The following is a 71,170-nucleotide window of genomic DNA, read 5'->3' as shown; positions in this document are numbered from 1 at the left end:
GCGCACACACACCATATAAGAAAGAAAAAATTGGATCATACATCGTTTATGTGACCAGAGACACCAAGGCAGACGAACTAATCTCAAAAGTGAAAATAATACACTATCACCTTATCAAGTGGGAGAAGTACAATCACAGACAATCCAACGGGACCTTCTGTTCCTCTTGCTCACGCTGGGGACATGAAACATCAAACTGCTTCATGAAAAAGAGATGCCCTCTTTGCAGCGGAGAACACGAAATCGCCCTTTGTAACCAGAAGAACCAGTCTACAACTCCATCATGCCCAAATTGCAAAAAACCCCACGTGGCGTCGTACAGAGAGTGCGAAGCATACAAGAGATACACCGAACGGAGACAAAAACTGATAGAGAGCAAGAAGCAGAGACAACTGCAGCTACAACAATCCAGATTAAGGGGGGGCAACCAGCGGACAATACAATATGACACTGATCAATACACCAACAAAAATGTAAGTTTCGCCCACATGATATCTCAGGCAAACACACAAAAACAAATGAATTTACAAACCATTGATAACACATCTGACTTTGGATTTCTGAATGGCGAATTCCAAGAGCTATTCGGAACTCCAATGGCTATTGTAGTCTTAAAGATCAAAGAATTCTTGCCAAAATACAATGAATTAACAGAAAAACTGGACAAACAAATGGCTCTCATTGATTTTGTAGTGGCATTATGCAAATAAACACGACAAGCAATACCAAGAATTACACAATAATTACATTTAATTGTAATGGAGTTAAAAATAAAACAAGAGAATTAGAAGATATGTTGTTGAATTATAAAATAGACATTGCCTTATTAAATGAAACAAACCTAAAACCTAACACTAAGTTCAAATTAAAAGACTGTATATCGAAATGACAATGAAGAACTACAAAAAGGGGGAAATGCAATTGTGATAAGAAATAATTTAACACACAAAGTGATCAATACCGGGAAAATCTCTTCATTCTCGAATACATTAGGAATAAAAATATATACAGAAAAAGACGAAATAATAGTGATCAATATTTACTTAAGACCTAATAATATCTTAGAAGAAAATGACCTAGTAAATTTATTTAAAATTGGTGGAAAAGTAATAGTGGGAGGAGACTTTAATTGTCGAAACACAAAATGGCTATGCTCTAGTACAAACAGAAATGGAAAAATATTAGACAAATTCTTACAAAAAGATCACGTAAAACTTAACATACCAAATAATCCTACTTATGTTCCAAATAGTAATATTAAAAGACCTAGCCTCTTAGACTATTTTATAACCAAAAATGTTAATCTATCGCAACCACAAACATTAACAGAACTAAGCTCAGACCATTTACCTGTATTTACATCTGTGGTCACCAACCTTGAATTACAAGAAGGAAATTCCTTAATAGTTTAGCGGCAGAGCAAACAGCAATTAAATCTCCTCCACAACGCCCTGCTATCAATTACACACCTTGAAGAGATGAAGAAAGGATCATATATTAGCCCCTTCAGCGCTTCTCTGGGGCTTCGCGAGGTTCTCCTACCTGTGGGAGAGATGGAAATCGCCTTATTAGCGTATCAGGGGAGAAGGATTAAAAAAATCCTTCTCGTGGGCCGCTGATCGCTGGAAATTTTCCACTCTCTGGTCTCCACTGCACTTTGGCGCGAGAACGTGGCGTCTCTCAGCTCCTCACAACTCCAGCCGATGCACTCAAACACTTTGCTCCCCTTAATTTACTCAAATGTATTTTTCATTCACTAATTACACTACGCCTTATTTCTACACCTGCACAGCCTCCTCCTTAGACTTAATTAAACACTAACTTGGCTTGACATTGACAAGGTCACGACACGAAAATTAAAATTGCCTCTAACACTCTCCAGTGCTCCAATGCAAGTGCACTTGCCCTCAAGTGTCCCACTGATGGGAGCTGGTGACCTTGATCTTGAATCACCAGCTGTTCGGCCAACACTTGCCCAAAAATGCGCATTGCGCCAAAAAGAAAGTGCATGTGATGGTGCGCTCGTGAATGCTCTCCCCGATCGCATCTGATCATCCGTTATGTCGCGTGCGACTTTGCGATAGGGAGAGCGAGCGCACCATGGCCAGGAATATCACTTCAAGTTCTCCTGAACAACATCAATTATATTAAAGAATGATATGAAAAAACAGGAAGAAAATCAAAAACTAGATTTTAAAAAAGCAAACTGGAAACTATTCAGAGAAATATTGACAAAATCAACAGATCACACTCAACACATAGCAAACGAAAATCAAATAGAAGAAATATTAGAACAACTAACGAAAAAAACAAAAGAAACAATTGTAAAATGTACGCCTAAATATAAAGAGAAAAATGATCCACTACCTGAATACATAAAAAACTTGATAAGACATCGCAATAAACTAAGAAGAGAATTTAAAAGAAATGGAGGGAGAGAAATTAAAACTTTAATTAATTATTTGAACTCCAAAATCAAAAACGAAGTACTAGAATATAATAACAAAAAATGGGAAGAAAAGTTAGAACGATACAAACCAAATCAAACAAATGAATTTTCGTTCATAAAATCATTTAAAAAATATCACAACAATATTCCACTAATCAACGAAACAAACAATGAAATTATATATGACCCTGAAGAACAAGCTAATATGTTAGTAACACACTTTTCTAATGTACATAATACAAACACACAGAGAGCTTCTTGTCTTTTTAACAGAGAAATAGAAAACACAATCGATACATTCATACAAGAACACTACAATAAAAATTACAAATATTCAATTAAGCCAAAAGAAATAAAAGAAATTATCAAATCATTAAAAAACAATAAGAGTTCAGGATACGATAATATTCCAAACATTGTAATTAAAAACTATCCAAGAAATGTAATAATTCTATTAGCAAAAATTGCCACAGCCATACTCAACTTTGGATACTTTCCATAAATATGGAAAATAGCTCAGGTGGTCTCTTTTCCGAAACTAGGAAAAGATGCTCACTACCCTGCAAACATGAGACCTATTAGCTTACTACTTACACTTAGCAAAGTAATAGAGTACGTAATACTAAGCAGAATCAAAACACAAATAGAAATGAAAAACTTATATCCAGATGAACAATTTGGGTTCAGAAATTCACATAACACAACTCATGCATTATTAAACATCACAGAACAAATAAGGAAAGGAATCCACAACAAAGAAATCACAACTTCAATTTTTCTCGATTTCGAAAAGGCATTTGATAAAGTATGGCATATGGCAATTATATACAAATTAATTAAAGCAGAATTTGAGCCAAAATTAATAATCTTAATTCATAATTACTTAAGAAATAGGCAAATTTTTGTAAAAGTAAAGAATTTCAAATCAAACATTGTAAATATTACCGCTGGTTGCCCCCAAGGAGCAGTTCTATCTCCCACCCTATACAACATTTTTACTCATGATATACCTAAGGATAATGAATGTAAACTATTACTTTTTGCCGATGATACATGTATTTATACAACTAGTACATCAATAGAAGAAAATTGTAACAAACTCCAAAGATATTCAAACGAACTCTCAAACTATTTTAGAAAATGGCGCATAAATATTAACTAAAACAAAACAGAAATGATCAATTTTACAAATAAGAGAAAAATAGATGACAAATATAACGTAAAAATCAACAATATTCAGATAAAAAAAGTTCAAAGTACAAAGTATTTAGGCATCACATTAGATAAAAAATTAAACTACATAGAACATACAGACAACGTAATAAGAAAAAGCAAAAATGCAATAAAAAGCATATTCCCATTTCTAAAGAAAAACAACAAATTACACACAAAAACAAAGAGAACTATTTACAAAATCTTTATCAGACCCATATTAACATATGGATGCCAAATATGGAACACTATTTCCAAAAGTCGCTGGAAAAAACTTAGAGTAATAGAGACAAAATGCCTAAGAATGGCCTTAAATGCAGGTATCGATGACGAAACAAAAAAATTAAAAAAAAAAATGAAAAAGTCTATAAAGAAGCAGAAATAGAAAACTTAGAAGAATTTAGCACAGATATAGCAAAACGCACATACAGCAAATTTGAAAACATCAATAACAGAATTATTAACAATATCATAGAGAAAAGTAGATTCAATACAAGAATTAAAAGATATCAATCTCCAATCATACTAGATTAAAAATTAAAAACATGCTCATAGCCCATCTCCTCCCACTCCACCAAACAAACAATAACTTAAAATAAAAAGTACATAATGAATTACAAAAAAAAAACAAAAAAAAACAACAGTAGAATAGCAGCAGGCTATAGCCCTGGAAGGATTCATAGTAAATAAGCAACAGGGACAAATATGTACATAGTATAAGCTAAAAATAAATTTACTTTTGAATCTAAAAATCTTTCTGAAATGCAGGAATTGCGGTGGAATTCTCCCGCAAGATTCCTGCATTAATCCGTCATGGCAAATCTTTCGTCCCGGCGCTTCCAGTGTCTCAGCCACTCAGGGTGAGGGAATTTGCCTGCAGGATTCGTGGTGGGATCTTGCGGGAGGCTTCCGGCGTTTTTCCGGCCTTCGAGAAGAGGGAATTCGGCTGCAGGATTCTTAAAGGAATCCTGCAGGAGGCTTCCGGCGTTTTTCCGGCCTTCGGGAAGAGGGATTCAGTTCCAGAGTGTTTGTCAAGCTGAGAACTGTGTCAGAGATTTGCTCATATAAATTCGCATTTTCTGGTGGTTTTAAGCGATTTGTCTAGTAATCTGTTGTGGCGTGGTCTCACGTACCTGGGAATTATATTATGTTATTTCGTGTATCCCACTACGTCGCCGAGATCTTCACTATCTCACGGTCCACTGCTACGACACCCAATATCCACTCACGATTAAAAAGGCTAAGAATTGCTTGATTAAAGGTGATTTAATGAGACTTCAATTATGATATAAATTTTAGATAAAATGTGTTTGATTTTACAGAGCGAAATATATGATGATGCACTTGGCAAGAGAGTCGAATAGGAAGTGGCTTTGACAATTAGCTTTTTCAGGCCGTGATACGAGATCACTAGGCCTATTCGATTACAGGGTGCTCTCTGTAACACCTCCCCCCTAAGGAAGAAGGCGACGTCCTTGGCTTCGCTCCTTGTAATAGCCAGGCGGCGGACGTGCACGACGAAGGCGTTGATTCTGAGGCGTTGAAATTGGTGCGTCAGGCGTGCATTGATTTTCAGATGTTATGGGCTCTAATTCAGCTTGTGGTGAGTCCTCAAATCCGAAGAACGTGGGCTCCGATGTGTCCATTGCCTCTGAATCCTGGGTTGAAACGACAGGTGTCGTTTGCCTTGGTGTTGGTTGAGAAGGGCTTCTTCTCGGTGATATCACTGGTGATGTGATATTCGATGTCTCACTCGGTCGAATAGGGGAAGACGGTGGAAGACTTGGCACGGATGGTGTGGTGAAAATCGGCAGTGAGTCTAAGATGGGCTCAGGCTCCACGAGACGTCGGCGAAGCTGATTAATGTGCGAGCGAATGATGATTCCGTTTGAGAGACGCACATTATAGCTCACAGTCCCACGGCGTTCAATGATTTTCCCGGATTGCCAAGAAAACTTTCCTCCAGGTGAGAATTTCTGCGCGTAGACTTCCTCCCCCCTTTGGAATGAGCGCGCTTTCGTGCCGTGCTTCTTGTTGTACCGGTCTTCCATCTTCTTATTGCGCCGAGGAGTGGAAGGAGGACGAAATTTGAGCAGGTCAAAGATCGTACGCACTTGCCTTCCAAGGAACACTTCTTCAGGTGACTTGCCATCAGGTGAATTCTCATTTGGAATGGTGCGATAGTTCGCCAAGAATCGCTGAAGACCATTGTCCAATGAAATCGCGCTTCCTTGCTTGTCCAGTGACCTCTTGAGTGAATCCACGAGACGCTCAGCCTGTCCGTTACTGTATGGGCAGTAAGGATTGGTTGTAAGGTGCTGGATTCCGTTCATCTGGCAAAACTCCTTAAACTCGCTGCTGACAAACTGAGTGCCGTTGTCGCTGACGAGGATCTCGGGCAGTCCATTCCGGGCGAAAGTTTCCGTCAACTTCGCTATTGTCTGCGATGAGGTGGTCGAAGACGTGCGGAATACCTCTGGCCATTTAGAGTAGGCGTCGATGATGAGCAGGAAGTTTTCTCCTTTGTATTTGGCGTAGTCGATGTGTATCCTTTCCCAACTCCGAGTAGCAAGTGGCCATGACGATAGATATGCTTTTACAGGGTTCTTTGCAGTGAGGGCGCAGTCCGTGCAAGTTCCGACTTTATGCTCGATGTCCGAATCAATGTCCGGCCAGAAGACGTATCCTCGGGCGATTGATTTCATTCTGGACATGCCAGGATGAGCATGGTGAAGCTGGGCCAGTATCTTTTTGCGGAATTGCTCCGGAACTACGATCCTCTCCCTGTAAAAGACACAGTCATGGATAAGCGAAAGCGAATTTCTGAGCTTATAATATTTTGCTACTTCCCTGGAGTGGATGAATTTCAGTGCAGCCGGCCAGCCAGTCTTGATGTAATTCGCAATTTCTTGCAAACTCTCCGAGGCCTGAGTCGCTCGTTGTATCATGTTGAAATTCACCGGAAGCTTCGAGGAGGCTTCCTCGACGATGGCTCTGTCCTCATCTTCATCCAGTTGAATTTCAGCAATGACGACTTCATCCTGTGGCTGCTGGCGCGCACTGGTTAGCCGGGACAGCACGTCTGCGTGTCCAAAGCTGTCGGTCGACGTGAATTTGATCTCGAAGTCGTAGCAAAGCAGCACCAATGCCCATCTTTGAAGACGGTTGGCAGTGTGCACTGGGATTCCTTTGCTGCTTCCGAATATCGAGACGAGCGGTTTGTGGTCGGTGACGAGATTGAATCTTCGACCATACACGAAGCGGTGATACTTCTTGAGAGCGAACACGATGCCCAGCGCTTCCTTCTCGATCTGACTGTAGCGCTGTTCAGCATCGGTGAGTCGCCTGGAGACGTGGTAAAACGCCTTCAGTGAACCATCGGGCATTTCGTGATATGCAACCGCTCCGATCGCATATGAAGAGGCATCAGACGCGATGTAAATGGGCAGCCGTGGGTCGTAATGAGTCAGGAGAAGTTCAGACTTCAGGATCGTCTTGAACCTCCTAAATGCGGCCCTGCATTTAGTTGACCATTTCCACGGAACACCTTTCTTGAGCAAACGATCCATTGGCGCACGGATTTTGCTCGCGCCCTTGATAAAACGGCCCCAGAATTGCACGGCCCCGAGGAAGCTGCGAAGTTCACTCACATTGGATGGAGCGGGCATTGCGCAAATAGCATTAGTTTTGCCGGGATCCGGGTGCTGACCTTTTTCGTCCACCACAATTCCGAGGAATTCGATGCTCGAGACGAAAAAACGGCATTTCTCCAACTTCACACGGAAATTGAAGTGTTCCAGGCGTTTGAAAACCTCCTTGAGAGTCTCCAGATGCTGTGCTGGGTCGTCGCTGGCCACACAGATGTCGCCAAAATAGACAAATACTCCGGGAAGGCTATGCAGCATGCGCTCCACGATTCCTTGGAATATTCCGGGTGCGCTCCGGATGCCAGGCGGCAGTCTATTGAAGCGGAAGAGTCCCCAATGCGTGTGGATGGTCAGCAATTGACTGGATTCCTCATTCATTGGGACCTGAAGATACGCATCGGAAAGATCGATATGACTAAAGACTCTCTTACCCGCGAATTGGCTGAAGAGGCTATCCGGATCGGGAATTGGATAGTCGTTCGTCTCCACAGCTTGATTGAGGCCGGTAGAATAGTCTCCACAGATCCTGATGCGACCGTTGGGCTTCTTGACGACAACAATGGGCGCAGCCCATGGCGAGTACTCGACGGGGGTGATTATTCCTGAAGCTTGCAGTCGCTGAAGCTCCTCGTCGATTGTAGCCATGATGTGAAACACGACAGGGCGTTTAGGGCGAAAAACTGGGCTGACATTCGGCTTGAGATGGATGGTTCCAGTGGCCTGCGTGCACTGGCCCATTTGAGTGTTGAATACTGTGGGGAAGGTGGCCTGAAGCTCCTTTATTGCAGTCTCAGTGTCGACGTCCTTGTGCACTGAACTACAATAAGCACTGGGAGCGAGATCCCACAATCCTAGCGCCTCAATCCACTCGATTCCGAATAGATTTCCTGATGTCTTCTCGGATACTAAGCAGCGTCCACGGATCTCTCTGTCATCAAGTCTCACAGAGCTGTCGAACTCTCCCAGAATAGCGATGGGTTGTGACTGGGCATCCTTGACGCGGATGGACACAGGAGAAAGTGTTGGCTGACCGATCATCTTCCAGGTGTCAGCTGAGATAATGGACAAGTCGGCGGCACAGTCGAGTTGAAACTCCACAGTGTGTCCATTAACTGTTGGCGCGAGATATTTTCTACCATGTCGTCGGGCAGAAAATACAGCATTCGCGCTGGCCTGATTGGACGACTTCTTCTTCTTCTTGCCGGAGAAGGATTTCTTGCCAGACTTTTTCTTATCAGCGTCCTGATTCGAAGAGGGCGGGCAGTAGCCGGTCTTGTGACCCACTTTGTGGCAATCCGTGCACTTGGTGGTCACGTGGGGGCACTCCTTCACATAGTGCATTGCGCCGCACAGATAACACGGCCGCGGAGGGCGGTCTTTCTTGGGCGCAAACTCTTTCTTCCGGATCGCACTGACACTCACGGATGGGGCATCGAGACGCGAATCACTCTTAACATTGAGAAGGCGGCGCGCTTCTTCAACCATGAAGTCCAGAGTGATCTTCTTGGCGTCCTCAGTTTCGAGCTTGGTCAATAGCTGCTCCCGGACAAGCACGTACTTCTCTCCTTGCAGGCTGTTGACAAAGATGAGGGCCTTGAAGTGATCTGCGGTGCATTCTCCCAACTTAAAGGCCTCACAGTGGCGATTCACGACGCCACAGTGAGTCGCGATGTCATCTGATTCCCTGATAGTCAGTTGCAAGCACTTTCGGCGCGTGCAGAACAAAGATTCTCCTTTGCTGAAGAGCTTCGTGAGGCGCGCGACGGTGTCTTCGAACGTGAGTGCGGCGGGCTCGTGTGGCAGAATATTGTTGGCATAGCGATCATAGGCAGAGGCGTCGAGACGTCTCAACAGCAGCCTCACTTTCGCAGCATCGTCTAACGTGGCAGCGTATTGGGAAAACGTGCTCTTGTAGCGCCGATACCACGTGTCGAATGTGAGGTCGTTCTCGGGCTGGTAAAAGAACTGATTGATGCCTCTGGCCAGAGCGTCCACGTTGAGTTCCGATGGAGGAGGTCCTTCAGCGCCTTGAACTCCACCAGAAGGGTCGCCACGGACTCGAAGAGAATCGCCATGCGGTCTGAAGAGTCTCCGTTATTCGCCATCCCGTCAGCCAGTTGTTGTGGCGTGGTCTCACGTACCTGGGAATTATATTATGTTATTTCGTGTATCCCACTACGTCGCCGAGATCTTCACTATCTCACGGTCCACTGCTACGACACCCAATATCCACTCACGATTAAAAAGGCTAAGAATTGCTTGATTAAAGGTGATTTAATGAGACTTCAATTATGATATAAATTTTAGATAAAATGTGTTTGATTTTACAGAGCGAAATATATGATGATGCACTTGGCAAGAGAGTCGAATAGGAAGTGGCTTTGACAATTAGCTTTTTCAGGCCGTGATACGAGATCACTAGGCCTATTCGATTACAGGGTGCTCTCTGTAACATAATCTAAGGTGGTGAAGGAGTAGAGTAGTTAAGTTGGATTTCTTATAGGGTGTAAGATAGGGTTTATTTCATAAGTTTATCGCTTTAATTAAGAAATTGGGGTTTGTGGGCACAACGTGGAGTTAAAGAAGTGTGCCGGTGTAAGTGGGAAGTTGAGTTGTAAATTGGTGAGTTTTTGTGCCAGTGTCTCCGGTTTATTTGGCTTAATATTGGCGGCTAATCTCCCGCTCAACAGTCGCTATGACTGAGAGTGGGGGCATGGTGGCGCCAAAAGCCCGTTTGAGGGAATATCCAGCAAAACACAGTGGGCCGTTCGTGGTGTACATTAAAACAATTGGTGGCAATGCAATTAATCAGATGTTTCTGGCGTCTATTCTATTTGCGAAATATAAGAAAACGAGGAGGATTCAAAAGGTGTTCACTGACAAAGTCAGGGTGGAGTTTGAGGATGCTGAGGAGGCAAATAGGTGTGTAAAGGATATGAATGTGGCGCAATACACGGCTTATATCCAGGCCAATGTTGTGGAGGTCGATGGCGTGGTTATTCTGGATCTAGATGAGGATGAGAAGTTAATTGCTAATGGAGTTGGAAAGTTGGTCGCGGCGCCCAATGTATCTATAAGGGTTCTTGAAGTTTTTCGTATGAGCAAAAAGATGAGAGATATTGATGGAAATGTGTTGATGAATGCTTGTGCGGAAGGTGAAACGGTTAGCGAGGCGCCGCAGGCGAAATGGACCGCGGCAAAGGCGGTGCGTGTTACATTTGAGGGTACGGTGCTGCCAGATTTTGTCACGATTGAAGGACTTGAACTTAAGGTGCATGTCTTCAACCCCAAGGTGATGTTCTGTGAGAGGTGCTTCAGATACGGGCACACTATTAAGTTTTGTAAAAATGGATCTCGGTGTAAGAAATGTGGTTTGAGTCACGGAGAGGCTGAGAAGTGTGTCGAGTCGCAATTTAATTGTCCCAACTGCAAACAGAAATTTGCGGAGAAAAAGCACGTATGCAAAGCCAGGGCACAATATGTTGATTCGTTACTGAGGAGAGCGGAAATACGTCATAATGTGTCTTTTGCAGGTATCGTAAGCAATTCTAGTGGCGATGGTGCTGCTGAGCGAGGAACTAAGAGACAGCGGGAAGATAACAACATTTACAACTTGCTCCATGAGATTGATTCTGACTGTGATCTCGATCTAGAAGCGGATTTTCCCAGGCTCGACGAGGCAAAGAGGCGTAGGGGTGCAAAACCTAAATCGGCGTTTAATAAAGCCAGATTAACGCAAAAGGAATTTCACAGAAGAAAGCAAAGAGAATCTGGAGGCGATGAGGAGTCTATGGTTTGTGAGTCCGACAGTGAGGAGAATCAGGAGGCAGGTGTCGGCGAAAAGGTGGCGAGGCTGCTGAGTTCTGCGCTGGATCGAGGATCTAAAAGGAAATCGCCGAGACCATCTGGTGGGGCTGGACAGTCTACGAGGGCGTGTGGCGGATGGAAAGAGTTTTTGTTGAATATATTGGATTTGTTTGGTGTGCCTCAAGAAGTTGTGGATTTGATTAAAACTTGTATTTTTCCGATTGTGGATATGTTGATCCCCAGGTTTCTGCCCATGCTGTCTAAGATTCTCCTTCAATCATGATGGATCAAAGAAGAGAAATCAACATTTTACAGTGGAATTGCAATAGTTTGAGGTCTAAAGTACAAGATTTGATGATAGCCTGCGGTCGGTGTGATGTGGACATTTTAGTTCTACAGGAGACAAAGTTGAACTTGGGCTCACAATGTCGAATTCAGGGATACACAACAGTGCGGAGGGACAGGAATAGCAGAGGAGGAGGAGTACTTATTGCAATAAATAATAATATTAGATATAACAGAGTTGAGCTGAGCGTGCCATCGGGAGAGGTGATAGCAATTGATGTAGTATTTGGTGCATATACTCTAAGAATTTTTTCGGTGTACTCCACTAACGGATGCCGATTGACGAGGTGTGAACGACTATTCCTTGTGTGGGTGAGTTGATGATGGGCGAGTTGCGGCGAAAACTGCAATAATGCCGCGGAGGTGGCGCCGCTGCGTCACTTGGTGGAAGAATTCGGATGAGTAAAGAAAAGAAGTGAATTGGAGAATAATTTAAAGTTAAATAAATAGTTAAATAAGTAAAAAACTAGTGGAATATCACAGACTATTATCACAGCAGAAGTTGAAAGTGGAAAAGTGATCACAGCGAGTGTAGACAAGGAGAAAGATCACAGACAAGGAGAAGATCAAAGCGTCACGAGGACAGAGAGAAGAATCCGGTCATTTTCGCCGGGTTCTAACCACATTATTCTCTCTCTCGCCCTCCAGGTATCTTTCACGAAGTCAATTGCATTGTGTGGACAGGAGATTCTTAACCAGTTGCAATATTCTAATCTCCAGGTACCTTCAGAAGGCGTAGTGTACGTGCGCAGGGAGATATCTAATTACCCTTCTCAATTATATCTCCAGGTACTTGCCACATAATCTGGTCCTTCATCGATCAACACAGCGACCTCAAGTTGTGCCTAAGACGCTTTTCCGTACAAGACGGTCAAAAGTATATCACACAGTGTTGGAAGATCCACGAGGAAGAAGCCGCCATTTTGAAGAAGTCTTACAGCGTGGTTTTGAACTCAACGGGAAGTTTAGCGATCAGAAGACATCATGGCACATCTTACAGCTCTGCGTAGCAGTCGAGGACGGGTTAAGGCGGCGCTCACACGCATTGAGAACAATCTCAATGACCGCGATAATTTCTCATGTGCGAGAATTACCGCGCTGCTACAAGAGGTGAACACACAAGCTGACAAGTGTGAGGTTGTTCTGCAAAAGATCGCTGCAGCATGTATTCAAGAATCAGCGGAGATTCACGCCCTTGAGGAAGTACAAGCTCAAGAGTTGTGGGTCAGAATCTCAGCTATAAGATGTACGGCGACCGCGAAGTTCCTGAGTTTCTGAGTTGGAGGATGGATTCTCTCGAGAAGTATGGGGAGTCTCGCGAGACTCCAGTGCATAAAGAGCAAAAGAATTCAAAGCGTGACAAGAGTGATGCCATCAAGGTCCATCACACCGAGACAGCGAAGTGTTCAATGTGTAATCAAGCACAACATCAACTGTTTCAATGCGAGACGTTCAGGAAGCTTTCGCTCGCCAGCAAGCGAAGCGCTGTCGGACAAAGGAACTTGTGTTTCAACTGCCTGAGGGATGGGCATCGGGCCCAAGACTGCCGTAGCAAATCCAGATGCCAGAAATGTCAAAAATCTCATCACACTTTGCTGCACGACGACACTCGAAACACAAATTCAACCACCACGGACTCACAAGCCGAGTCTGATAAGAAGGAAGTGCCCTCCGGTTCAGTTGTTGTTCATCACGCTGTCTCCAATAAGAAAGTGCTTCTTCCAACGGCCTTGGTCAAGGTCACTGATGCTTATGGAGTGCAGCAAGATTGCCGAGTCTTGATCGATCAGGGTTCCGAGTGTACTCTGATAACTGAAGCGTGCGCTCAACGTCTCAATTTGCAGCGCACTCACGCACGACTTGCAATTAAAGGAACAGGACAATCCAATGTTGGCCAAACGAGGGGCGCAATGGACCTGCACATTGGTTCACGATATGACGCTGAGAAGAAGATCTCAGTAAAAGCATTCATCCTGGACAAGTTGACAAGCAATTTGCCCGGACAACCGATCTCTACGAATGGGATGAAGCACATTGAGGGGCTTCAGTTGGCTGATCCAGAGTTTAACCGACCCTCAAAGATTGATATCATACTCGGAATGGAGTATGCATGGGAAATCAACCTTCCGGATAAGCGATCGGCTCCTGGCTGCCCGATTGCCCAGCTGACGATATTCGGATGGGTTCTAGGAGGAGCTGTGAGTGATGGCTCGCAGCAGGACACAATTCAGGTGCTTCACACGCACTTGGATCTCGGAGAATCGCTTCAGCGATTCTGGGAAGCAGAAGAGTTGCCGGAAACGAAGTTCTTGACGAAGAAAGAGCAGCGATGTGAAGATGATTTCATATCCACCCACAAGCGAGATGAGACTAGAAGATTCACGGTCAAATTGTGCTTCAATGAGGATCGTGAGACGCTCGGCAACTCTGAGAAGGCAGCTCAGGCTCGTCTTTTCACGATGGAGCGCAAGTTCAGGCGCAATCCGGACTTTCACAGTCAATACACAGCCTTCATGGAGGTATACTTGACATTGGGGCACATGGAAGCTGTCCCAGACGCTGAGAAAGACAGGAAGGAGGCTTATGTTATTCCACATCAGGCTGTTGTACGCCCATCGAGTACGACGACGAAGCTGCGTGTCGTATTTGATGCCTCATGTAAGACGACAAGCGGAATCTCACTCAATGATGCCTTGGCAATAGGGCCACAAGTTCAAGATGATCTCCTGTCAATCTTGCTGCGTTTTAGGACGTACGAGATTGCCTTTCAAGCTGATGTTGAGAAGATGTACCGGGAGGTACAAATTGCCAAGGAAGACCGAGACTATCAGAGGGTGTTTTGGCGCAAAAGCCCTCTCGAACCAGTGAAGTTGTATCGCCTCAATACTGTCACATACGGCACGGCTAGTGCGCCCTATTTAGCGACACGAGTTCTTCAGCAGATGGCGATTGATGCAAAGGAATCTTTCCCAGAAGCGAGCAATGGAATCCAGTGTGGATTTTATATGGATGATCTGCTGTATGGCGCAGCAACAATTGAAGATGGAGTTCGTGTCAGTGACGAAATCAAGACAGTGTTGATGGGGGGAGGATTTGCACTTCGTAAGTGGGCCTCCAATGCGAAAGAAGTCCTGGGAACAAAGGCGGAGCATGAGATTGCTTCCCATGAAGTCGATACTGGAGTCAGCACTCTGGGCCTGAGGTGGTATCCAGAGCAAGATGTCATGAAGGTGGAAATCCACATTCCACAAGAAGTCGAGACGCGACGCGCGTTTCTGTCGGAAGCAGCGAAGATCTACGATCCTTTGGGCATTGTGGCTCCTGTCACGGTGAGATTTAAGATCCTCTTCCAGAAGATTTGGGCTGCTACGAAAGACTGGGACGATGCTTTAGAGGAGGAAGACAAACAGGAGTATGAGGCGATCCGACGTGAGTTCGAAGCGCTACAATCAGTTCACGTCCCACGATGTCTTCCTCATGATGGTCACAAACTGGAGTTGCACGCATTTGCGGATGCGTCAGAGAAGGCCCTCGGCACGGTGATCTACGCACGGAGTTGTATTCAGGGAGAATGCAAAATACGTCTAGTCATCGCCAAATCCAAGGTCGCTCCACTGAAGCCATCATCAATCCCTCGATTGGAACTCAGAGCTGCTTGTCTGCTGAGTGAAGTGGTGAAGAAGATAAAGGATTCATATCCTCACATGGAAGTCTCCGTGACAGCGTGGAGTGACTCAACAACCGTGTTGCAGTGGCTTCAATCCCATCCCAGAAGGTGGCACACATTCGTTGCCCAGCGCACAGCAAAGATCTTGGACGTGCTTTCACCAGGAGCGTGGCGGTACGTGCCAACAAAGGAAAATCCAGCAAACTGCTTGTCGCGAGGCGTCAAGCCCAGTGAACTAGTGAATCATCCTCTCTGGTGGACAGGCCCGCAATGGCTCGCTGAGGACTCAAGCGCCTGGCCAGAGAACAAAGTCATCATCCCCAAGAACACAGGTGAAGAGAGAGTCATCAAATTGCTAGCTCACGCCACGCTGAAGAAGAGGTTTTCAGTGTACGATCTCGTGAAGGAGATCTCGAGCTATCGCAAAGTGGTGACAATTGTGGCTTATCTTGTGCGGATGTGCACCAAGAAGGAACAGCGAGAAATAGGCCCATTGACAGTCAAAGAGCGAAGGAAGGCTTTACTGCATCTCATCCGAGATGTCCAGGAAGAGGAGTTTAGTGAGGAGATCGCTCAATGCCGACGGGGGGAGCCTATTTCCAAGGGTAGCAAGCTCTTCAAGCTATTGCCTTTTCTGGATGAAAATCAAGTGCTTAGAGTGCGTGGACGTCTGAAGTATGCTGACTTGAAGTATGATGCACGACACCCGATAATTCTCCCAGGAAATCATCGATTCGTTGAGCTCCTCATTGAGAATTGTCACTTGAAGAATCTTCACGCGGGCTTCAATCTGACGACTGGCTTGCTGAGGAGTGAATATTGGATTGTCGGTGCCCGGAATGTGACGAAGAAGGTGCTGAACAGATGTGTGACGTGTTTCCGACACCGCCCGACTCTCCAAACGCCTGTGATGGGGGATTTGCCAGCCGTGCGGGTGAGCCAAATCCGCCCATTTGTGAACACTGGATGCGACTACGCCGAGCCGTTCGAGATGAAGACATCGAGTTTGAGAAACGCCCGGACTGTGAAATCATACATATGTCTATTCGTGTGTATGACAACGAAGGCAGTGCATCTCGAGGCAGTTGGTGATCAATCATCTGAGGGTTTCATCAACGCACTGCGACGATTCGTTTCTCGACGAGGCTATTGTCAGCACATCTATTGTGATAATGGTCGCAATTTCGTCGGGGCGAGCGCGAACAGCCCGCAAGAGGAACGGCATCTTCGTGGAAACATCTGCAGAATCATGGGCGAAGCGAATGTGCAGTTCCACTTCAACCCGCCGTACGCGCCGACGTTCGGAGGCCTCTGGGAGAGAGGCGTTGGATCAGTGAAGTTTCATCTCAGGCGTGTGCTGGGCGAGACGAAGCTCACCTTTGAGGCGTTCTCCACTATCCTGTGCGAGATCGAGGCCTGCCTCAACTCCAGGCCACTCTGCGCGATGTCAGTGGAGCCCGAGGATGAAGAGATCCTCACCCCAGGGCACTTCTTAATCGGCCAGCCGGTGCGATTGCTGCCCAGTGAGGACGTGACGGACGTGCCGATCAATCGGCTGAAGCGATACGAGCTGCTGCAGAGAGCTGTGCAGAGTTTTTGGAAACGCTGGAAGGATGAATATCTCACGAGTCTGCAGCAGCGCCCGAAGTGGATGAAAGAAAGCTCGTCTCTTCAACCGGGAGATCTCGTGTTAATCAAGGAGGACAACGTGAAGCCAGGAGAATGGGCACGAGGTCGAGTCATCGAATGTCATCCCGGGAAGGACAACATCACCCGCGTTGTTTCCCTGAAAACAGCCGGAGGAATAGTCAAGAGAGCGGTGAATAGATTGGCGAAACTTGTATGAGTGTATATGCAAGTATGCATTATTGGTAATAAGCTGTAATGAAATCAATAAAGTCAGTCACTTGTCAGCAACCAGCCCGAGTGGATTGTTTTATATGGCGATCCTGACTGCGTGAAAATGGGTAGCAACAATTCTAAGAACGTTGAATCAAATGGTGTAGTAACCAATAGTATCATTGTGGACACAGTGAGTGTGGAGTCCAAAGAGTTTTTGATCATCCTAATTGCTCTCTTAGTACTCAATGTGTTAAATTTCGGTTTTAAAATATATAGAGCACATTTAAAATCCGTTAAGAAAAGGTATACGGTGAATGTTTAAGTGAAAAAAAAAACCAAGAAAACATAAATAAATAAATGGATAAATAAATAAATAAATAAATAAATAAAAGAACATTACAAAAAAAATCAATCAATAATCGAAGTGTTGAAAGAGATCGTACTTTGGACGTGGCGGACTCCGAGTTCCTGATTTTGCTGATGCAGTATTAGCGGTCATCGAGCTTTGCCGCGCATCGAATGGACATTGGATACCCGACTTATATACACCTTTTGCTTGACATGCAAATTACAGCGGTCATCGTGCTTTGCAGCGCATCAAATGTACTTTGGATACCCGACCTATATACACCTTCTGCTTGACGTGCAAATAGCATCGGTCATCGAGTTTTGCTTCAAACATAAACAGTGGATTTGACCTCATTCTCTTATTGCCACATTAAAAATTGACCCAAATTTTAATGAAGTATTTTTTCTCAATAGGTTATGCCTGGTACTGCTGCAGAGAGGTTGCGTACACTTAAAACAGACATCTACAGATACTGTAAGAGATTTTTAAAAAAGGAGTTAAGCAAAAACCCTCATACTATTGAAAAGAACAAATTACTTTTAATTGAATCTTATAACGCTTTTGTATCTATCGTACGCGACACTTGGAACGACTGGAATACTAATTCCAGAGAAATTATACACAGAGAACACACCGCGATTAAAGAGAGACTCGCGAGAGTTTTTGGGAAAATTAACCAAAATATTTCAATTCCAACCGGGTTTTCTCCTATTGATCCCACGTCGATTATCACATTGTCCTCGGATGATGAAGATAATCGAGATGATGAAGATGATCAAGATGATGAAGATGATCAAGACGATGAAGATGATCATTTTGACGATGTTAATGACGGTAGTGAAGATCGTGGTAACTCAGAAGTAAAAATTGAAAACGAAATCGCGCCGAACCCTATTCTTGCCATTGCCGGTACCGGTAATCCTTTGAATATGTCCGATTTTAATTTGAAAACAGCCTCATCTATTGTGGGGGAATTTTCGGGTGTCAATGTACTTGATTTTTTAGACACCGCAGAGTATTACAACGACACTCTGAAAGACGTAGCGCAGCAAACCCTGTATTTAAAATTTTTGCTGAAAACTCGGCTGAAGGATAAGGCGAAGAATGCATTCTTAAGTGAACCAACTTCTTTCCAAGAGTTTAAGAAGACTTTACTAGATAGGTTCAAACCGAAAGAAACGGTGTCCTTATTACAAAAAAAAACTTAGCTCGGCACGACAGGACAGCCGTTCTGTGAACGATTTTGCGGGTTTTGTAGAGACATTAGTTTTCAAATTGAATGAACTTCATGTATCACAGAACCCTACTGCCGCGTCAGTCGTTACAAAGCTGAACGATGCCACTGGATTGTCTTCCTTCATCTCTGGCCTCAGACCGGAGATACAGTCGGTGGTAATCGCGAGCCGAGTCGATACGTTGGCTGGTGGTATTGAGGTTGCTCTTCAAGCCGAAGCCAGCCAAAGGACTTCAAAGCCCTATTCGGTTTTGAAATATGATCGTGGTCGAGGTCGCGGTCGTGGTCGCGGACGTGGCAAGGGAAAGAATAACAACAATAATAATAATAATAACAACAATAACAATAGCAACAACGGTGGTTCTGGTGGTCGTGGCGGCGGTCGCGGCGGCAATAACCGCCATCGTAATAATAACAATCCTTTTCAAAGAAATGTCCGTGTTATTCAAGGACAAGTTGATAATGGATCCCAGGATGTCGCCCAGGGAAACGCGGGCATCTCCCAGCTCACCCTGGGAGATTTACCCAATTAACGGAAGATTCAATTTTGATTAATAGAAGTGTTTTCAATATTAACTCTGACTTTGCTGATTATGTTTTGGCTCAAATCAATAATTCGGAAAAATTTTCTTCTTTCCTTTTGGACACACAAGCAGACATTTCTTTGGTGAAATTTTCTGAAGTGCTGTTTAGTAAAATAAATTCTCAAAATAAATGCTCTCTTAGGGGTATTACGTCAGAAGTAATCGAAACCTTAGGAACTGTACAGGTTAAATTAAATTTTGATAAATTTTATCTGTTTGAAACACTTCATGTTGTATCTGATGATTTTCCGATTCCTTCGTCTGGAATCATAGGAAAAGACATTATAAAGAAATACAAATCTATTATTGACACTGGATCCATGCAATTCAAAATTTTAATAAACGGCTGTTGTTATTCGACCCATATATATCAAGGTCCATCTGAAGATCTTATTGTTGTACCCCCTCGTTGCGAGATAGACAGAATTTTTTCGGTTTCCTTTGGGGACAACACAGACTTGGTTGTTGAACCTCAGGAAATCCATGAGAAAGTGTATCTTGCTAGACAAATTGTATCTAAAGAAAGCGAATACATTCGTTTACTAAATGTCAACGATTTCCCAGTGATGATAAACAAAAACATAAACATTAAAACTCATAATTTAACAGATTTTAATGTTTATAAACTGGGCGACTTAAGTAACAATGATCGAACGCGTCGTGTCTTGGAGAAGATAGAGAAAAACGTTCCGGCTCATTCTAGACCGGAAATGTTACAATTAGTAGCAAAATATGAGGAGGTTTTCGCATTACCGGATGATCAGCTCACTGTTAATAATTTTTATGAACAGCATATTAAGGTATCTGATGACCATCCGGTATATATTAAGAATCGAAGGATTCCCTTCGCTCAAAAAGCGGAGGTTGCGAAACAAATTCACACATTAATAGATCAAGGGTGCCTTGAAGAAAGTAATTCTTCCTATAATTCTCCTATCCTATTAGTACCCAAAAAATCTATTAATGGTGAAAAACGCTGGCGTCTTTGTGTGGACTTCCGCGCCTTAAATAAAAAAATTATTCCAGACCGTTACCCTCTTCCTAGAATTAGCGACATTCTAGACAGTCTAGGACGATCGAAATACTTTAGTATTGTCGATCTGTTCTCTGGCTTCCACCAAATCCCCCTTCATCCGGACTCACGAGACTTCACGTCTTTCAGTACAGATGAAGGTACATTCCGTTTTAAAGTTTTACCCTTTGGGTTAAATATAGCTCCTAGTTCATTTCAGAGGATGATGAACATCGCTTTCAGTGGCTTAGATCCCTTTACATGTTTTTTATACATGGACGACTTAATTGTCCTCGGAAATTCCAAAAGTCATCATCTTCAAAATCTGGAATCAGTTTTTGCTACATGCAAAAAATATAATCTTAAATTGAACGCGGAAAAGTGTCCTTTCTTTCGTTCAGAAATTACTTATCTGGGGCATACCTGCACAGATAAAGGTATTTTGCCGGACACTTCAAAATACGAAACAATTAAAAATTACCCACAGCCAGCCGATAAAGACAGTGTTAAGCGTTTTGTAGCTTTCTGTAATTACTACAGACGTTTTATTCCTCATTTTGCAGATTTAGCCGCACCATTAAATCGTATCACCAAGAAGAATATTCAATTTAACTGGACAGACGAGTGCGAGAATTCTTTTCAAAAATTAAAATCAAGCTTGCAAAGCCCAAAATTATTGCAATATCCGGATTTTTCAAAACCTTTTTACGTAACTACAGATGCTGCTAAGTACGGAGTAGGAGCGGTTCTTTCGCAAGATTTCAATGGTGAGGATCTACCAATTTCGTTTGCGTCAAGGTCCTTCACGAAGGGTGAACTTAATAAATCCACCATCGAGAAAGAACTCCTTGGAATTCACTTTGCTATCACGTACTTCAGACCTTATCTTTATGGGGTTAAGTTTGTGGCTCGAACAGATCACAAACCGTTACAATATTTGTTCACCATGAAAGATCCGTCTAGTAAACTCAGTAGAATTAAATTTGATCTGTCAGAATATGATTTCGAAATTGAATATTTGAAAGGTTCGGAGAATGTTTGTGCGGATGCACTGTCTCGAATCGATTTTTCTTTTATCAAAAATTTAGAAAGCGAACAAAACAAGATTTTGCGTGTAACCACAAGAGCAATGACAAGACAGCAACAGCAAACTACACAGACAGATGCAGTTGCTTCGCGTATTTCTTCTTCCGAGAGCAAGGAGAAAATCAATGTCTATGAATGTGTCGAAAATCTTAAGGTATCAAAATTTCAGAGACTTGTTTTTACTATGGAAAACGAAGGAACAACCATTATGTTGTCTTCTCGAATCGGAAGATTGACTTCGTTGACTAGATACCCACTTGAGAATGATAGATTAGATTTAGATTTAATTCTATCGGACCTTGAAGGCAAGGCCATCAATGCGGGATATTCTAAGTTAAAGATATCACGTGATGATGATATCTTCAAGTTGTGCACAACTAGTGAATTTAAACAGGCCGGCAATGAATGTTTAAAATCAATTACGATAGCTATCGAACAACTTATAGAAACAGTCTCAGAAAAGGATGAAAAGTTAAAGATTTTACAAACTTTTCATGATTCACATATTCACGGAGGACATTGTGGGTTTAGGAAAACAATGGCAAAAATTAAAAGCCGTTTTCGTTGGCATGGTATGAATAAGAATATCCGAATTTATGTCAAATCGTGCCACATTTGCCAAACCACTAAACCAAAGCCAAGTACGAAAATGCCAATGTGCATTACATCTATTCCGCAGCGATCCTTTGACGTCTTAATTATTGACACAATAGGTCCTTTTCCGGTAACAGAACGAGGGAACAAATATGCAGTCACTGCTATTTGTGATCTCACTAAGTACTTGACTACGGTAGCAGTTCCTAGCAAGGATGCAACTACAGTAGCTAAAGCTTTAGTTCAGGAAATTTTTTTGAAATATGGTTTTCCAATCGAATTAAGGACAGACTGTGGTACAGAGTATAAAAATGAGTTATTTTCAGAGTTGACAAAACTTTTATCAGTGACTCATAATTTTTCTACTCCTTATCACCACGAATCGTTAGGATCTGTTGAAAGAAATCATCGTAGCTTTAACGAATACCTTCGCGCGTATGTTGGTGCATCATCTGCTGATTGGGACCAATATTTGGTATATTTCACTTATTGCTACAATTGCACTCCAGTCGAATCTCTGAACTTGTATACTCCTTTCGAGTTGGTGTTTGGAAAAACGGCGAATGTGTTAAATTTTCTTTCAAAACACTCAATCGATCCTGTGTATAATTTCGATGACTACGTTAAAGAACTGAGATACAATCTTCAAAGCGCACACCTCTCTGCTTCAGAATCAATCATTAAGTCAAAATTGCATAATAAGAAATATTATGATAAGAATGTTAGACCTATTGAATTATCTGTTAATGATTTAGTGCTCGTCACAAATGAATCTCGACATAAACATGAACCTCTTCACAAAGGTCCTTATAAAGTAATTAATGTAGACAATTTGAATATTACAGTAAGAGATATTGCAACTAATAAGGATCATTTGATTCATAAGAATAGGATAGTAAAATAATTTAAGTAATTAATTTTTTTTTTAGAATGGTAACCTCTATCCAATATACCCTATAAATATAATCTCAAAAATTTCAATAATACATACATATATACAAGCTAAACAAAAAACAAAAAAAAAACACACAAAAAGAAATAAATTAAAAAAAAGTAAATAAATAAATTATATATACATACTCTCATATGAAATATTACGAAACAACTAGTGGACATAATGGGTTATATACATACATAATTTTGTTATCATTGCAATGAAACATATTTTAAATATTATTTCTTATATCTTCATGATAAAACATAGGTAATATCATAAAATACCTAATAAATTTACACATATATATATATATTACTTAATAATTATATTTTATGCTCAATTCATTTTATAGCAGCGAAAATTTTTTTTTCTTTTTTGACGAGGTTACTGCACAAGCATAATATTTGTTAAATGTAATAATTTTCACCGCTTCCTGTGCGAAGTTGTTTTAAAATTTTGGCTCAATCAAATTTTATCAAGATTGTTGGCTTCCAATTATTGAGATAATGCAAATGCATTCCTTTTAAGGGGGTGGAAAGGCCATCTACTCATATTGTTTAAGAAATGCATTTCCATTTAGTTCTAACAGATTAAATTCGCGAGGGAGATGTATGAGTGTATATGCAAGTATGCATTATTGGTAATAAGCTGTAATGAAATCAATAAAGTCAGTCACTTGTCAGCAACCAACCCGAGTGGATTGTTTTATAAACTGCCTCTAGAGTAGTTTCGGGAGGGAGAATGTGAATGACTATTCCTTGTGTGGGTGAGTTGATGATGGGCGAGTTGCGGCGAAACTGCAATAATGCCGCGGAGGTGGCGACGCTGCGTGACTTGGTGGAAGAATTCGGATGAGTAAAGAAAAGAAGTGAATTGGAGAATAATTTAAAGTTAAATAAATAGTTAAATAAGTAAAAAACTAGTGGAATATCACAGACTATTATCACAGCAGAAGTTGAAAGTGGAAAAGTGATCACAGCGAGTGTAGACAAGGAGAAAGATCACAGACAAGGAGAAGATCAAAGCGTCACGAGGACAGAGAGAAGAATCCGGTCATTTTCGCCGGGTTCTAACCACATTATTCTCTCTCTCGCCCTCCAGGTATCTTTCACGAAGTCAATTGCATTGTGTGGACAGGAGATTCTTAACCAGTTGCAATATTCTAATCTCCAGGTACCTTCAGAAGGCGTAGTGTACGTGCGCAGGGAGATATCTAATTACCCTTCTCAATTATATCTCCAGGTACTTGCCACACGAGGGTTGGTTTGGAGGTGTTGTTGGAGAACTCTAGAGATAGAAATTGCCTGATTCTGGGGGATTTCAATGCACACAGTGTACTCTGGGGTGCAGAATCGTCTAACAGTTGGGGTGTAATGTTGGAGGAATGGCTGGAGGTTGCTGATATGACGGTTTTGAATGATGGCAGATGCACTAGGATCGCGTGTCCGCCCCGCAGTTCTAGTGCAATCGATTTGTCCTGCGCATCAAGCCATCTCGCTGCTGATTGCGAATGGAATTTGTATGAAAATACCTTGGGTAGCGACCATATTCCGATCCTGTTGAAAGTTACAATTCAACGTGGGCGGGATGTTATTGATGATGTTCAGGAAGAACATTCTTAGACAACGCCCAAAACATTGTCTTGGGCAACGCGGCAGTCACATTAAAATAGTAACCCAATTATTGTCAGCACTTTTGTAATGAGAGCGACCTAAATTTGAAATAAGTCGCGAATAAGGGGAAACTAATAATAACAAAATTCCCTTTATAAGACGGGTGTAGACACTGAATAAATCAGATAGCAATTAGCAGTCAAGTAAATTGTTCTTACTGTGACCATCACCACCCCTGAGGAAAACCACTCCGAGAGGCTCCACACCGAAGCAGCCATCAAGATTTCATCAGTAAGTGGAAACGCTGTCTCACCAACGACTGAATCGCCAAGTAACTCCGAGTCAGTGAAACAAGGCTGATCAGTTCCCAAGAGCCATCTCAAAACCAGAGATTACGGCTCCTGGACAGTGACTGCGAGAAGTTTCTTCCTCTTCATCTCACGCCGAGTCCACTGAGGGCATTTCTGCCTCAAGCTCTGTGGATTTGATCAAAAGGCGGAGGGAAATCTTACTAGAGATCCCTGAAGAGGAACAGCAAACTCCGCGCACTGTCGCCAAAGAGTAGGGGAATAATCTGACGAGATTTTAGATTATTCTCCCCCTCTATGTGGGTTCCAGTACAACCCCTTGGCTGGAAACTACATTGGTCCTTCGAGCACTAGTCGAAGTTGATCAAAAGATTTGGTCTTTGAGACTAACGAACCACACATCCCTACTACATTGCAGTGAATTCATCTGACACCCCAAACAACCGCAAGATCGTCAAAGAGTGGCTCATCAAGAACGCGGAACGCATCAACGAGCATCCTACAGTGAGGAAGAAGACTACACCAATCTCCTTGAAAGAGCACGCCCGTCAACGCTCGGGGCGCCCTGTTACACCACCAAGGACGATAAATCTGACTCACCAATCTTCCGGCCCAATCTTCACCATCCCCAAGCTCACTCTGAAGAAGCGGGAATCCCTGGTCATCAAATACGACTCACCCCTGAAAGAGAGTGACAATAAGCCGAGGGAATACAAGAAGATCAACTCACCCGGACGGAAACAACATATTCCAACATCATCTACAAGGAGGCTCATCCCACGATCACACCGCTTCAGGCCATCTTCCTCTGACAACAAAATCTTCATCCCAGGACCACAACGGTACACTCCATTTCTGCACGGCGATTCTTCTAGTGACCGCCGTGGCATTTGTGAACATCGCAACCAACGTGAGTCCATCTCAGCAGGCGCATCTCCAAGGAGAGTGGACAATCATCGATCTCTGACGATCACCATCAACAATCCAGCTGATCTCCAGCAGCTCAAGCAGATCATCACCCAATCCATTGGGGCTGCAACTGCCAAGACAGCAGGCAAGAAGAAGCACAGGAAACGGGCAGGCCGCAGTGTCAAAATACGGCAGCTCAAGAAGGAAATCCAGAAACTGAGAAAAGAGGAACGCAAGATTTTAGAGTCGATTTCCCAATAAAAAAAGTTATAAGAACAAATTCGATACGTGGACTTTTTCCTACTGCACGATGAACATCTCCAAGTTGGTTGACGATCAGATAATTCGCATAGCGAATTTTGTCCGCATTCGCTCAACTTTTGAACAAGATGGTCCACAATCACGAGCACAAAAGGGAGAAAATTACTATCGCAACACTCTTATTTCTCTTGACACCGAATGGGAAGCCTTCGACGCGGCCGATTCTCAAATCAGGAATTTCGCTGACAAATCACATGAGTACTTTCTACATGACACATACAACACTGGAAAGGCAGCTTATGAATAAACAAAGAAATTTATTGAGGCAGCAAAAATTTCTGACCGCGAACTCTCAATGCCTCTACTTAGCACTGACACCAACCCGTACCCATGGCCATCCGATGCACCTTCAGACCCGCTCCCTCTGCCACCGAATGTGCCAACTGAAGATCAGCCACACCCACCTCGCGACGATTTAATGGAAAGATTACGACAAGCGCTCCAGCAAAATGCTGGCCGAAACAATGAATGGCCGCAACCAAGTTATCTTCCGAAACTCCCCCCGATCAAGTTACAAAAATTCTCGGGCAAGGAAAATGACTGGCAAACATTCATTGAGCTATTCACCAGCGTCATTCATGACAATCGTACGCTGGGTGGAGTGCAAAAAATGCAGTATCTTATTTCCAACCTCGAAGGGCCACCCAGAAAAATGATATCGCACCTTGCTCTCTCCAACACCAACTACCAGAGTGCAATGGCGATATTGAAGGCCAGATATGAGAATAAACGTCTAATGGTGGGCAATTACATGAACTCCATTGTCCAGTTCAAAAGACTCAATGGAGGATCCGCTGAAGATGTAATTAAGCTCCATGATTGTATCAATGCATGCATGGCAGGGTTAAGAAATCTCGGCTACAATGTCTCCTCATGGGATCCCATGATAGTCACGATCGCGATGCAAAAATTCGACTCTGACACGATCAAAGCCTTTGAGGAAAACATTTCTGACGTCACTGCAGTACCAACTATCGCGGAGCTACTCCAATTCCTGCTCAAGCGCTTCAGGATACTTCGCTCAGCTCCAAGAGAATACCAACAAAAGGACTATAAGAAGAAGTCCTTTCACACTACAACTTCTGACTCAAACAACTGTTCCAAATGCGACAAGGACCACCCACTGATCAAGTGCCCAGCGTTTAAGAAAATGTCTCCTTATGAACGCAAACAACACACAAAAGATCACAGTCTTTGTTTCAATTGTCTGTACCATGACAAGAATGAGGAATGTAAGAGTAAGAAGTCCTGCTTTGTCTGCAAGAAAAAGCACCATACGCTCCTCCACGTCGAGCAAAAGAAAGACTCCAGTGCAAGCCACCACACCTCTGTTCCGGATGCTGTCCAAGAGGAAGATGTGAATGCTACCGACGCTGTGGCTATGCACGTCAATTCGACATCCGTTGTGCTCCCAACAGCACAAATTAAGATTCGCAACAAGTCTGGAGAGTGGCAGTCATACCGCGCTCTTCTAGATACCGGTTCTGGTGACTCCTGAGACTACTACTGAGAATGCCGCCCAGGCGTTACAGCTTCCGAGACAGAAGGCGTCAACTTCAATCAAGGGGATAGGAGATGTTAAAACAACTGTCTGCAAAAACATCATCGATCTTGTCATCGCACCGAGATTCCCCTCAAACAATAAATGGTACACTAAAGCTTTGGTGCTTCCTAAGTTGTCATCCTTCTTGCCAACCAAACCGGTCGAATCCCTCTTCACTCTTCACAAGGAAGAGAAGCTCGTCTTAGCCGATCCAAGATATGACACTCCTGGCTCAATTGATGTCATCATCGGCACGCAGCTCTACGCCCAGATTATCAAAAATAACATCAAGCGGGACAACAGCGGGCTAATTGCTCAAGATACTCAGCTTGGATGGATCATTCTGGGAAATTCCTTCAGTCCATCATCAGAAACTGAAGTCTCTTGCCTCATCTCGCTGGCAGAAATCGATCACTCTCTGCGTACCTTCTGGGAGATTGACGTCGAGGATTCTGCACCAACTCAACAGCAACAAGAATGCGTGGCTCACTACGAAGAGACTCATTCCAGAACCAATGATGGGCGTTACCAAGTGCGTCTTCCCTTCATCAAAAACAGCCAATTTCAACTCGGAGAATCTAGAGGACAAGCAGTCGCTCGATTCCTATCAATGGAGAAAAAGTTTGCCAAGGATCCGCAGCTTAAGAAGGATTACTCACAATTCGTGCATGAGTACCTCGAACTTGCTCACATGACGCCGGTGCCGACTTACTCCGGGCCATCAGACGCCGTCTACTACTTACCGCATCATGCCGTCTTTAAAGCTGATAGCACCACCACCAAAACAAGAGTGGTATTCGATGCTTCAGCTAAAACATTCTCTGGTGTATCACTAAATGACTTGCTTCACACTGGTCCCAAACTACAAGATGATCTCCCTGCTATACTGATGAGATGGAGAACATATAAAATCGTCTGTTCAGCTGACATCGAGAAGATGTTTCGACAAATTCTTCTCCACCCAGCAGACAGAAATTTCCATCGCATTTTATATCGAGACTCTCCACGTGACCCAATTCAGGAATATCAACTTAATACAGTGACGTATGGCACAGGACCTGCAACCTTCCTGTCTGTCAAAACACTACACCAACTAGCAAAGGATGAAGGCAATTAATACCCACAAGCAGCATCAGTCTTGAAAAACGATTTCTACGTAGACGATATGCTTACCGGCGCACATTCTCTAAACGAAGCAAAAGAGCTCTACACTCAAATCATGGCTTTGACTGCACTCGGCAGACTCAACCTTCGCAAATGGGTAACAAACTCCTGGGAGCTTACACAGATTATCCCAGAAGAATTGCGCGAGCTAAGGAATATCCAATTCAAAGGAGATGAAATCGTCAAGTCTCTCGGTATATACTACAATCCACTTAGAGACGCATTTCAATTCACCGTCAAGCTCAGACCGAAAGAGATCCTAACAAAACGTGGCATAACATCCGAGAGTGCCTCTATTTTCGATCCAATCGGATGGCTGGCTCCAGTCATTCTCCGCGCCAAAATCATCATTCAAATGCTCTGGAAAGAAGAGGTTGGATGGGATCAAAAACCAGCAGAAGTCATCATAAACAGGTGGAAGGACTTCAGGAATGACATTACAGCCATTGAAGAAATAAGAATCCCGAGATGGACCCAATACACGCCACAATCCAGAGTTGAACTGCACGGTTTTGCTGATGCCTCAGAAAAGGCATTTGCAGCCTGCATCTACATTCGCGTAACCACAGGAAAACAAACCACTGTTCATCTTCTGACGGCTAAAACTCGTGTGGCTCCACAAAAAGGAAAAATAACTCTTCCCAGATTGGAACTTTGCGGAGCTGTCCTCTTAGCACAGCTCCTAAAAAGGACTGAGAGCACTCTCAAGATACCAATTCATGCAGTGTTCGCATGGAGTGACAGCGAAATCACCCTTGCCTGTGTATGAGTGTATATGCAAGTATGCATTATTTGTAATAAGCTGTAATAATTTCAATAAAGTCAGTCACTTGTCAGCAACCAACCTGAGTGCATTGTTTTATATGGCGATCCTGCCTGCGTGAAACCTTCCACTATACTATACTGCACTGTACTATACTGGACTCACGAGACTTCACGTCTTTCAGTACAGATGAAGGTACATTCCGTTTTAAAGTTTTACCCTTTGGGTTAAATATAGCTCCTAGTTCATTTCAGAGGATGATGAACATCGCTTTCAGTGGCTTAGATCCCTTTACATGTTTTTTATACATGGACGATTTAATTGTCCTCGGAAATTCCAAAAGTCATCATCTTCAAAATCTGGAATCAGTTTTTGCTACATGCAAAAAATATAATCTTAAATTGAACGCGGAAAAGTGTCATTTCTTTCGTTCAGAAATTACTTATCTGGGGCATACCTGCACAGATAAAGGTATTTTGCCGGACACTTCAAAATACGAAACAATTAAAAATTACCCACAGCCAGCCGATAAAGACAGTGTTAAGCGTTTTGTAGCTTTCTGTAATTACTACAGACGTTTTATTCCTCATTTTGCAGATTTAGCCGCACCATTAAATCATATCACCAAGAAGAATATTCAATTTAACTGGACAGACGAGTGCGAGAATTCTTTTCAAAAATTAAAATCAAGCTTGCAAAGCCCAAAATTATTGCAATATCCGGATTTTTCAAAACCTTTTTACGTAACTACAGATGCTGCTAAGTACGGAGTAGGAGCGGTTCTTTCGCAAGATTTCAATGGTGAGGATCTACCAATTTCGTTTGCGTCAAGGTCCTTCACGAAGGGTGAACTTAATAAATCCACCATCGAGAAAGAACTCCTTGGAATTCACTTTGCTATCACGTACTTCAGACCTTATCTTTATGGGGTTAAGTTTGTGGCTCGAACAGATCACAAACCGTTACAATATTTGTTCACCATGAAAGATCCGTCTAGTAAACTCAGTAGAATTAAATTTGATCTGTCAGAATATGATTTCGAAATTGAATATTTGAAAGGTTCGGAGAATGTTTGTGCGGATGCACTGTCTCGAATCGATTTTTCTTTTATCAAAAATTTAGAAAGCGAACAAAACAAGATTTTGCGTGTAACCACCAGAGCAATGACAAGACAGCAACAGCAAACTACACAGACAGATGCAGTTGCTTCGCGTATTTCTTCTTCCGAGAGCAAGGAGAAAATCAATGTCTATGAATGTGTCGAAAATCTTAAGGTATCAAAATTTCAGAGACTTGTTTTTACTATGGAAAACGAAGGAACAACCATTATGTTGTCTTCTCGAATCGGAAGATTGACTTCGTTGACTAGATACCCACTTGAGAATGATAGATTAGATTTAGATTTAATTCTATCGGACCTTGAAGGCAAGGCCATCAATGCGGGATATTCTAAGTTAAAGATATCACGTGATGATGATATCTTCAAGTTGTGCACAACTAGTGAATTTAAACAGGCCGGCAATGAATGTTTAAAATCAATTACGATAGCTATCAAACAACTTATAGAAACAGTCTCAGAAAAGGATGAAAAGTTAAAGATTTTACAAACTTTTCATGATTCACATATTCACGGAGGACATTGTGGGTTTAGGAAAACAATGGCAAAAATTAAAAGCCGTTTTCGTTGGCATGGTATGAATAAGGATATCCGAATTTATGTCAAATCGTGCCACATTTGCCAAACCACTAAACCAAAGCCAAGTACGAAAATGCCAATGTGCATTACATCTATTCCGCAGCGATCCTTTGACGTCTTAATTATTGACACAATAGGTCCTTTTCCGGTAACAGAACGAGGGAACAAATATGCAGTCACTGCTATTTGTGATCTCACTAAGTACTTGACTACGGTAGCAGTTCCTAGCAAGGATGCAACTACAGTAGCTAAAGCTTTAGTTCAGGAAATTTTTTTGAAATATGGTTTTCCAATCGAATTAAGGACAGACTGTGGTACAGAGTATAAAAATGAGTTATTTTCAGAGTTGACAAAACTTTTATCAGTGACTCATAATTTTTCTACTCCTTATCACCACGAATCGTTAGGATCTGTTGAAAGAAATCATCGTAGCTTTAACGAATACCTTCGCGCGTATGTTGGTGCATCATCTGCTGATTGGGACCAATATTTGGTATATTTCACTTATTGCTACAATTGCACTCCAGTCGAATCTCTGAACTTGTATACTCCTTTCGAGTTGGTGTTTGGAAAAACGGCGAATGTGTTAAATTTTCTTTCAAAACACTCAATCGATCCTGTGTATAATTTCGATGACTACGTTAAAGAACTGAGATACAATCTCCAAAGCGCACACCTCTCTGCTTCAGAATCAATCATTAAGTCAAAATTGCATAATAAGAAATATTATGATAAGAATGTTAGACCTATTGAATTATCTGTTAATGATTTAGTGCTCGTCACAAATGAATCTCGACATAAACATGAACCTCTTTACAAAGGTCCTTATAAAGTAATTAATGTAGACAATTTGAATATTACAGTAAGAGATATTGCAACTAATAAGGATCATTTGATTCATAAGAATAGGATAGTAAAATATTTTAAGTAATTAATTGTTTTTTTTAGAATGGTAACCTCTATCCAATATACCTTATAAATATAAGCTCAAAAATTTCAATAATACATACATATATACAAGCTAAACAAAAAAAAAAACACAAAAAGAAATAAATTAAAAATAAATAAATAAATAAATTATATATACATACTCTCATATGAAATATTACGAAACAACTAGTGGACATAATGGGTTATATACATACATAATTTTGTTATCATTGCAATGAAACATATTTTAAATATTATTTCTTATATCTTCATGATAAAACATAGGTAATATCATAAAATACCTAATAAATACACACATATATATATATATATATTACTTAATAATTATATTTTATGCTCAATTCATTTTATAGCAGCGAAAATTTTTTTTTTTTTGACGAGGTTACTGCACAAGCATAATATTTGTTAAATGTAATAATTTTCACCGCTTCCTGTGCGAAGTTGTTTTAAAATTTTGGCTCAATCAAATTTTATCAAGATTGTTGGCTTCCAATTATTGAGATAATGCAAATGCATTCCTTTTAAGGGGGTGGAAAGGCCATCTACTCATATTGTTTAAGAAATGCATTTCCATTTAGTTCTAACAGATTAAATTCGCGAGGGAGATGTATGAGTGTATATGCAAGTATGCATTATTTGTAATAAGCTGTAATAATTTCAATAAAGTCAGTCGCTTGTCAGCAACCAACCTGAGTGCATTGTTTTATAGTGTAAATTCGAAGAAACTCTCCTAATACGCGGTGAGATCGCTCAATACCACCATTTGTTTGAGGATGCCAACTACTGGCTTGAACTTTTGATATTCGCAACAATTTGCATACGCGCTTAAAAATTTCACTTATGAAACACCCACCTTGGTCAGTGCAGATTTGTACTGGTACGCCAAATACGCAAATAAACCTGTCAACAAAGGCCTCGGCTACAGCTTCGGCTGTCTGATCTTTTATCGGAATGGCAACTAAGTACTTTGATAAGTCATCATAGATGGTCAGAATGTATCTGTTTCCCTTTTGCGTTTCAGACAAGGGACCTACGATGTCCATGCTGATTCTATAGAAAGGATACGGGCTGGAAGTTGTCAAAGTCATAGCCATTTTAGTGTTTCTTCGTATCTTGTTCTTTTGACATGGCTCACAACGGGCGACATATTTTGAAATCACACGTCTCATATTCCTAAATGCATACAACTCTCTAACTCTATTAAAAGTGCCATGGTTTCCTCGATGACCTGCTAATGGCGAATCGTGGCATTCTCTAATAGCTTCATGAATTTGTATAGGATCTTGAAGATACTTCACTTTTTCGAAATAAATATTAATGCCAATGTCACATTCCTTGAATAAATAATTTATCATCCTTTTTACTAGTTTATATTCAATATTTCCTGGCTCCAGATTTCTTTTAAGAAAATTTAGAAAATTCACGTCTTTTCCTGAACAATGCGATTTTAATTTTAATAAAGCCTGAAACATATTCTCATATGAGATTTTATGACGAGCCGGTAGCTTTAGAAGCAAATGGAAGTTGGTTTGCGTTTGATAACTTTGTATATTGTATAATTCATTTTCTAATAGAATTGTTAACGTCTTCTTTTCAATGTCTGCAAAATCTTCTATCTGGCAATCTTCTGGGATCAAAAAGCATATGTTTCCACAAGTATTGTTCTTCAAGTTTTCGTTCTTAATTTCATTCGCCAAATTCATGATATCAATTTCTTCCTTATTTATAAAATCTCTGTATTCTTCAGAAGATGTTTTGAGATTATCTCTCCATAGTTTAGTACGTTTCGTTTGAGATCGAGTGACAACGTTTACAGTTAAAGTTGGCTCTGATTCTTCCTGATTTTGTGGGATCTTAGCAATGGCTTCCGTATGTGGAGTGGGCTTACACACTAATATAAATTCATACTCTTCAAGTAAGAGTCGCCATTTAAGAATACGAGTTGGGGGGTCCTTAATACTAAAGGTCCAAAGTATGGCTTGATGGTCACATTTGATGGTAAAAGACTTTCCTATTAAATAGGGACGAAATTGTAGACAGTAAACATAAATGGCATAAGCGTAACGTTCAACAATAGAATACTTTAACTCATGTTCCTCAAGTACATTGCTAGCATAGGATATAACATGTCCTTCCTGAGACAATATTCCTGCGACAGCAACATCACTGGCAGACACAGTGAGCTCAAATGGCTTAGAAAAATCAGGAAACATACGACTGGTGCAGATGATAATTTTTCCTTTAAGAGTTCAAATTTGCGTTCACATTCATCAGTCCATTCAAATTTCTCTTTTGCTTTACTCATGTCAGAGAATTCGTGTGTCAAATCGGAAAAATTTTTAACAAATCTCCTGTAAAAATTCGCTAAACCCATAAATTGTTGAACTTCTTTTAAATTTCGTGGTGGAGGGTAATTTACTATTGTTTCGATCTTTTTAGGATCAGTTCCTAGTCCTTTGTCGCTCACAGAAAATCCTAAATAAATTAATTGATTTTTGACAAATTCGCATTTCCCAGGCTGAAGTTGTAAATTATATTTTTTGAACTGACTCAAAACGAGATTTAATTTCTTTAGGTGATCAGTAATAGTCTCTGAGCAAATGATCACGTCATCCAAGTAAGACATACATGTTCCTCCCGGCAATTCTGCTAAGATGTTTTTCAACATCCTGGAGAATGCTGCAGGAGCACTACAAAGGCCCTGGGGCAATCGAGTAAACTCGAAATGTCCTCCAAGCACATTAAATGCAGTCTTGTGTTGACTTGAATCAGCGATCTTCATCTGATAGTAGCCCGACGCGAGGTCAAGCGTGGTGAAGAACTTGCTCTTTCCCATATGTTATATCGCGGACTAACCTTTAATAAGAAGTAAAGTTGAAGATTCTGGTTAATCCCTTCTCGTCGCCGTTTCCACAGTTAAACTCACGAGGTGACTTTAGTTCACTGCGTTTATTTCAATTAATTTTAAGTCGATGCACAGAGTTCAAATGTAAAAATCCAAGTGACAAAATTAAGAGAGGGAGAGATTGGCGGGAGCCAATACTGGGCAACTCTGAGGAAGAAGAGTTGCGGAGTGGGGGTGAACTGTTCCCAGTTCATCCCAGCTGGTCTGGTCACCATCTAACACCTCCCCCCAGGGAAAAGACGCTGAGCCGTCTTAAAACAGATCCTCCAGCCTTCTTGGGACTCCAATGGACTTGCGCTGACGTCTATAAATAGGTGTTCCAGGCGCAGGACGAGCAGCAGGAGCTGGTGGCGTGTCTGGTGTCAATGGTGCGGGCGGTGATGGTTGATCCGAGGCAGTTGAGGAGGGCAGCGATATTGTAATCGGTCTGTTTGGTGTGCCAGGCGTCGATTGGGTGGACGGCGCCGGGAGTGGGGCTGGAGTAGGGCCAGATCCTCGAGACGTAGTGGGCAGTGGCAAACAATCTGATGTTTGATTCGCCCCGGAATGACGACGTCTCAATTGATTGATATGAGAGCGTATAAGAGTTCCATTGGCCAGTCGGATGTTGTAGTTAACGGATCCTCGATGCTCGATCACTACTCCAGATGTCCATTTGAATTTTACGCCACCTTGAGCGTAAAGTTTGGCGTAAACCTCCTCCCCCCTCGTAAAGGAGCGAGCTTTAGTGCCATGACGACGGTTGTAAGCCTCTTCCATCTTCTCATTCCGTCGGATTGGCTCCTGCTGAGGCTCCTTAAGAAGGTCGAAGATTGTGCGGCCCTTCTTACCATACACCACTTCGTATGGGGACTTTGCTTCCGGCGAATTCTCATTCGGCGTCACTCGATAGTTCGCCAGGAAGTTTTGTAAGGCCGTGTCGAGAGGGACGTTTTTCTGCTTTTCCAGCGACCGTTTGAGTGTGTCGACAAAACGCTCTGCTTGACCGTTACTGGCAGGGCAGTAGGACGCCGTGCGGACATGGTTAATGCCGTGCTCCTTGCAGAAGTCGCCGAAGGTTTCGCTGGTAAACTGCGTGCCGTTGTCGCTCACAAGAGTTTCCGGCAAGCCGTGTCTTGCGAAGCACTCGCGCAGTTTGTCCTTGGTCACGTTCGCGGTCATCGTTGATGTCTTGAAGATCTCAGGCCACTTTGAGAAGGCATCCACGATGAGCAGAAAGTAGTCCGTCTTATATTTGGCATAGTCGACATGGATTCTTTGCCAGAATCTTGTCGCCAATGGCCATGAAGAAAGGTGCGATTTTACAGGGGATTTACTGGCGGCGGCGCATTCCTGGCAGTTCCGGACACGCTGTTCAATTTGACCGTCAATGCCAGGCCAAAATACATATCCTCGAGCCAAGGATTTCATGCGCGACATGCCTGGGTGAGCTCCGTGTAGTTGCTTCAGGATTTTGTCTCGGAACGCCTCAGGAATCACCAGTCTGTCCCTGTAAAATACGCAACCTTTTATTAACGAGAGAGCATCACGAATCTTGTAGTATTGCGCAACTTCCCTGGACTTTATGGCCTTCTCCGTGGATGGCCATCCACCGATGATGTATTTTGCGACGTCTTGGAGCGTCCGTGATGTCTGAGAAGCGCGGTTAATCATCATGTAGTCAACCGGAAGTTGTGATGCTGCATCTCGAGTGACTGCATCGTCCAGGGCCTCCTCTGACTCGATCTGCGCGATGATTACTTCATCATCCTGATCACGCCTCTGCGCCGAGATGAGTCGAGAGAGCACGTCAGCATGCCCAAATTTGTCCGTGGGCATATACTGAATCTCGAAGTCGTATCCGAGAAGGATGAGGGCCCAGCGTTGCAGCCGATTTGCGGTGTGGACAGGAATGCCGTTTTTGCTGCCGAAGATGGACACAAGAGGCTTGTGGTCGGTCATCAAGTTGAATTTCCGCCCGTAGATATAGCGGTGGAACTTCTTCACTGCAAAGATGATCGCTAGAGCCTCTTTCTCGATCTGGCTGTATCGAGATTCGGTGTCTGTGAGCTTCCTGGACGCATGATAGAAGGCCTTCAGACTTCCATCCGGGAGTTTATGATACGCAACACACCCAATTGCGTGGGAAGAAGCATCGGAGGCAACAAATATCGGCATATTCGGGTCGTAGTGCGTTAAGAGCAGGTTGGAGCTTAAGATTTCCTTGAAACGCCTAAAAGCACTCGCACAGTCCCGCGTCCATCGCCATCGAACGCCTTTCTTAAGGAGATAGTCCATGGGGGCGCGAATTTCACTCATGTTCGGCACGAATTTCCCCCAGAACTGCACGGCGCCAAGAAAACTGCGAAGCTCGTGAATATTCTTGGGCGCGGGCATCTCCTTGATAGCGTCGATATTTCCAGGATCAGGGCTCAGGCCTTTTTCGTCTGCAATTACGCCGAGAAACTTGATGTTAGAGGAGAAAAACTTACATTTTTCCAGCTTCACTCGGAAATTGTATTCCTGGAGGCGCGCGAAGACAGCTCTAAGTGTAGAAAAATGTTCCTCGGCGCTGGCGCTGGCCACGCAGATGTCATCAAAGTACGATATGACACCTGGGATTCCCTGGAGCATCCGTTCGACGATTTCCTCGAAAATTCCTGGAGCACTACGAATGCCAGGAGGGAGTCGATTGAAGCGGAACAATCCGCGAGGCGTGTGGATTGTGAGGAGCTTGCTAGACTCTTCGTCGACGGGAATTTGCAGATAAGCGTCGGAGAGATCAATGTGGCTGAAGAATCGCTTGCCAGAGAAGTTACTGAACAAGCTATCCGGATCCGGGATGGGGAAGCAATTCGTCTCGACTGCCTCGTTGAGTCCTGTAGAATAATCCCCACAGATTCGGATCTTGCCGTTTGGCTTCCGTGCCACGACAATTGGAGCTGCCCAAGATGAGAACTCGACCGGTGATATGATTCCGGATGACTGGAGACGTTCGAGTTCCTCGTCAATTGTCCTCATCACGTGGAAGGCAACTGGCCTCTTCGGGCGGAAGACAGGTGTGGCATCGCTCTTGAGGTGGATAGTGGCACATGCTTTTGTGCATAGGCCCATCTCTGTGCTGAAGACAGTGGGAAATTCTCGCTGAAGCTCCTGAACAGCCTGCCTAGTGTCCAGGTCTTTCTCCACAGCGTTGCAGAAGGCATTTGGCGCAATGCCCCAGAGTCCAAAAGCTTCTATCCACTCGATGCCGAAGAGATTTGTGCGGGTGTGGCTGGATACGAGACACCGGCCGCTAATCTCTTTGCCCAGGAAGCTAATCCGGCATTCAAGTTCGCCCTCAAGTGGAATCTGATTAGCTTGGGCGTCTCTCACGGCGATGGAAACTGGGGAGAGCTGCGGCTTCCCAATAGCTTCCCACGTGGTTCGAGAGATGATTGACAAATCTGCTGCGCAATCCAATTGGAACTCGATGATTTGCCCATTGATCCCAGCGGAAAGATATCGCCTCCCAAATCTTTTTGCAGAATACACAGCATTTGTTCGTGGCTGCGCATTTGATTTGCCACTCTTCTTGGAAGTATTGCGACGTTTTGCATTTTTACTCTGCGCATTGTTCCCGGATTTCTGTCCACTTTTATTGCTCGTCTGAGGTGGACAATAGCCGGATTTATGACCAATTGAGTCGCAATCAGTACACTTTTTATTAGAGAATGGGCAATCTCTAATAAAATGCATGGCGCCACACTGATAACAGGGCCGTGGCGGCCTCTCTCTAGTCAAGGGGTTTTTATGCACGCTACTCACTGTGGGCAGAGGCGCATCAGCTCTGGAGTCGCTCTTTATGTTGAGGAGGCGCTTAGCTTCTTCCAGCATAAAATCCAGCGTGATGTTCGTCGAGGGCTCTGTCTCAAGTTTCGTGAGTAGCTGTTCTCTGACAAGAACATATTTGTCGCCTTGGAGACTCAACACGAAGATGATCGCCTTAAAGTGGTCTGATGTACACTCAGTAAGCCGAAAATTCTCGCAGTGTCGATTGACGATGCCTGCGTGAGTCGTCAGATCGTCGGAGTCTCTCATCACGAGTTGCAGGCACTTTCTGCGCGTGCAGAAAAGTGACTCTCCCTTGCCGAAGAGTTTGGTGAGGCACTTGACACTCTCGTCGAACGTGAGATCTGATGGGTTGCGCGGCAAAAGATTGCTGGAGTATTTCTCATAAGAAGAGGCATCGAGACGCCTGATGAGAAGCCTCACTCGCCCCGCATCCGTGAGATTCTTGCCGTCCTCCAAGAACGTCGATCGGTAGCGCTGGAACCAGACATCGAACGTAAGGTTCTGCTCAGGAGCGTGCGTGAACGGCGTGATTCCGCGTGCTAAGGCTTCTGCAGCAACCTCAGTGGACGTCTTGGGAGTCTGCATTGCCTCCAAAAGCGCTATCATCTTGGCCAGAAGATCAGTCATGCCGGCGTCGGCTGGCACAGGTTGCTGGTCTCTGATCGGTGGCTTGGGTCCGTCGTCCATCCCGTCTGCCAGAATTGTTATATCGCGGACTAACCTTTAATAAGAAGTAAAGTTGAAGATTCTGGTTAATCCCATCCTCGTCGCCAGAATTGTTATATCGCGGACTAACCTTTAATAAGAAGTAAAGTTGAAGATTCTGGTTAATCCCTTCTCGTCGCCGTTTCCACAGTTAAACTCACGAGGTGACTTTAGTTCACTGCGTTTATTTCAATTAATTTTAAGTCGATGCACAGAGTTCAAATGTAAAAATCCAAGTGACAAAATTAAGAGAGGGAGAGATTGGCGGGAGCCAATACTGGGCAACTCTGAGGAAGAAGAGTTGCGGAGTGGGGGTGAACTGTTCCCAGTTCATCCCAGCTGGTCTGGTCACCATCTAACACCATATTATCGAATATATCTTCTATACTACCAATAGGGAATTGATCTTTCACTGTAACATCGTTGAGTCGACGAAAATCTATTACCACCCTGTATCGCGGATTGCCATTTGCATCCGGGTGTTTAGGAACGACCACTAAAGGAGAATTATATGGACTGTATGACATTGTAATAACTCCATTCGAAAGCATTTCTTCAATTTGGCGTCTGACTTCTGCACGAAGATGAAAAGGTAACCGATAAGGCTTTTCATTGACCACTCCTGCGTTGGCTTTGGTACGGATTTCATACTCTTCGGCAGTTGTACATGTCAGTTTGTCACCTTTTAAATGAAAAATTTGATGATGTTCCAAAAATATCTCTTTCAATACCTGAAGGGCTTCTGAATCAAGTGAATCTCCAATTTGAATTTCTTGTAGAATATTTTTGACTCGGTCTTCCGCTAAACTATCAAAAGATTTTCCCACTTCTTGAATGTTATATGAGGACAAGAATTCGGTAGAGGGGAAAAATGCGGGAATACTCACTGGAGCATCTCTCTTATTGCATACAAGAATTTTCGCTTTCGAATTTATCGGATGCACAACACAATCAGGAATGAGAATATCAGGTCCAAAGTCGGGGAATCTGCATACAAGGTCTTTATCATTGTTCCGGTTGAAACATGCAGTAAATGAATGTTAGATTTAAGTCCAAAATTGAGACACTATTTTTTACTATTTCTAACATTCTCAGGCCAAGCAAACTTAGTTTAAGTAATAGATATACATCTTAATCGCCAGGTTTAGGTCAAAAAGGTTTCAAATTTCAGCTAGATTAGAAAATAATAGTACCATTTCTAACCCCTTGCACGGCGGTGTAAAATATGCCATTTCCACCGCGAAAACCCGAATATATTTCAGCACACTAGATACTAACCACAACAAGGATCAAGTCCTGACTGAATCCTTGTTGATAAGATAAGATAAATGGGAGAAAAATCAAATAATCTAATCTCCATATAAAGTCATATGAGTCACACACTCGATGCGCTGAGTGACCCACATTCAGAAAAATGCAGCGGGTGCATTTCTCGCCACCACTTTTCGTCACTTCTTTTGTCACTTTGAATTTGTCGATATTACAATTTGTCGCCGAATTAATTAAGTAGGGATAAGAATTTTGTGTATAAAAGACGGTGTAATGCATTGAATAAATCAGACTTCGCATGGAAATCCAGCAGCTTTCAATAAGTAAGCTTCCCTTCCATTAATATTTGCGATTTCTCAGGACCACTTAGCCTTGTCCGCAGCACCTCCAGTGCTTCTTTCAGCGGCTAAGTCTCTGGCTAATATCAGCGGCACTCTTGCCATTCATATTAGCGGCCAGAGTCGGCTCTTTCCCTGCCTCTACCAGCGGCTCCTCTTCAAGGAGCTCCAGTAAAAGCGGCAGTAGAGAAAGAAGTATTTTCTGAGGCTAAACCTTAGCCCAGTGCAAATCGGAGGCACCACCGGTGGTCGCCACTCACCAGGGAGCATTCTTGCTTAAGCCCGGTGGCATTGAATTGCCGTTGACCGAAGGCATTTTAGTCTATACAGGACCCGCCTTGCACTGCTACAGAAGATACTTTGTTCTCTAGAGGGAGCAAGGGGACCTCTTGAAGAAATCGAGAGGCGACTTTCCTCCAGCAAAGTAATTCTCTAAAAAAGCCGATAGAGAATCTTTACATGGTCCTTCGAGCCATCGTAACTTTACATGGTCCTTCGAGCCATCGTAACTTTCAATGGTCCTTCGAGTCATCGTAACATATCATAAACTCACTATCGATCAATTACAGTGAGCAACATCAGCGACTTTTCATCGCAAGGAACCCCTTCCAGGGCTGTCACTCCAGACGTTCAGCCTCCCGAGAGTGGTCATCAGAAGGAAGACCACCGTAATCCACGCACCAGACAGGAGCGTCCCAAAGTGAAAGAATATTTCACGGAGAAGCACCCCGCTTCACATCCCACCGAGAAGCACCCCGCTTCACATTCAGCCAAGAAGCGCCCCGCTTCAACTCCCAAGCACACCGCTTTGAAATCCATCGAGAAGCAACCCGCTTCACTCTCCAAGGATTTACGCCCCAAGGAGAAACATCGTAGTGAGGAACGCCCTAAGCTATCATCTGAGGAAACTCAACGGCTTGTCAAGCAGTGGCTGCTAGAGAACTCTTGTCGTGTGGATCAACCGGCACACCCCAAGATTCCACGCAAGAAAATCACCCTAGACGATTATCGTCGAAGGAACGGCACCATTGCACCCCGAGAGATCGTACTCACGCCCAAGCCGCCAGCTCCATTCCGCATCCCGAAGCTTGATAAGGCGAATCATCCTCCGCTGCTGCAGATTTCACCCCTGGAAATTGAAGAAGACGTCAAGAAAACGGACAAATTGGAACCCCCCAAATCAGTCCCAAAGCATCGCCAAACCATCGCGCCTCCGAAACGTCTTCTGACCAGGAAATCTCAGCTTCCCAAGCCGCAGAGATACGAGCCGTTCCTCGCTGAGCGTCCAGTCCTCGAGCAGCGACACATCGTTCCTGTGCAACAGCCATCCAGGGCCATCGATCACGGACGGTCCATCACGATCACTGTTCCTGGTGACACATCCCTCCATCAAATCCGCAATCTGCTACCACTTGGAGTTCCCAGAGTAGAGCAGAGGAAGGGCAGGAAAAGGGGCGGACGACAGGTCAGGCTGCGTCAGCTCAAAGCAGTCATTCGAAAACTGTCCAAAAAGCAGCCTGTATTCGCTTGAAAAAACAAATAAATACACTTTCTGCTTGCCACATAATCACTGCACTTTTCCACCATGAATATTGATGACGCAGTATCTCGCCAAGTTGATCTTCTCTCTATGCTCAAAGAGATTCGTGACAGATTCACAAAAGAGGGCCCCACTCGTCGTGCCAAGAAAGGCATCTCTTATCATCAGGATCAATTCGACAAACTCTTGACAATCTGGAAAGAATTCGACCAAAATGACTCTCAGCTTCGTCAATCAGCTGATGAGAATCATGAATACTTCACCTCGTTCACATATGATCTTGGAAAAGACTCATATAAAAAAATGAAATCATTAATTGAAAAAGCCATGACAACGGACTTTCAAGCAAAGCCCAATCCAGAGCCCAAACCTCTCGACATTCCCGCGGGAGACTCACACAATGAAAACAATGATGGTAATCCGATACCACCTAATGACAATGGGCAGCGACTTCGCCAAATGCTCGATGCACTTTCATCCACTGATCAAATCACTGATCAAGAGGACTGGATTCGTCCCAATTCTCTTCCAAAATTGCCTCCTGTAAAACTACACAAGTTTTCGGGCAAAAATGAAGAATGGCAAGCCTTTATCGAGCTCTTTATGAGTGTCATCCACGGCAACCCATATATCAGCAAAGTGCAAAAACTCCACTATTTGATTACACATTTAGACGGACAACCAAAGCAGCTCCTCGCGCATTTTTCTCTCACTGACGCTAATTACGATAGCGCTCTCCAAATCCTCAATGCGCGTTACAACAATCAAAGACAGATGGTCACCAACTATATGAACGCAATTGTTTATCACAAAAAACTCAACGTTGGATCCGCAGACGACGTGATCCATCTCCACGATGCTATTAACTCCAGTTTAGCCGGATTAAAGAATCTTGGCTATGACATCTCCACTTGGGACCCCATCCTCGTCACTGTCGCCATTCAAAAGTTTGACCCAGACTCAAACAAGGCCTTCGAGGAAAACATATCCGACATAACAGCTGTTCCAACCATTCCAGAGCTCCTCAAGTTTCTCATGAAGAGATATAGAGTTCTACTTACCAGTCCCAAGGATGGCCATCAATCTAAAGACAAGAAAAAGTCTTTCCATATCACTTCTGCTAAAGACAACTGCTCAAAATGTGGCAGAAATCATCCACTGATCAAATGTTTTGAGTTCAAGAAACTCAGTCCCTATGACCGGACACAGTTTGCAAAAGATCAGAACTTATGTCTCAACTGCCTATACCACGACAAAAAAGACCAATGCAAGAGCAAGAAGACTTGTTTTACTTGCAACAAAAAGCATCATACACTGCTACACTTCGAAAACAAGAAGTTTGCTGCACAATCTCAAGCTACAAAGGCTCAAGCTGAAGACGCCTCCGAGACAGTAGCCATGTACAGCAAATCCGCCTCCGTCATTTTACCCACTGCTCAACTCAAAATTCAAGCCCGTGACGGTGGTTGGCACCTCATGCGTGCTCTCCTGGACACCGGCTCAGGCGAGACATTCATCTCAGAGAGTGCTGCACAAATTCTGAGGCTTCCTAAAAGGAAGCTCATGATCAATATCAAAGGCATCGGAGAAGTCAATGCAGGGACTTGCAAGGCTGCAATTGACATAATTATCTCTCCACGCATGGCTTCAGACCAAAAGTGGAACACCACTGCACTAGTTCTTCCAAAACTATCCTCATTTTTGCCAGCAAATCCCATAAGCTCCAGTTTCGATCTTCATAGAATTGAGAAACTCACATTGGCCGACCCAAAGTTTAATGTTCCAGGCCATATAGACCTCATTCTCGGCACTGAAATCTACTCTCAAATCATCAGAACTGATTTGAAACGTGACCCAAGCGGCTTGGTAGCTCAAGAAACAGGCCTTGGGTGGATAATCCTGGGCAATACACTCAATCCGGGACAACACCGAGAAGTCATCAGCATGATCTCACTCGCAGATCTTGATAAATCGCTCAGAGCTTACTGGGAAATGGACACTGGAGACGGAGCCACAATCGAAGAACATACCGAATGTGAGGAGCACTTCGAGTGCACTCATCTTAGAGGCAGTGATGGACAATATCAGGTCCGCCTTCCATTTAAAAATATAGAAAATGCCCAGCTTGGAGAATCCAGGAACCAAGCACTTGCACGTTTCCTCTCAATGGAGAAGAAATTTGCCGCAAATAATTAAGGTTTTATAATTGCTGAGAACCAAAACACGTGCTGTAGGTTTCACGATCTATTTAATTCTACTCGCTCTCTTCGATGCAATACTCCGATGCACCGCTCTGCAGTGCTCACAGATACATGTTTACATTCTTCATATAACTCCTCCCTCCTCAGAAGGTTTCACTCCTACAGGAGTGAAAAGGATATCGGTAAGTGAAGTTACATTTTTTGCTTGAGATGTAGGATTGCGTACAATTCCTGTTCTATTTCTTTTTGAATAAATTACAATTATTATTATTCCAAGACATACCAAAATGATGAAAACAATGCTACTGAATGATAAATGATAAATATGTTTGTCTTCTAATTCTTCAATTTTCTTTCTATTTTGTATATTTAATTTATTTAAGTAATGAGTATTTACTGTATCGATTAGATTTTATTGATTTATTTTAAAGATTAAACGAACTTACCTGTGAAGTTTAATCATAATTCTACGAGCTCCTTCTCTGAAGATGATCACTACTTGTAGTCCCTCTTTCCGTGCTTGCTTAACCACACTTTCAACGGTTTTAATTTTAAAACAGTCGTCTAATCGACGACGAGGCCTATAGGCCTCAAGGCCTATAGCGGCCCACATCCGGCATCTCCGTCCCGCCGCCATCTTTATGTCATTATTTCAACTACAAGGTCATAACTTTTGGGGCTAACTGAATTATATTAAGTTCAGATTAGGGGCAGTTCAAAGAACCGGGCGGGACGTGATCATCTTCAGAGAAGGAGCTCGTAGAATTATGATTAAACTTCACAGGTAAGTTCGTTTAATCTTTAAATTCTACTTCGCTCCTTCTCTTTCGATGATCACTACTTGTAGTCGTTCAACACAGTTATGACCTGTGAACCATAAACTTGAGAACTAATCCAATTTATTTTCTCACGCTACTTAATAGTAAAGTAGCAACAATTCACTTAACATCGACAGTTAAATATTTCATGAATTAATATTAATTCTTAAGAATAGTTTTAGCAAACATATCTTTCGTATTGGTCAAAGGTAGTTTATAAAAATTTGCAAATGTCTTGGACTTGTCTGACCAACCCGCGGATCTCTTTATTATATCTATGTTTAATCCTTTCCTATCCGCACAAGAAGTTGATGCGTGTCTTGTCGAATATCCCTTGAACATTGTCGTGTCTATTTTGCACTTAATAAGGACTTTGAAAGCGAGAAAAGGTGGAATGATCTCGGTGTGGCAGAGCTGGTGGCGAGATTCAGGAAAACCCTGGGAATCTCTCCTGCCGTTTGGGTCTTCTCTTGGGGGGAAGGAAATTGCACCTCACGAGCGAGTATTCGCTCGAATGGGATGCAATCTCTTTAACCAAAGGTGACTGGCGCGAATGGATCGCGGCCGAGTTCCTTTGTGGGGTTGAGGGTGAACAATTAAACACTTGATTGCACTTTAACACTTAATCTAATTTACTCTACTCAAATTAACACTTAACACAACTTATTACAAATAAAAAGCGGCTCCTGCCTTGAATTTTATGTGGCTCTTGCCATTTGCTACAAAAGACACTTCTTAGTGTCGTCATCTTTCCCCCTCCCTTGCACCACACAAAAAAAAGCAACCCTTAGTTCAGCTACTGCATCACCCAATCTTCTGGGTTTCAATGCAAGGCCCAAGGGCTCTTTCTGTGAACAATTGCGAACGACGACTGACTTTAATTGTCGCCCGCGTCTCAATATATTGCAAATTTGTTTACGCTTCTCCTGAGGGAAGAAGTGTAAACGGCGGGAGTGGGAGAACTCTCCGCCCTTATTACTAGATCAGCAAAACTGATCACAGCGTGGGTCGTCCCCGCTGTTCAAGTTAGCCTAAAATTAATTATAATGGGAATTATAAGATGGGAATTATTGATACAAAATTAACACAAATAAACCCTGTTCATTTCTCATGAACATCCTGCCCGGGGACCGCGCTAGCAGATGGCTGCGATGCTCTTGCCTTTAGTAGCCTGTTGAATCTTTCAGCTAAGTCCTCATCGTTCTTCTGGTCCCTGATCTGCTTCACGCGTTGTCGTCTCCAAGTGACACCTGCCAGGAAAGCTCCTATCAGGATGACCGTTCCTAGGATCGTTGCCGTAGGGGTTGGGTGGATCTTCCAAGATCGCTTCTGTCCGGAGCTCCTGCTCCTGGGTTCCACGTAATCTCCAGTGGTCGGTTGGAGTGTACCTTCAACCTCCAGCAGGGTGACGTTGCAGGGCTTCCTCGGTAACCTGCTTGATATTTCATCAATCACGCATGTCGGTTGCTCCTTCAGACTCCTTCGGCTCCTTCGGTGAAGTATCTCCGGCTGTTGTAGTCGACAGCCGACGTCTCCGTTCCTGGGTCAGGTACAAAAGATGTTCCCTTCTCCAGCCGTGCTGGAAAGGGATTTACGTGCAGAAACTGGCAGCTGCTCTTCTCCCGTATCCGGAGACTGCCGTGCACGTGGATGTTCTCATTCTCCAGAATGAGCTCGACGATTGTCGTCGGAACCGTGAGTATCTGATAACCCGTACCAACCTTTGCTAACGTTCTTCTTGTGATCCTCGCCAAAGTCTTGCGTGAGGAAAAGTCTAAAAGACTCACTCTTCCCTTTTCTGCTCTCGAGAGTCGCTCCCAAACTTCGTCGAGTTCTTCAGAGTGATCGCTAGCGGCGGCGTACATAAGCCGTACCTCCAATCTTACGCGGTTGTGGTCTGATGCTGCGTTCCAGCGCTGTAGGTCCGCTATCAGTTGAACCATTTCATTAATCTTTTCAGTGTACTGCGATGGCTTGCTGTTCACTTGATCAACGCTTTGGTCCACCTTGGCGCATAGAAGCATGTTATACTGATTCGCCGATGTGTCCTGCTCCAACAGGTTGTACCTTAAGTCGGCTACATCATTGTAAGCCTCGTCGTTGACTCCTAAACCTTCGACATAGAGCCCAGTCTGTGGCTCGAATGTACTGTAATTATGAGTCCAGGCTACGCCAAACGTCAGTAGCGTCAGAAGTAGGAACAATAGGACTGATTTCCATGCAACACGGAAACATCTTGAAGTGCGAATTGTCCTGCTGTTGCTCTCAGTTTGGTGTTTCTCAGCCGCCTCCTCGTTGGTCGCCTGATCAACTGGAGGTTTCACAATCTTGATGATGGGGCGCGTTTTCGATCCGTCATCTGCCTTGAGTTCCACTACTCGGTTTACTCCATCGTCTTCAGGATGCCGCTGTTGTGGCTGATCTCTTGACCAACCTTTTCCTAGAGACCGGTGTAACCTTGTAACCTTTTTCCACTTCCAGGTGGGCTCTTCCTCCACCACCTCCTCCTCGGGCGGGGCCATCAATTGCTTTCCGATGAGGAAATCTCCCGGCATCAGGGCCGCAAGATCGGCTGAATCACCAACCGCTGGTGAGAGGGACATCGAGTTCAGCGTCGCCTCGATCCTTTTCAAGACGGTCACGAACTCCTTTTCGCATCCATGCTGTTCCTTGACGGGCTTAATCTCCTGATCTGAGTCCCCTGTGTCATTAATTTCTCCGTTGAAATTTGTTGTGGCCACCATGCTGATGACGTGAATTTCTTTTGGCTTATGCGCACCCATGAGCATCCAGCCTAGTTCAGTGTTCTGAGCGCTGATGTCTTCAGCTTTCTTGATTCCCTCCTTGAGAATCGCTGCATATATCCGTGAGCCCAGAATTAGATCGATCGGTCCTGGTGTCATAAAACAAGGATCTGCTATGGGTATGTTGTCCACATTAAAACTCTTGTATGATGCAGAACTGATCTCCGTTTGAGGCAAGAATCCTGTGAGTGACGAGAGTACCAGGGCGTTCAGCTCCAGCTGAAAGGTCGAGGGGAATCTTGGGGCCATGGTAAGACATATCTGATGTCGTGAAGTTGGAGCGGGCGCTCCAGCTATGCCTCTGACTGGTGCGTTGATCTTCACCCGAGGCAGAGCTAAGTCCTGAGCTGCTCTTTCTGATATAAACGAATCTCCAGATCCAGTGTCTATCAAAGCTCGTAGGAGTGTCCATGAACCATCAGCCTGTTTTACTTTAAGGAGAGCTGTGGGAAACAGTGGTGTTGCCGCAGCTGCGTGCAAGGCCAGTCGTTCCTCAAATTCATCCTTATTATCCCTGATGCTTACTAGAGCATCAGTGGGCTCCGCTTCCTCTTCTTCGAAATGTAACGTCTCATGATGTTCTTCGTCACATTGCTTGCACATATGAACCTTTGTGCACTCTTTGTCCCTGTCCTTTTTATGCCCGAGGCAATTTAGGCACAAGTCCAGCTTTATCGCCATCTGAAGCCTCTGATCTGATGTCAATTCCAGATATCTTGGACAGCTGGCGAGTGTGTGCTCCTCTTTGCACAGAAAACAAACCATCGTTGGCTTGGTCGACGTGGAGTGATACGATTTGTTGCTATCAATCCTATCCTTTCCTCCTTTCTTCTTCTCAGCGAAGTTCCTGATAGAAGACAGTACGAGATGTCTCTTGAACAGGAATTTAAGAAACTGTTTTACAGTAGGCACCTCGGTTGGCTCATCCAATGATTGTTCGAACAGCTGAATCGATTCATCATCCAGCTTCCTTATGCACATCCCTATTATCAAGGGATCCCAGTGCTCCGTGCGGTAACCTAGGCTTCCTAGCCCGGCGAGTGCTTCGTTGAGCCTGTCGTGTAGATCAACGATGTCCTTGGCGCTGCGGTATTCGACTCTCCTGACGTCGAGCAACAGATTCACATAATCAAAGGTCGTCTTCCTTTTGTGATCATATCTGTTTCTTAGCAAGTCCAGCGCCGCTTTGTAGTGATCACCTGTAGGCGAAAGGTGACTCACTAACCGCTTTGCGTCCCCCTCCAGGTAGGACAGAAGATACGACATCTTGTCCGTATCGCAATGGTTCGGGTCGTTGTGAATAACGTGAGAAAACATTTCAAAAAATCCGCGCCACTCACTGGTTTTTCCACTAAACATGGGCACCTTTAGTGGCGGCAAATTTGGCCTCTTGTTCTCTCGCTTCAGCTCATCCATGACCATACGCAACATTTGCCCTCTTCCAATTTGAAGGACGAAAGGGCCTGAATCCTTTTCCGCCGAGCGGAAAATATCGTCGTTTTCCTCGTCGTCAAGGAAATTTGACTTGGAGCGGTCCTGTTTGCTCCTTGATCCTCCTGATTGAGAATCCTTCCATTCCAATGGTTTCTCCTTATGGGAATTTTTCTTTTTTGTGATCACTTTTTTGTACTTGTCAGCCTCCTCGGCCTCTGTGAAACGCAAAAAATCTCCCTGGGACTCTTTTAGTGTCTTATCATTGACGCGGGGCAATGTCGGGACTTCGCCAACAGAGTCGTCCTCTGAATCCTGAATGACACTCTTGCACATCTCCTGATATGCCTTTGACATGCCCTCCCGGGCCTCCTCGTGAAACGCTTTTATGTCCTCAAAAAGAGTGGTGCGAAAATATTGGTTGTCAGGCTCCAAATGTTCCACGAGAATCCCGTGATTTGTGGAAATGGTGGCCCAAAGCTTCTGGAGCTTGTCCATTGCTTTTCCAATATAATCCGCAGTTTTCCTGTTCCCCTCTTTTTTGAAATTTTTCCATAAGCGCTCCATATCTGCTGCGCGCGCCGCAGATTCAGCTAAAATCGCCGTGGTGTCCATGGCTTACGAATAGCGTGTGAAGAGGAATGGAAAAAAAATACACTGTCGCGAAGAGAAAAATGCACGCGCGCTGGTGTGGCAGTGAAGTTATTTGCCGAGCCAGCCAAATTTTTTCGTGCCCACGATGACGCGTTATTGAAATTATACGCGCTCCTTCCGTCGATGTTTTTTGTGTATTAATTCCTTCAGCCTGGACTTCCAAGTCCTTTACCTCCTCCAGGAGTGTTTCCAGATCCTTGATGATCTTAATGCGCCTCTTGGCATGAATTTTTATCCCTCTGCGCAAACTCTTTGAGCGCTCGAGCAAATGATAAAGGTTTTCGCAAGGAAATTGGGGGAATAAAATTCGTCGAATTTAAGAAGACGTTAAGCGACAGCAAAGACTTGGGTTTTCCGTGGTCTCGAAGGACCATGAAAGCGAGAAAAGGTGGAATGATCTCGGTGTGGCAGAGCTGGTGGCGAGATTCAGGAAAACCCTGGGAATCTCTCCTGCCGTTTGGGTCTTCTCTTGGGGGGAAGGAAATTGCACCTCACGAGCGAGTATTCGCTCGAATGGGATGTAATCTCTTTAACCAAAGGTGACTGGCGCGAATGGATCGCGGCCGAGTTCCTTTGCGGGGTTGAGGGTGAACAATTAAACACTTGATTGCACTTTAACACTTAATCTAATTTACTCTACTCAATTTAATACTTAACACAACTTATTACAAATAAAAAGCGGCTCCTGCCTTGAATTTTATGTGGCTCTTGCCATTTGCTACAAAAGACACTTCTTAGTGTCGGTCTCTTGACCACCAAAAAAATGCAATTAGTTCAACTACTGCATCACCCAATCTTGTGGGTTTCACTGCAAGGCCCAAGGGCTCCTTCTGTGAACAATTGCGAACGACGACTGAAATTAATTGTCGCCCGCGTCTCAATATATTGCAAATTTGTTTACGCTTCTCCTGAGGGAAGAAGTGTAAACGGCGGGAGTGGGAGAACTCTCCGCCCTTATTACTAGATCAGCAAAACTGATCACAGCGTGGGTCGTCCCCGCTGTTCAAGTTAGCCTAAAATTAATTATAATGGGAATTATAAGATGGGAATTATTGATACAAAATTAACACAAATAAACCCTGTTCATTTCTCATGAACAGACTTGTTTAATCCACTGGCTTAATGTCTGTGCTCCAACTCTATTATGTGGACGTTTGTGTGAGACGAATACAAATAATTTATCTCCTCTAATTACTTGTGTCCGTCTCAAATATTCTTTAAGTACAGACGCCACACATACTTTAAAGTTTTCCTTATAGTATGGCAAGTGCAAAATAGGTTGAAACTTGTTCAGACCAGAAGTCTTGACACGATTGGGAATTCGTACATCAATCATTTCATCATTTTCAGTAATTTGATCAATTTTCATCAAAGAAAATGTTTGCAATCGCTGACCAGTTGTTAATGCCAATAACATGATCAGTTTTTGAGAGAGCTCCTTAAGAGACAAGTCAGGATTATCTGGTCTTTTACAAAAATAGTCTAATACAGTCTGTGGATTCCATGTCACATTATATCTTGGCTTTCCTGGTCTTATGTTTGCCACTCCTTTAAAAAATCTCTTAATATTATCATCTTGAGCTAATCCTGATCCAGCAATGAGAGCAAGAGCCGATCGATATGCATTCAGAGTTCCATATGCGGCTCCTTTATGAAATTCTTCCGTCAAAAAGCGCAATACTTCACTGACTTGTGGATTAAAGTGAAAAGTTTCTCGCAATCTTGAACAAAAAGTCCACCACTTCTTTAGACCAATATCATATTGCTTCCACGATGATAGTGTCAGAGATGAAAGCAATATATCGTAAGATTCCTTAGGTAAACCTTTTAACTCACAACTTCTCCTGACAAAATTGCGGCCACCAGGATAGTCCTCGTCCATAATCTGTCGGAAGAATTATCAATGAACTTATTAGCTGGCAAATAGACAACTTCTGAGTCTATCATAGAGCAAAAGGTTGGATACCAAGGCTGTGATGGCCACTTTGGTACAACAAGAATACCCCTTGCTCTGTCATACTTAATCTTTTGTAAGACTCTAAGTATCAGAGAGAAAGGAGGAAACGCATAGAAAAAATAACCTTCCCATGGTATAGTGAATGCATCTATAGCTAGAGCACAAGGATCTCGTTTCCACGAAACATACTTTGTGCACTTCGCGTTTGCCCTTGAAGCAAATAAGTCAATCTCTGGTCTCCCTAGTTCTCCAATGATCTTCTTAAATCCCTTTTTCGACAGTTCAAATTCAGTGTTGGGCTGCAGTCTTCGCGATTCAAAATCCGCTTCAGTATTTTCTTCAGATTTTATATACGATGCGAAAATCCAAATTCTTCTTGCTTCGCACCATTTCCAAATCATCTTGGCTAAATTACTTAATTCAGCTTTCTGAACACCACCCATTCTATTGATATACGATATCGCTGTGGTGTTGTCAATGCGAAGCAAAATCTGGCAATCGTGTAAATCACTCGCAAAACACTTAAGACCAAAGAAGGCAGCCATTAACTCAAGTAAGTTAATACTATACTCCTTCTCCGATTGTTTCCACAAACCATTCGATCTTTTGTCTTTACACACTGCACCCCAACCTGATAGTGAAGCGTCAGAAAAAATAACCAGGTCATATCTTGGATGACGCACTGGATTATAACTTCGAGACCCAACTGAATTCCACCAATTCAGTTCCTCCATTACATCTTGATTGATTACAATATGCCCCTTGTAACTACCATTACTTTTCTCAAGAGCTCTGAATTTCAATCGTTCGCATGATTTTGTGTAAACCATCCCATAGTTTACTGCTTGGCAACATGACACCAAATACCCCAAGGTTTCTGCGAACTTTTGGATTGTGTATCTTCCATCCACCTTGAATTGTCTCACTAGCATTCTAATCTTTTCTCTTTTAGCATCGGGCAGCTCTACTCTCATATTGCTTGAATCGTAAATAACTCCCAGAAATCGGCATCTCTTCGAGGGTTCCGTCATGCTTTTTTCATAATTCACTACAAACCCAAGTTTTATAAGCGTATCTTCAACAACTTTCACGTCCCTTGAACATACTGCTTTTGAACATGCAGTTATCCAGATGTCATCCAAATAGATGACAACTGTAATTCCCTTCTCTCGTAGAGATGCCACAACTGGCTTAAGAATCCTTGTGAAAACCATCGGTGCAGTACATAGACCGAATGGTAGGCACGTAAATTCATACAAGCGATTCTTAAACTGAAATCTCAAGAATTTTCTGTCTGATTCAGCAACTGGCACCAGATAGTATGCATCCTTAATGTCTAGAGATGCCATATAATAATTTCTAGACATAAGTCTCATTACTGTGCGACCATCTTCCATTTTAAAGTGTTTTGGCTCAATGAAATTATTTAGTTCTTTCAAGTTAATAATAAAGCGATTAGAGCCATCTGGCTTTGGAACGCAGAATATTTTCGAGATGAACTGGCCAGATTTTGCACAACACTGCTCTATTGCCCCCTTATCTAATAATTGATTCACCAACACCTCAATTTTGCATCTCTCGGCAGCTGACCAATTTTCCTCCTCAGGAATTCTCGATTGGTACACTTTTCTACAAAAGGGAATTCTATATCCCTTGATCCATGACAAAACAACTTCATCTTTAACAAGGTTTTTCCAAGAATCATAGAAATAACCTAATCTTCCTGCCGTTCTGCTTACGTTTATCGTCGAGATGTTCGCGATGGTCGATGGCTCGCCCTGTGATCCGGTGATCGACGACGATGATGGGGACGCTTCGGCGAACGATACTTGCCGCGTCTCGGAGATCTCTTCTGTTGACGAGAATAGTTCCTCTGATTCCCGTCTCTCTTCTTGTACTGAGTACGAGACGGGAACTTGAAGTTTTTTGGCTTCTTCTTGTATCGCTTGATCTCCTTCCCCAAGCTGTCCATTGCCTTTCCAGCCTTCAACTCTTCATCCATAACTTTTCCAAAGAGAAATCCATCGATCAGTGTCTCGTTCAGGGTGTTTATAGTCTGCGTCTCCACATTGGACAAAATCAAATTGCGACGCATCACTGAATCCTCGTGATACAGGTTCGCAGCAATCTTCACCCCCTCCGTCAACTTATCCATGATGAACTTCCACTGAGGGATATCTCGATTATCCGCAATCACTGTGGTAACTTGAGTGAAGGCAGAGAGACATGCGGCCATCATGTTCTGGCGCTTGACAATCCTGTCATCTCTTACAACCACTGGTTCAGGCATCGTTCTCTTGAACACCCCATTTAGCTTTGGAGCAGCAAAAGATGTAGCATTACTGGGCAGAGGGAGATTTGCTATCAATCCCTTGAGAAATTCCTCCGGAATTCCTTTATCCATTATTTTCTGCACTCTTGTAAGCAGTTCCGAGTTAATTTCTGGCGCCAACTTCACCTCTTGGTGATAATCCTCACCAAAAATCTCCATCTTCTGCTCAATTGAAGTCGAGACGTTCTCAGACAACTTATCAGTTGGAAGCTGATCCTTATCTTCAGACAAAATAGAACGCACTTCGCTGTCATGGATTTCACTGGCTTCCAGGCTTATCTCAGTGTCTGAAACTGGGTTGTTCCAAGAACTTCCGGAACTATCTCGGCTGCTGCTGTGACTGCAACTGCTTCCACGCCTACGACTGCCTCTGCGACTATGGCTGTGACTGCTTCCGCTTCTGCGACTGCGACTGCTGCGGCTGCGACTGCAACTGCTCGCGCTCGTACGTCTGCAACTGCTTCCGCTTCTGCGCCTGCGACTCCTTCCACTCCTACGCCTGGGACTCCTGCTTCTAGACCTCATCAACGCGGAGCGTTGTGACCTGTGGTCTCGTCTGCGGCTGCTTCTCCCTTTAGTTCATGTAAGAAAGAACAAGAAAACAATTAGGTTATGTTACCTGATTTGGTGTGTTGTTCGCACAATAGTCGAAATAGCAGCATTTAATGATGATTAGAGACGTTGGACTAAATGTGTGGTACTATTCGGGCCCCCCGAATATCTTGTATGTGGCCCCCACATAAAGAAACTCACACATAAGGGCACCGCCCCAATGATGGAAATCCCCCGGACTTCCATCTTGACTGCTTGGGTAATTTCTCAACAGAGAACGTGAGTGTGCACTCCTGTTCACGCACATCACTCGGGCTTCGTGATTTGATCACTTTATGGACAATCTGTCACGCCGCTGTGTACCCAATTATGCAATCATCAGTCATTATGCAGTCATGTCGGCCATGAAGAGTTTCTGAAAGTACACACAGAACACACGGTGACAGAATTATCTTAGCTTTACTCTCTCTGTCTTTCTTTTCCTTCCGTATCTTCTGGCGCAACTCCTTTAGAGCAATAAATGCTCTCTCCTTTTGTTTATTTGAACTCATTATCTCGAATTTTAAGCAAGAAAAATCACTTTTTCTTCACCGCACATGTTTGTGGTTCAGCACACAAAAGAAGAATGACATAAAGATGGCGGCGGGACGGAGATGCCGGATGTGGGCCGCTATAGGCCTTGAGGCCTATAGGCCTCGTCGTCGATTAGACGACTGTTTTAAAATTAAAACCGTTGAAAGTGTGGTTAAGCAAGCACGGAAAGAGGGACTACAAGTAGTGATCATCGAAAGAGAAGGAGCGAAGTAGAATTTAATGTTATGCAATGGTAAAATTTTCTTGGGCGAATAGAATTGAACAGACTCATCAACAAAACTTTTATTATTTATTATTAAACTGCAATTATTAAATTTTATTAAAAACGTTGTTAAATTGATTTCTTTTATCTTATTACAAGAATTTTCAAAGTTTAGTATTTTGGTATTTTTCACAATAATATATTGCTCACTGATGAGTTCGACTGAACCTTGTTCATCGTTTCTGAAACTACAATTTCCTTGATTTCCTCTGATAATATTATTAAAACATGAATCTTCCTTTAGTTGGATTAAATCTTTATAGTAACATATATAAACTCTATTAATTTTTGGACATTTTGTTGATGAATAATAGGTAACTTTTTCTCCAACCATACCATAAGGATATGGAGGTGTAATTGTAAGATTATTTTTTGTTGGTAATGATTCCAATTGAATCATTTCAAACTTTTCATTAGTAAACTTTGGGACTTTTACTCGAAAAACAATTTTTGTGTTATTATAATAAGCCTGAAGGGAACAATATTCGTATATTTCCTCATAAGATGATAGATAGATATGATTTTTCAATTTTTCATAGATAAATTTTAGTTCTTTTTCATCAAATATGTGCTTTGATATTACACCAGTTTTTGAAACCAAAATAACATCACTTATAAGATCCAGATGACTTTGCAAAATATCAATTTGAAACATCAGCATATAACCATTGTGATTCATTTCTATTTTTTCCATAAAATTTAGATTTTCTAAGTTATTTAATTCCAAAATTTTCTTGATGTGTGTTTGTTGTTCGTTTACAATATCAGTTAAGTTATTATATTTTTCAATAAGAACATCGTTTAGGTCTATCTGGACATTATTTTCATTTATTAATCTTTTTGTATTCTCTTTTAAAATTTCTATTTCATTGTAAATTTTACAAGCATCTTCATGATCCATATTTCCTGTTAAAAATTTGATACCAGATCCAACTATGTTTAATAAACCTCTTTTTTCTCTCTTGATAGGATATATCCCTTTAAGAGTGTCTTTTAATAACTTTACTCGACTTTCTAATAAAGTTAACATTCCGTTATTTAAATCTTTTAGCTTTAATAATGATGATTCCAAATTGAAAACGCAATTTTGATAATCGTCCAGGTCCAAAATGTGATATAATTTAATGTAATCGTTTATGACTTTTCCTTCTCCGATATTAAAGCCTAATAGTCCTGAGTTCTCCGTCAAATCTACCACCTCCATTTTTTGAGATACTACTCCGATTATTAAAGTTCTGTAAAGATAATTAATTTTTTTTTTTTTTTATTTAGTATTAGGTTTAAGAAGCGTCTGTTTGTGTAATTTTCTGTTTGTCTCGTCATGGATTGTCAGTTTTTGTTGTGTCTTGATTTTCGTTCGTCTAAATTTTGGGGTCTGTTTTGTTCGTCTGTCTTTTATCACGTAAATAGGTTTGTCCGGATCGTAAGCTATAGGTGGATCTCTGTTTTTGTTTAATTTTTCAATCGTCTCCTTTTTTCGTCTGTAAATGATTGGGGAGACTTTGTCATACAGCTCAGTCTGGTGTTTCATTAGAATTTCCAAATTCGGTGTAAGTTGTTCGTCATATCTTCGACCAAAGAATAATTCAAAAGGGGTATGTTTCGTGACCGAATGAATTGAATTGTTATAGAAAAAGAGACATTGATTTATCTTACTGTCAATGCTGTATTCATTGAACGACTCGTTTTCATTTACGATCCGTAAAAGTTCAAGTAGCGTGGAGTGGAATCTTTCTATAGGACCATTAGAAGTGTGCCCTTTAACCGAAGTTATATGAAGGTCAATTTTGCAATCGTCACAAAAATTCTTAAATTCAATCGAGTTGAACCCGCTTTCTTGGTCCAATATTAACTTTTTCGGTTTGTTGTAACTCGCCATAAATCTTGCCATGCATTCTTTCACATGCAGACTATTTCGCGATTCCAATTTGTATGCTTGAGCATACTTGGAAAATTTATCAATTAGAGTGAGGTAAAAATTTTGACGATTGACGTAAAAAACATCCCCATGGACAATCTCAAGAGGTCGGGTCGGAGTTTCCGTTAACTCAAATTTTGGTTTTGGGGGGTTTCTGCAATATTTATTTTCTTTACAAATTCGGCAATTATTGATGTATTTCGAAATTTTGGATTTCATTTCTGGAAAGTAATATTTCCGACGTATATGATCATATACTTCACTTATTCCTCTGTGACCGTTAAGGTCATGTTGCTCTGACACGATTTTGTCTTTTTCTCTTTCTTCCGTGACGTCTTCAACGAATCTGGGACATTTAATCAGCTTAAACATCCTCCCCCGCGAAAAGAATTCTTTATAGACCTCTTGGATTTTCAGGAAAAGATTATTGTCAGGACAATATATTCCACATGTTTTCTTTGGAGTCATTGAAATTTTTAACAAGTGTTTAATCAACTCGGAATCATAATCGATAAATCGAAAAGTATATCTTCTTTTAGTTCGGTACAAGATTTCAAATTTCTCGGAAGGGTCATCATCAGATTTCAAAAACACAATTTGGTTTCCAAAGTCATTAAGGAGAGTTTCCGAAATGGGAATCAAGTCGGCACTATCTTCAGAACCACTGTGAACAGTATCGCTATCATCTTCAGAATCCTCCTCAAGAACATGATTTTCTATAATTACTCGAGAAAGTGCGTCAGCATTAGTATTAGTTTTTCCTGGTTTATACACGATCTCCATATTATTTTGAAACTCCATGAGTTTCAAGCGCCATCTCAACAATTTAGAATTCGGTTCCTTAATGGAAAACAACCATGTAAGTGGTTTGTGGTCTGTAAAGAGTTGAAAATTATAACCGTATAGGTAAGGTCTAAAATACTTTGTAGCCCACACTATCGCAAGTAACTCCTTTTCGATAGTGGAGTATTTTTGTTCAGTTTCCGTTAAGGTACGAGATGCGTAACAAATAGGTCGATCCCTTCCTACAGGACCTTGAGAAAGGACGGCACCTAGGGCCACGTTAGACGCGTCTGTAGTTAACTTGAAAGGCTTTGTGAAATCAGGATACGCGAGTATGGGATCGGTGGTCATTAAGTGTTTACACACTTTTATCGCTTGAAGGAATTCGGGGGTGTGTCTCACAGTCTTATCCTTTTTTAGGGTTGCCGTTAGAGGCTTAGTGATATGAGCAAAATCTTGGATAAACTTCCTATAATATCCAACGAGACCTAAGAACGATTTGACGTCATGTTGATTTACGGGGATCGGATAATTAACAATATCTTTGATCAAACTTGGGTTAGGTTTTACACCTTCGGTCGTAATGATATGACCCAAAAATGCTGTCTCACGTTTAAGGAATTCACATTTATCCAACTGTACCCGAAGTTTGGCAGACTGGAGTCTCTTGAAAACATCCGTTAAATTTTGAAGGTGTTCCTGAAGGGATGTGGAATACACTACAATGTCGTCCATATAGACGAAACAAGTTTGTCCTTGAAGTCCCCGTAAGACATTGTCCATAAGTCTCTGAAAAGTGGCAGGAGCATTTTTGAGTCCGAATGGCATTCGTAAAAACTCGTAATGCCCGTTTTCTACCGAAAACGCTGTCTTAGGAATGTCTTTTTCATGAACTGCGATTTGGTGAAAGCCTCCAACCCATGTCAATAACGGTAAAGTACATGCACTTTCCCAATTTATCTAAAATGTCAGTGACATTAGGAATGGGATAGCGGTCGGAAACCGTCTTTTCGTTGACTTTACGAAAATCTACGACAAGACGCCACTTACGTTTTCCGCTAGCATCCAATTTCTTGGGAACCAACCAAATAGGGCTTGACCATGGTGAGCTACTGTGACGAATGATTTGATCTTTTAACATTTTCAAAATCTGATTTTTGATTTCTTCCTTGTGAAAATGGGGGTAACGAAAATTTTTCGAATAGACAGGGATATCATCTGTAGTATTAATACGATGAGTAATCTGACCATCTGTTGCACATTCAGTATTGTCAGATGAAAAAATAGATCGAAATTTGCTACAGATTTTTAATAGTCCAAGTCTTTCTTCAGAATTCAGGTGGTCTAACCTAAGCTTTTTCCCAAATTCGGACATGAATTCGTCCTTGACATCGTCAATGAATTCTATGTTATGAAGTTCGACCACGTGAAACTGACGTTCTGCGTGTTCAACCTTAAGAGGTTGATCCAAATAGAATACGCGAGATTCATCTGAAAAATTTTCGACTGTGGCTTGAATTCGCCATTTTTTTGCACGATAGATTCCTCCTGGAATTTTGAAATAATTTCCGACAAAAGTTTCTCGTACTACTACATCGCCTTCCTTTTTATCTACCGGAATACTAACGAACGTTTGACTCTTAGGTAACGTAGACTGTCTCTGTGATCTCATGTTGGGTTTTTCAAAAATACGCAATCTTGCGTTCGGTAAGTGTAAGATTTTGTGTCTGACGTTTACTGATGCATTTACATGCTTTAATATGTCCCATCCAATCAAGCCGTCAAAATAGTTGTGAAATTTGTGGACGAAAAACCTGAAGGGTTGTTCGTCGGGGTGATTAAATTCGAGAAAGGGCTTTAACTCAACGGATTCATGTAAGTAATGACTCCCGATAACGGATTTCATGTGAATTTTCTCGTGTTTCGTGATAGGAAAATCAGATGAAATAACTCGAGGGTCAATCAAACTGGCTGATGCTCCAGTATCAATTAGAAATTTTAGAGTGCCAATTGAAGACGAGATGTTGATATAGGGTAGGACAGAACATATTTCAGTGAAGTTGACGTCTAAGAAATTTTCTGGTTGGAGGATTCGGTCTGAAAATCCTCCAAACCATCATCAATCTCGTCGACACTCTCTCCGTCGACTGTTACTTGGGAGTCGTAATCATTACACTGATATGCGTTAAGGTCTGTGACAAAATCTCCGAGACTAACAGGAAGACTGGGAAGAGCTTCCTGGGTTTCCAGATTCCGCAGTTCTTCGAACGTAAAATTGGGAGGTTGTTGTTGCCGATTAGAGAAAAAATTCGTGTTCGGGCCCTGTTGTGGGCGATTCGCAAAGGAATTTGGAATCGGTGTCCACTGTTGGCGATTTGGGACGAACCCAGTTCTCTTTGCAATACTGGATTTATCCACATCCATGGGAACTGGTTTATTGTTTCCAGAACTAGTAGGACGGAAGTGGTTCGTGCGATTACCAACTGGTAAGGGGAATCGCTGTGGAGTTGCGAATGCTTGTGGATTTCCTTGGAATCCAAACTGGAATCGCTGTGGAGTTGCGATTGTTTGTGGATTTCCTTGAAATCCAAACTGGTGATTCGCTTGCGTGAAAATTGAGGGTTGAGGAACATTTCTTCCAGACACTCCAATCCCAATTTGACCGCGAGTATTGGTCGGCAAATTTGGCCCAATAATGCGATTTGGACGCTTTGAGTAAGAAATATTCTGTTCAATGAGGCAAAATTCAAACGCCTCTTTCAAAGAACTTGGACCACGAGCACGGATATTTGAACCCATTGGCTCTTTCAATCCACCCATGAATACATTCAAGCACATTTCTTTGTATAGTGCCAATTTAGAAGTGCGACCCTGTTCAGTTGATTCGTGAATGCGTACTTGATTAGCAAGGTGTGAATGAACTTCAATTATCTTGCTATAAAAATCTTCAACAGTTCCTGATTGGTAAAGGTAATGCAAATCGCGAATAAGCGATGTTTCGTTTCGCTTATCAGAATAGTGGGCGATTAAAGTGCTTTTAATCACTTCCCAATTAAGCACTGTTGTGTAAGCGGCCAAAGTTTTATGAGCATTTCCCACGATTTTGTTTCTAATGTGTCTCAACCAGATATTGTACGCGGGAAGACTTTTGAAATTTTCGAGCGGTTTAAGGATCTCTTCAACATTCTCAATGAAATCAAACAATAGTTCTGGACTACCATCGTATGTTGGGAGATGCTTAAACACATCAGGAATCTTCAAAGCGATCTGAATTTCATTCATTAAAGCAAGTTGGGCTTGGGTTGATTGGTTGGGTGGTGGGGTCACGTTCGCGTTCGCGTTCTCCATATTGTTGTTTGGAGTAGAAGTTTGGTTCAGAATAGCTCGTACTCTTTGATTGTGTATTTCGTCAAAATTGTCTTCCATTCAAGGATATATATAAAAAAAAGAGAAAAAAAGGCATTAAAATAAAATATAGTAAAATTGTTCCCTTAATTAATTTAAAAGTAATTAGATCTGATACGAATATATTATAGTAAAAATTATTCAGTAAAGTAATTTAAATTTAATTATATCTGTTAAACCCTTCTTATTAAAATTTAATGGAAATAAAAATTTTATAAGTACTTTATGTTTAAAAAAAAATAAAATTTATAGTTAAAAGGTTTGAAATTTAAAGGTAAGTTTAGTTTAAAGTTTATAAGTATGTAGAAAGAATGTTAGAAAAAAAATTGTTTAGTATTAAAAAAAAATTTAGTAAAATTAATAGTAAAATTAGTTCACTTAAGTATTCATTTAATTAGTTTAAGATTAGTAAAATTATGTAAAAAAAATTTCCCGATAAATTTAGATCGAAGTTTCTCACAATATTAATTTCGGCCAAATCATCCTGGTTGTTAGTTGGAGTAAAAGTTGGCAATGTTGGTTTCACACGTGGCTTGATGCTCTGCACGAAGTTCTCGAACCGCCTCTGGCAATGTTGGTTTCACGAGTGGCTTGATGCTCTGCACGAAGTTCTCGAACCGCCTCTGTGTTGCACCAATTTGTTGAGCAGACTCTGCTTTGCACCTATTTGTCGAACAGCCTCAGCTTGCACGAACTTCTCGAACAGCCTCTGCTTGCACGAATTTATCGAACAGCCTCTGCTCCGCTTGCACCAACTTCTCGAACAGCCTCTGCTTGCACGAATTTATCGAACAGCCTCTGCTCCGCACCAATTTGTTGAGCGGGCTTGCGCGTGTACAAATTTTCCGCACAGCCAAGGAGTAAAATGCGCAGAAATTCTTTGTGGAAGGGAATCAGACACCGCACACGTTTTGCTTGCTCAGCGTCTGGCTTCACCAAGTTATTGCGTCTTTTCACTCAATTTGCTTCGTTCTTTTCTCTGCACACTCTATTTAATTTGGGATTTATCTCTTTAAAATTTTAAATTTTCTAACTTTCTTCTGTTTAAATTCGAAATAATTCTCTTCTTATTGCTTTTTAACTTATTTAGTTCACTTAGTCTTTCTATTTTATGCGCCTTATTTTATATTTTCTTAAGAAAATGTTGCACTTAACTATTTTGTTTAAACTTTTCACTTTTTCATTTAGATTTTCCGATTGGGAGATGTTTTAGTTAAGTTCCTGAATTAAGATGATCCTTCTTTTCCAAAATCTTAACTTTTTCCGACTGCGCCAATTAAGGTTTTATAATTGCTGAGAACCAAAACACGTGCTGTAGGTTTCACGATCTATTTAATTCTACTCGCTCTCTTCGATGCAATTCTCCGATGCACCGCTCTGCAGTGCTCACAGATACATATTTACATTCTTCATATAACTAAATGAGACCTTAAAGAAGTCCTATCGAGTTCATGACAGAGTATCTGGAACTTGGACACATGACAGCGGTTCCCAATTACACCGGTCCCCCCGAAAAGGTGTACTTCCTACCACATCATGCTGTCTTCAAGGCTGACAGTACAACCACAAAAACACGAGTTGTCTTCGATGGATCAGCCAAAACCAACTCAGGACTATCTCTCAACAACCTCCTCCACACAGGACCAAAGCTCCAACAGGATCTACCGAACATCCTAACAAGATGGAGAAAATACGCCTATGTCTATACGGCAGATATTGAAAAAATGTTCCGCCAAATCTTTCTTCATCCTGAAGATCGTGATTATCATCGTATTCTCTACAGAGATAATCCCCGTCAATGCATCCAAGAATTCCAACTCAACACAGTCACTTATGGGAGTGGACCAGCCACTTACCTTTCGGTAAGGGTACTGCATCAACTCGCAGCAGATGAGGAACATCGTTTTCCAAGGGCTTCCAAAATCCTAAGGCAAGACTTCTATGTCGATGATTTGCTAACAGGTACCCACTCACTGCAAGATGCCAAAGCGCTATATCATGAAATCATTGAGCTGCTTAAACTTGGCAAAATGAACTTGCTGAAATGGACTAGCAATTGTCCAGAGCTCATGGCTGCAATTCCTGATCATCTCCGAGAAAAGGGATCAATACTTCTCAAAGAAGAAGACACGATCAAGGAGCTTGGCGTCTACTGGTGTCCACTAAAGGACATATTTCAATTCAAAATCAACCTGAACAAGAAGGAGGTCCTAACAAAACGAAGCATTGTCTCCGAAACAGCCTCAATCTTTGACCCAATAGGCTGGCTTGCACCTGTGATACTTCGTGCAAAACTCATCATACAACTTATCTGGAAGGAAGAAATTGACTGGGACTTTAAACCCTCCGACACCGTCATTAGGATGTGGCGAGATTTCCGGGCCGACATCAAGAATATCGAAACCATCCAAATACCTCGCTGGACAAACTACACCCCAGAAGCGAGGGTTGAAATTCACGGCTTTGCAGATGCATCAACAAAGGCTAGTGCCGCCTGCGTCTACATGAGAACCACGGTTAACAACAAAACCACTGTCTTCCTACTCACAGCCAGAACTAAAGTAGCTCCAGTGAAGGGACACATAACACTCCCAAGAATGGAGCTTTCCGCCGCAGTACTTCTCGCCAACCTAATGAAAACCACCCTTCAAAGCCTTGAGATAAGACCAGATGCAATCCATGCATGGACAGACAGCATGATTACTCTTGCTTGGATCAAAAGAGATCCTTCTACATGGAACACATATGTAGCCCACAGAGTAGCTAAGATTCACAAGGCAATTCCGAGAGACATCTGGGGTCATGTTGAAACCGAAGAGAATCCAGCTGACATAGCCTCACGAGGTACCACTGCAGCGCTGCTAGCTTCCCATAAGCGCTGGTGGGGCGGCCCAATCTGGCTACGCCATCCCCAACACATGTGGCCTTCAATCAGGAACAAGCACCTCAAAGACTTTGATGACGCGCTTTTAGAAGGTACCGGCTGTCTTTTTACACTGAACGTAATGAACTCCACCGCAACAGTAATGGCAGCCTTAGAGTCAGTCCCAGAGCCACCTCAGGCAACAGAAACTTTCCTGAATAAGTTTTCTTCCTTCAGGAGATTTGTCCTGGTCATTGCGACGCTACTCAGATTTGCTGATAATTCGCGCAAATCTCCAGAAAAAAGGGTCAAAGGTAGCCCTACTGCCACAGAAATCCAGAAGGCAAAGCTAAGAGTCTTTGGAATGATTCAAGCAACATTCTTATCAGAAGAACTCAAGGCGCTCCAAACCAATAAGCCACTGCCAAACAAGAGCAAAATTAAGGATCTTAATCCATACCTTGAAGATGGGCTTATCAGAGTTGGAGGAAGAATCCAAAACTCTCACCTTCCGGATCATGCCAAGTGTTGACGCATTTCAGTGCAGAAATATCGTCGAATGCGCTTCACGCCATCGAGATAAGAAAAACCAGTTGCTTATCAAGTCCCGCTCGGGCACCAAAATTTAATCTAATTGTCTCTTGTGTGATTTTGTTTCCTCTCTCTTAACCAGACAGTCCAACAATCCACATCGCGATTTGTGCCAATTATTGAATTATTAAATTTACAAAACCGCAACATTTGCCCTCTGAAGTGTGAAAAATTTTCAATATAATTAGTTTAAGTGAAGTGCAAAAGTCTATTCTTTTCACCTCCGCCGCTCATCATTTCATCTCATCCATCAGCCAAGCTGTGCCACCAGAGGGGGAGAAAAATTTTTGCCCTCCGAGCCACATAGGCTAATAAGTGAACAATTGCAGGTTGGTGCCCACCCATTTTTGCCCTCCGAGCCACATAGGCTAATAAGTGAACAATTGCAGGTTGGTGCCCACCCATTTTGGCCCTTCGAGGCAACGCCGTCCAAGTTGCGAAGGCGTCCACCAGCTTTTGCGGTGACCAAGTGCAGTCCACGCCGCCATTCAGCTCTGCCGTATCAATCTTCACACGCCAAGTAAGTTGTAACAGTGTAGAGTGAAAATTTGTGCAATTCCCATCTTTTTTCCTTTCGCTCTCACCCTGATTAATTATGACTCTCCTGAGCAAAAGAGCGACACTTAAGGGTCACCTGACTCGCATTGAAAATTATGTTGATTCCGTTCGCAAGGATGAGGCTTCCTTTTCGGCTACAGATATTGCCTCCAACATAACTAAACTTGATGACCTTAAAGCTCAACTCACAATGGTTCATGAAGAGCTAGTGAATACGGGAAATAATTCGGTGACTGAATATGAGGAGCATTCGAGAATCATGGAGCGAATTAGTCAGTTGAGGAGAATTTTGGGTGATGCGTTGGACCGGAAGGATGATAATGATGATCCTTTGCCCATCCCTGGCCCTTCTGGCTCTAATCATCAGCCATCAGCTCAAATTTCTGGTGATTCGTCAATTGCTAATTTAGAAAAAGCTCTTGCCATGCTCATTACCCATCAAGCACAAGCAGAGGTGCGCAATCAGAACTTTTTCGATAGGCTGACCAATGTAGTGGCCCACAGTCCACGGCCAGAACCACACGACGTCAGAAATCAGTCCCATTTGAAGCTCCCTGTGTTAACGGTCCCAGAATTTTCCGGTGATTACACTGTCTGGCATCACTTTAAAGACATGTTCAGCAGCATTGTTCATCTTAACCCTCGCCTCACTGATGTGCAACGTATGCAATATTTGGTCTCCTCAATCAAGGGAAATGCGAAGAAGTTGATTGATAGTTTGGCCATCACAGATGCCAATTATTCTGTTGCGTGGGACACATTAGTGGGACAATATGACGATCAGCAGTCTGTTGTGCATCATCACATTGCGCGCTTTTGCACGATGCCAGCAATTTCCACTTCCTCAGTTGATGCTCTTACGGATCTTTTTGCCACCGCCAATTCAGTTTTAAATTCCCTCGACGCACTTGATGTCAAGGAAAGAGATCCGTGGGTCATTTATTTGCTTTTGGAGAAGCTCGACCATGAAACCCAAGTTCTGTGGTCTCGCGAGGTTAAGAGTCAATCACCAACGATGGTCCAATTCTTGCAGTTTCTGAGAGAGAGACTAAAGTCCATTGCACAGTGTAATTCTTACCCGGCCAAATCCTCATCTCAGGCCACCAAGTCCACTCCAGCTGGCCCAAACAGCAATAAGAATCTCAAGCCACAAAAAGCCACAGTTATTCTGCCAACTGCACAATCTCCTTGGCCTGGGATGCAAAGGAAGGCAACAAGTGCGTTCAAGTGTCACAAAGTCATTGCAATTGCCACTAAAATAGAACGTATTGGAAATTCGTAGGAACAACAAACTGTGCCTTGAAAATGTATCACCGAGGACACCATTTGGACGAAGCGAGTGTACTTTTCACTACGCCCGGAAATGACCTCCAAACACCAGCAACACCACTTCTTGCACGAAGCCACTTCAAGTCTGAGTCCCTCACATCCACTCTGACTCAGCAGCGGACCCAATCGAATTGCATAGTGCCACCCCACAGGACACTTTCACAGTCTGGGACCCTCAAACAGCCATCGTCGGCTCTTCCACTGCCTCTCGCCCTGCTGTGAAGGTATTTCTAGAGACGGTTGTGGTACGAGTCTTGGATAAGTTCGGTGTTCCGCAGCTGTGCAGAGCTTTGCTGGATTCCGGAGCTCAAGTCAATCTGATTTCACAGCCCCTATTCCAAAGACTTCGGCACCTTGCCTCAAATCACTATGTCGACGGAACTCCCATTCCCTCCCTCCCACCCCCCTTTTGTGGCTCTGTACAGGGGAGGTTGGTTCGGAGGTCGGAGCTAAGTCCAAATCCAGCTGAATGTTGGTGGCAGCATAGTCGACAATCAAGACGTCCATTTTTCGATGGACATGCACAGCACAGGGTTTCCGCCAGTAGTTGGATACTAAACAGTTGCCTATATTGGAAGGTACAGGTGGATCAGATCGCCATTCCCTCAGAGATCTCCCTTGCCGACCCAACATGGCATGTGTCTCAGCCCATTGATTTGCTGATAAGCAACGAATTCTATAACGAGATATTCACCAGACAGATAATGAGATTGGGCAAAGGCTTGCCAATTCTCAAAGAGAGCTGCTTTGGATGGGTTGTTTCTGGCGCCTATGCTAGCTCGTCACAGACGCGACAATCAGACCAGGTCGCGTATGTTGGAACGACGCTGGCCTCCATCGACTCATCGGTCCGGAAGTTTTGGGAAATAGAAGAAGTTTCCACTGCCCATCCTAAGACCCTTGATCATGAGATCGTGGAGAACTGCTTCCAAGAGTCCACTGTCCGCGATGACACTGGAGGATATGTTGTGAAGATCCCCTTTCGCCCCAGTTTAGTGCGTCTTCATAACAATTTGCCAAATGCCACCAGACAATTTCTCAGTCTCGAGCGTCGTTTGTCCGCCAACCCAGAGATAAAAAGCCAATATCACGCTGCGATGCAGGAGAATTTCGACTTGCGATTTTTTGAGGAGGTTCCCCCAGATGAGATCACTTCCACTTCTTACTATATGCCTCATCACGCTGTTGCTAAGAAGTCCTCCTCAGGAGTTAAAGTTCGCATCGTCATGAATGCCAGTTCAAAATCCCAAACAGGCCTCAGCCTGAATGATGTTGCCATGGTGGGCCCGACAGTTCAGCCCGACATCGTCGCAATTCTCCTCAGATTCCGAGAACACCCTTTTGCATTCTGTTGTGATATCCAGAAGATGTATCCTCAGGTGCTAATTCATCCCTCCCACAAAGACTACCATCGCATTGTGTGGCGATTCCGAGATTCGGAACCCATTCGTCATTATAGGGCAAGAGGAGTTTGCTTCGGTGTAAGTTCATCGCCTTATCTCGCGACAAGAGTCCTCATCGATCTGGCGGATAGAGAAGAGGTAAAATTTCCACTCGCTGCCAAGGCACTGAAAGAGAATTTTTATGTGGACGATTGTCTCGCATCATGCCCATCCATTTCCGATGCGCTTGAAACTCAACGGCAGTTGAAAGAATTGTTGAGTTCCGCTGGCATGACGCTCGCCAAATGGTGTGTCAGCAGTCCAGAAATCACAGAGGAAGTAGAGCCCTCACAGGTGCGCAGCATCTTTCCTGAACAATCCAAGGCTCTAGGCATGCTTTGGCACCCTCAGGATGATGTTTTCGTCTTCCAGCTCACTCGAGATTTCATTGACGTCAATTCAAAGCGAGAAGTCCTCGCGGCAATTGCGTCACTTTATGATCCTCTTGGTTTCGTCTCTCCAGTGATTGTCATCGGAAAATTGATCATGCAGGCCCTTTGGAAAGAGGAAAAGTTGGATTGGGATGATCCGCTTCCGGAACATATCAGTTCCCAATGGAAACAATTAGCCGAAGGTCTTCCAACCCTTCAGGAGATCAAAGTTCAGCGCCCAATGTCGACTTTGACGTCTCCCAAGTCCACCGAGTTGCATGTCTTCTGCGACAGCAGCTCAGTTGCATATGGTGCCGTGGCTTATGTGGTCACAGAGGATGATATCCATGGTCGCCAGTCTCGGATTCTGATGGCAAAGTCGCGCATTGCTCCCACATCGTCGATCACCATCCCCAAATTGGAATTGTGTGCCGCAGCTCTAGGCTCTCAGTTGGCCCACAAGATCAGAAATGCTCTCTCAGTCACGGAATATTTCTTGTGGACAGACTCGACGATTGTTTTGGGGCAAATCAGATCAAACCGTATTAAATTTGACGTTTTCACCGCGCATAGAATCGCTGAGATTCTCAGACTGACGGACGTTTCGAAATGGCAGCACGTACCGGGAGCCTCAAATCCTGCGGACGTTGTATCGCGTGGTATGTTGCCCACAGAATTGAAAAGTTCATCTATATGGTGGACGGGCCCAGAGTTTTTGTTGGGTAAGGCCGAAAACTGGCCTCAAGACCCGTATAGTGTCACGCTCATTGCTTCGTCGACTGCCATTATCAATCAGGTCCCAGAAAGTCACATCCTTGACACCATCCTTGAAAGATCCAGCAGTTATCTGCGGATACAAAGAATCCTAGCATACGTGCTAAGAGTCCTGACAGGTTCGCCTAGTCGCATTAGAGGTCCCATTACATCCCAAGAACTCCTAAAATCAGAGCACAAACTAGTATCTTTTGCACAAGCTCAACACTTGGCAGAAGTGAGATCAGCCATTGCCGATGGCACCATGTGGACCAGCAGGAGGTTCGCCCATGTGCGCCACTTGACTCCCTTCATTGATGGAGAGGGAATCATCAGAGTGGGTGGCCGACTGGCTCAATCGCCTGCAAACTACGATGCCCGCCATCCAATTCTTCTGCCCAAGTGTCGCCTCGCCACGATCATCGCCACCCACACACACAAGAACAACATGCACGCGGGACCACAACTGCTTCTGGCCACTCTGCGTCAGAAATATTGGCCGCTGGGAGGAAGAAATCTGACCAGAAACGTCGCTCGCTCATGTGTTGTGTGCTGGAAAACCAAGCCGATCCGACAGGAGCAGAGAATGGGAGATCTTCCCACGAGTAGGACAGATCACGTGGCTCCATTCAAAGTGTGTGGCATCGATTTCTGCGGCCCAGTCCTCACGCGTCCTAGCTACAAGAGAGGAGGTACATCATATAAGACGTACATTTGCGCCTTTGTCTGCTTCACGACGAAAGCCATTCACCTGGAAGTTGTCGGCAGTCTCTCATCCGAGGGCTTCGTCGCTGCGCTGCGGAGATTCGCGGCCAGGAGAGCTGCTCCAAGCGACATCTTCTGCGATAATGCCACCAATTTTCGCGGAGCCCGCGCAGAGTTGGCAAAGTTCCTGCGAGACATCCAGTCATCGCCAGACGTTGTTTTAGAGGCAGCTCCCAAGGGCATC

At 43.0% G+C, this 71,170-nt stretch overlaps 8 protein-coding genes across 8 annotated transcripts in view; 5 read left to right on the top strand and 3 right to left on the bottom strand.

The window, feature by feature from the left end:
• Positions 1-5,115: 5,115 nt before the first annotated feature.
• Positions 5,116-9,413, bottom strand: LOC132265512 (uncharacterized protein K02A2.6-like). The gene is made up of 2 exons (XM_059766209.1): positions 9,233-9,413; positions 5,116-9,185 (listed from the first exon to the last, which is right to left on the bottom strand). The coding sequence occupies exons 1-2, from the start codon at positions 9,411-9,413 to the stop codon at positions 5,116-5,118; spliced, it is 4,251 nt and encodes a 1,416-aa protein (XP_059622192.1).
• Positions 9,414-12,746: 3,333 nt separating this feature from the next.
• On the top strand, positions 12,747-16,973 carry LOC132265511 (uncharacterized). The gene has a single exon (XM_059766208.1). It carries the CDS (start codon positions 12,747-12,749, stop codon positions 16,971-16,973), a length of 4,227 nt encoding a protein of 1,408 aa, XP_059622191.1.
• A 9,238-nt stretch (positions 16,974-26,211) lies between these two features.
• On the top strand, positions 26,212-29,392 carry LOC132265510 (uncharacterized). The gene is made up of 3 exons (XM_059766207.1): positions 26,212-27,303; positions 27,392-28,252; positions 28,748-29,392. The coding sequence occupies exons 1-3, from the start codon at positions 26,212-26,214 to the stop codon at positions 29,390-29,392; spliced, it is 2,598 nt and encodes an 865-aa protein (XP_059622190.1).
• A 5,798-nt stretch (positions 29,393-35,190) lies between these two features.
• LOC132265509 (uncharacterized protein K02A2.6-like) lies at positions 35,191-41,379 on the bottom strand. The gene is made up of 4 exons (XM_059766206.1): positions 41,324-41,379; positions 38,725-39,472; positions 37,410-38,616; positions 35,191-37,364 (listed from the first exon to the last, which is right to left on the bottom strand). Exons 1-4 carry the CDS (start codon positions 41,377-41,379, stop codon positions 35,191-35,193), a joined length of 4,185 nt encoding a protein of 1,394 aa, XP_059622189.1.
• Positions 41,380-42,648: 1,269 nt separating this feature from the next.
• Positions 42,649-44,799, top strand: LOC132265508 (uncharacterized). The gene has a single exon (XM_059766205.1). The coding sequence runs from the start codon at positions 42,649-42,651 to the stop codon at positions 44,797-44,799; it is 2,151 nt and encodes a 716-aa protein (XP_059622188.1).
• Positions 44,800-51,560: 6,761 nt separating this feature from the next.
• Positions 51,561-53,817, bottom strand: LOC132265507 (uncharacterized). Its single transcript, XM_059766204.1, is given in 3 exon segments — positions 51,561-51,650; positions 51,707-52,396; positions 53,575-53,817. Coding segments are annotated over 3 exon segments (1,023 nt in total).
• Positions 53,818-63,765: 9,948 nt separating this feature from the next.
• On the top strand, positions 63,766-66,292 carry LOC132265506 (uncharacterized). Its single transcript, XM_059766202.1, has 2 exons — positions 63,766-65,658; positions 66,158-66,292. The coding sequence occupies exons 1-2, from the start codon at positions 63,766-63,768 to the stop codon at positions 66,290-66,292; spliced, it is 2,028 nt and encodes a 675-aa protein (XP_059622185.1).
• Positions 66,293-68,359: 2,067 nt separating this feature from the next.
• LOC132265505 (uncharacterized) overlaps positions 68,360-71,170 on the top strand; it is a 3,432-nt gene continuing 621 nt past the window's right edge. Inside the window, exon 1 of the mRNA XM_059766201.1 lies at positions 68,360-71,170. This exon is cut by the window's right edge and continues 621 nt beyond it. Coding sequence (XP_059622184.1) covers positions 68,360-71,170 — 2,811 coding nt within the window.

Source organism: Phlebotomus argentipes, unplaced genomic scaffold, assembly GCF_947086385.1.
Source record: "Phlebotomus argentipes unplaced genomic scaffold, Phlebotomus argentipes genome assembly contig_20, whole genome shotgun sequence".
Taxonomy (NCBI): domain Eukaryota; kingdom Metazoa; phylum Arthropoda; class Insecta; order Diptera; family Psychodidae; genus Phlebotomus; species Phlebotomus argentipes.
This window is presented reverse-complemented; position numbering and strand designations above follow the sequence as displayed.

What these genes read in the sequence shown, in the direction of transcription:
- LOC132265512 (XM_059766209.1), bottom strand. Translation starts at nt 9,413, where the DNA reads ATGGCGAATAACGGAGACTCTTCAGACCGCATGGCGATTCTCTTCGAG. An exon ending in GACCTCACATTCGACACGTG is followed by an intron (nt 9,186 to 9,232) that starts GTATCGGCGCTA and finishes CTGCCACGTTAG; the next exon opens with ACGATGCTGCGAAAGTGAGG.
- LOC132265511 (XM_059766208.1), top strand. Translation starts at nt 12,747, where the DNA reads ATGGATTCTCTCGAGAAGTATGGGGAGTCTCGCGAGACTCCAGTGCAT.
- LOC132265510 (XM_059766207.1), top strand. Translation starts at nt 26,212, where the DNA reads ATGCCTCTACTTAGCACTGACACCAACCCGTACCCATGGCCATCCGAT. An exon ending in CCGACGCTGTGGCTATGCAC is followed by an intron (nt 27,304 to 27,391) that starts GTCAATTCGACA and finishes GCGCTCTTCTAG; the next exon opens with ATACCGGTTCTGGTGACTCC. An exon ending in CCACCACCAAAACAAGAGTG is followed by an intron (nt 28,253 to 28,747) that starts GTATTCGATGCT and finishes GAGCTTACACAG; the next exon opens with ATTATCCCAGAAGAATTGCG.
- LOC132265509 (XM_059766206.1), bottom strand. Translation starts at nt 41,379, where the DNA reads ATGCCTTCGGTCAACGGCAATTCAATGCCACCGGGCTTAAGCAAGAAT. An exon ending in TTAAGCAAGAATGCTCCCTG is followed by an intron (nt 39,473 to 41,323) that starts GTGAGTGGCGAC and finishes TTCTTATTAAAG; the next exon opens with GTTAGTCCGCGATATAACAA. An exon ending in CTGATGCGCCTCTGCCCACA is followed by an intron (nt 38,617 to 38,724) that starts GTGAGTAGCGTG and finishes TCTAATAAAAAG; the next exon opens with TGTACTGATTGCGACTCAAT.
- LOC132265508 (XM_059766205.1), top strand. Translation starts at nt 42,649, where the DNA reads ATGAATATTGATGACGCAGTATCTCGCCAAGTTGATCTTCTCTCTATG.
- LOC132265506 (XM_059766202.1), top strand. Translation starts at nt 63,766, where the DNA reads ATGACAGAGTATCTGGAACTTGGACACATGACAGCGGTTCCCAATTAC. An exon ending in TTGAAGATGGGCTTATCAGA is followed by an intron (nt 65,659 to 66,157) that starts GTTGGAGGAAGA and finishes GAACAATTGCAG; the next exon opens with GTTGGTGCCCACCCATTTTG.